Below are 72,089 nucleotides of genomic sequence, written 5' to 3' on the forward strand. Positions count from 1 at the left end.
TTGGTTCCAAAAAATATGAAAAGAATAACAGATACCACTCAAAGCAATACATCACTAACCTAATTTTTCTCTTTGATAACACCACACCTGTAAAGACAGAGTTTGTCCTTCTTGCTGAAAACTGTGAGTAAAACCAGGTTTATTCCTCTGTCTGTACCTTCCTTTTGCTTCTCACCCATAAGCTCTTTACTTTCCAGTTAAAAAAACTAAGTATTATTTCCAGTGCAGGCTGAAATCAGTCAGGATCTGGTTAACTTTTATGTCTCAGGTTTAGCTGAAGGTTTTCTTGTCTGCACTCCTTGCTGCTGGGGAGTTTAGATGGGAAGTGACGGCAGCATTTCATCTCATTATGTCCAGATGCCTGCGCTCCACTGCCACTCCTTGCATGACTCTGTGATTCTTTTTGTTTGTGTGTGCAGCTTTTTGCAGTGTTTTAATACTCAAGTAAGAGGGGAGCAAGTAAGGGGAGTACTATTTTTTTGTTTCATAGGCTTGTGTCCATGGTTCAATAGTATGGAAGAGTGCAAGGCTCACTCTGTCTCTCTGTCATTGACCTTCTTGTGATGCTTTATAGAGAGAGACTGGCTCCCTTTTTGCACAGTCAGGTTTCCAGATTTGTGATGCAAACATTTAAACTTTCCATAGACTAGCTGGCCAACTCATGGTTCAGGAGGTCACGTATCCTTTAAAGTCACTTCCCTAACTCCATTGTCCCATCTTGTTGCCTGATCCATACATGCTGCTCTCTTTTTATGCGATGGATTATCCACTCTGCTGTGTAGCTATTCCTCATTGTACCATCTGATGGTAAAAGAGCCATTTCCTCAACACGCTAGATTTTGCTCCTTGCTCCTTTGCTCCTTTCTTCATATACAACTCTGTCTAATTCACAGGATTATCCAATGAACATGAATTTAGTCTCCTCTGGTTAATCATCATCTGACCTGCCAAAGCGTGTTTCATGGGTTTCCATATTTTTACGGATGGTTTTTAAGCCAGAAAAACACAGTGTACCTTGGAGTCATCAAACTGGAAAAACAATCAAGACCTGCTCAGCCCATCTCCCCAGGGCCAATGAAGGATGGTGTGTGCATCACATGTCTAGTGTTTTGTCTAGGGCAGTTTTAAACACACAGTCAACCTTCAGTTCCTTCCCTAAGGAGGCTACTCTTTGGGCTTACGCTATTTGCTCCCTGGAATTTCAACTTTATGTTACTGGTCTTGATTTCATTCATACACCTTTTTATTATTACCTACCCTCTCTTCTTTCCCTTTTCCTTTTTTTCTTTTTATTTTGGCATTTGCACCTTTCAATTATATGCAGCCTGTTTTCATGCCTTCCCCTTCATCTGCTAGTCATTGGCATGTAACTGGGCTCTGCAGATGTAGCTCTTCATTTCTTTTCCTAATAGCTCAGTCTTTCCACCACCCTGGTCGTTTATGTGGCTTTTCTCTCAACTCTCTCCAATCACTCTGATGAGGAAGTGCCCAGAAACAAATGTCACATTCCAGGTGGTTTCACCTCAGAGCAGAGACAGAGAGACTATTGCTGTATCTCGCTGTTATATGATGTGATTACTTAGCTTTTAACAGTGCTGATTTGTCTTGACTTTTCTCTGTGTGTGTGTTCGGTCTAGACTGTGGCCATCGTCTGTGGCTCTTAAAAGAGCCTCTTTAGCAGCCTCCAGGCCTGTTCCATTGATCTGAATCTATTCATTTTCCTTTCAGCCTCCTTCAGCCTCTTTGCTCTCTCTTTTTCTTAAAGTGTAGTTGTTACAGAACTCAGTATAAGCCTCTCATGGTACGCGTGTTTCGGATACTGAAGTTAACAGTTCAGCTCCACCTGCTTTCGGAGCCAATCCTATAGGCTGAGTTTTTGACACTACTTGCTCCAATGTGTAGCAAATACTGGCACTCACCTTTAGCTATCTAAGTCCATCTTTGAATGTGTAAGTCCGTCTTTGAAAATATTAGGATAAGTGAATCATATTGTCCTGTAAAGAGTCTTCATGAGACTAGGTTTTAAAGTAACATGCAGCTGCAGCAAAATGCTCAGTCTGGGCACTTCTCCCTAGTCTTTGGGTGACTTCAACCCAGTTGTTTCACTTTATACAACTATATAAAAAGAACCAAAAAGAAATGCCTTGTTGATATACCTTGGTATATCTGGCAATACTTTTGAAGGTGTTTGTATTCCAGTACAAATTTTGCTCTAGCACTTACTCAACAGAACTGAGGTCTGGTTAAAGTAAACAAATAATCTGAGCAGCTTCTTAAAATGCATGAAATGTAGAAGGCAAGACTTTGTGTCTCTCCTCAGTGCTCACCACTAGGTAAACCTATTTTGTTCATCTGTCAATTAGGTATTTTGATCACTGTTGTGCTTACAATCATTGTTTTTCTCTTTCTCATGTTATCATGTTGTTTGTTCCTTAAATATTTACTCCTGGCATGCATATATGCAGACGTTAAAAAAAGCTTATACATTTCCGTATGCCCAGGGTGCTCTGGGTTCATGCTTAGCTCTAGAGTGGAAACCGCTGGGTAGCCGTGCTACTGTGACCTTTGTGCTAACTGCAATGTCATGACCTCTGTGCTAATTGCAGCTTAGCATTGAAAAGACAGAATTTATGTCCTTGTTAGTGAAGCCTGTTCAGGATAAGATAAGAAAAAGATACATACCTTTCCACCGTCTGCTTAACTTTGATAGTGCAAGATGAGAAAAACATGCAGAATACAGTGGAAGGCACCATATGCTGCAAACAAGCAGCTATAAATATATTTGCATTGAAATGCATGTTGAGTTCTCTCCATTCTATAGATGAACATGGTTGTGGTAGTCCTTTTGAATTGCTAACATATCACTGCTTGGGTTTTTTGGTAGATTGTATTCTTAATCAGTAAGCTAACCCACATTTGGGCAGTTCCATCTCTTGAGTTCTTTTGTTAGGATTAACTCTTACTAGATACAAAAATTGCAACAATGAAGGATTCTACCCAGACAACATCAATGAACAGATTTGATTCTGCAGGTCTGGCTCACAACAGCTTGGTGTCTTCTGTTTGTCATTTACATCTATGTGAAATGGTTTGGAAATGTTGTATCAAATGAGAATAATTTCATTTTGTTTTTATCATTCTCTTAATTTTAGTGTTCTCATTTTGTATCTCTTTTTCTTTCTTCATGGCCTAGTTTATGGATTTAATCTATCAAGGGCTATTCCACCATATCTACTCCCAAGTTCTAAAAAGTCAGGTTCATTTTAAACACAAGCACAGCAGCCTGGTGCCTAGGGTGGTGGACTGGTGGAACAGAGAGACCGAATGGTTGGTCCCCAAAGTCTTATAGCAACAGTTGTGGCATCTTGCCTGAACTGCTGCTGGCAAGAGGCTGTGCAAGTAGCCAGCCATACAAGTGGTCATAACTTCTCATCTCTCTTCCCACCAGGCCAGCAGCATGGTGTTATCTCACTGGGAATGGGCATGTGCAGACTGTGTTGCAGCATTGCAGTCCAGCAGGGAGTGAGGCTGAGCAAGTGCACAGCAAAGCCACGGCTCCCTGTTACCACTTAGAATCACTGAATCATAGTGATTCTATGTTAGGTTAGATTAGATTCTATATAGGTTAGAAGGGACCTTAAAGATCATCTAGTTCCAACTCCCCTGCCGTGGACAGGAACACCTTCCCTTAGATCAGGTTGCTCAAAGCCTCATCCAGCCTGGCCTTGAATGCTTCCAGGGGTGGAGCATCCACAGCTTCTCTAGGCAACCTGTTCCAGTGTTTCACCACCCTCAGAGTGAAGAATTTCCTCCTTAGATCTAATCTAGATCGGCCCTCTTTCAGTTTAAAGACATTGCCCCATGCCCTGTCACTACACACCCTTGTAAAAAGTCCCTCTCCAGCTTTCTTGTAGGCCCCCTTTAGGTACTGGAAGAATGATGGAAGATCTCCCCAGAGTCTTTTCTTCTCCAGGCTGAACAGCCTCAACTCTCTCAGCCTGTCTTCATAGCAGAGGTGCTCCAGCCCTCAGATCATCTTCGTGGCCTCCTCTGGACTTGCTCCAACAGCTCCATGTCCTTCTTGTGTTGGGGGCCCCAGAGCTGAACACAGTATTCCAGGAGGGGTTCCACGAGAGCAGAGTAGAGGGGCAGAATCACCTCCCTTGACCTGCTGGCCACGCTTCTTTTGATGCAGCCCAGGACACAGTTGGCTTTCTGGGCTGCCAGCGCACATTGCTGGCTCATGTTGAGCTTCTCATCAACCAGCACTCCCAAGTCCTCCTCTGGGCTGCTCTCAACCCATTCTCTGCCCATTCTGTACTTGTGCTTGGGATTGTCCCGACCCACGTGCAGGACCTTGCACTTGGTCTTGTTGAACTTCATGAGGTTCTCACAGGCCCACCTCTCAAGCCTGTTGAGGTCCCTCTGGATGGCATCCCTTCCCTCCAGCGTGTTGACCACACCACACAGCTTGGTGTCATCTGCAAACTTGCTGAGGGTGAATTTGATCCCACTGTCCATGTCGCCGACAATGATGTTAAACAGCACTGGCCCCAGTACTGACCCTTGAGGAACACCACTCGTCACTGGTCTCCACTTGGACATCGAGCTGTTGACTGCAACTCTTTCAGTGCAACCATCCAGCCAACTCCTTATCCACAGAGTGGTCCATCCATCGAATCCATGTGTCTCCAATTTAGAGACAAGGATATCATGTCTTTGCATCAAGGCTTTGCACAAGTCCAGGCAGATGATGTCAGTTACTCTTCCATTATCCATCAATGCTGTAACCCCATTGCAGAAGGCCACCAAATTTTTCAGGCACGAGGTGCCCTTAGTGAAGCCATGTTGGCTGTCACCAATCACCTCCTTTTTTTTCCATGTGCCTTGGTATAGTTGCCAGGAGGATCTGCTCCGTGATCTTGCCAGGCACACAGGTGAAACTGACTGGCCTGTAGTTCCTCGGGTCTTCCTTTTTTCCCTTTTTAAAAACAGGGGCTATTTCCCTTTTTCCAGGCAGTGGGAACTTCACCAGATTGCCACGACTTCTCAAATATGATGGACAGTGGCCTAGCAAGTTCATCTGCCAGTTGAACCTGCAGGTTCCTCAGGACCTGCAGGTGCATCTCATCAGGTCCCATGGATTTGTGCAGCTTCAGGTTCCTTAGATGGTCTCAAACCTGATCTTCTACAGCGAGCCGTTCTTCATTCTCCCAGTCCCTGCCTTTGCCTTCTATGACTTGAGCAGTGCAGCTGGAGCACTTACTCGCTGATTCTTCGTCTGTTTGCAGGGGCAACTTCTTTGCCTGTTTGGCTGAGAGGCTTTAAGCTTCGTTTGGAAATAAAATCAAAAAAAGGAACCTATTTGTTCTTTTCCTGTGATTTCCAGGAGACGGTCAAGTTGTGGAATCTCCTTTTCAAGTGTTTCCCAAATCTTCAAATTCCTTTTTGTCTTTCCTTCCATATAATAGTTTCTACATGTAAAGTCAATCTGTTACTATCTCGATTGGCTGAAGCACAGAGCACTGAAATATCTTTCTCAAGGCCAAGCATAGATTCCCCAGAAGAGGTGTAAGTAGGTCCCAGATTTCCTAATTCCTAGTACTGTTCTTTAAAATAAATAAAATTCCCTTTTGACTTCTGAAGATGTTCTTTGATGGTGGTGACGGCAGTGTAGCAAGCCTTGTTTCATATTTGTAAAATTTTTCTTTTCCTTTTTGATCTCATATCCTTTAAACCTTATTATTATTATTTTTATTGATGCCAGCTCTAATCTATTTCTATTTTTATTTCGGCAGCTGTGAGTTTTCCATCAAATTGGTGGAACTGTCGCTTACTAAACTTCTTTATAGTATTAAAATTGATGAGATTTAGTTGATGCTGCTTTTACTCTTTTTTTTAACTTTTTTTTTTCCTCTTTTAATAAAGGCAAATCAAACGGAGATGTTCCACGTTTACACCTGTACTTTCTTTCACTTGCAGTGTTCTGATTGATGGCTCTGTTTCTTACTATGCCTTTTCTATTATCACATGTATCCATTTGTAGTAAAATACTCAGCTATCTTTACTGCTGTATTTTCATACTCCAGTAAAAAAGCTCATCGCCTCTCGAGCACCAATTGCAAACCCTTTTCTTTTTTGTCCTTTCCAGGAGATTTGTGTGGCAGCTCAGTCCTGCTGCAGACTAAAACCTTTGCCTCTTATTTTCCTTACTCATGCCATGAAGTCATAGCTGTCTTCTGATATCACAGTGGGCTGCTATGGGAAATCTTGCGATATCTGAAGGAGAGGATTATAACTAGGTTAACAAAGCCATGGCAGGACTGGAATGATAAAGGTGTTTATCATACCATAAAGCATCTCAGTAATTAGAAATTTAAGCACAGACGTTTCCTGGTTTTTGAGGGAGAGCTAGAATTTTATCTGCTTTCTCTCTTATGCTTCATCAAGGAAGTTCACATTTATTAAGCGAGAAGAATTGAAGCTGCACTTTATTTTTCACACAGTAAGAGGGAAGGGAAAAATGTGCAGGCAGGCTAGGTCTATAACATTGATTTGTAACCAACAAAGGAAATGTCTACTTATGAGACACAAATCAATGTAACCAGACTGTGAAAGTGCAAACAGAGATGTGAGAAAATTATTTGATCGTTAGTCTTCCTTTGGAAAAGACAGAGGGCCAAATTCTGCTCTCGTTTATGAGGATGTAAGTTCCAGGAAAACCAAAGGAGACTTGCCAGTGTAATTATGAACAAAATTTCTTATGGTGTCCTTCTGGTGGCTGGAGGTGTAAGGCATTAGAGTCACGAAAGGGGCTAGGCAGCAAAGGGAGGTGGAGGAAGGATGCTGTAGCAACGAGCATATGAACCAGGTTTTGCTATTAATGAACTGTAGGTACAGAAAACATATTGATGTTCCTTTCCATGCAGAGGTGGCCTGTGTGAACTGTGCACCTGCTTAATTCAGCTGAAATCTTGAAATAGTTTTCATTAACCTGAGACTTTGTTGCAACAGGCCGAGATATTTTCTTGGAGATGGACTGGACTCCTGAGAATAATCTAGTCCCACAGATTCTAGAATACAGAGTCCATTATCTAGGAAAACCCCTATTAACAACAAAGCCACCGTATTTTGAAGGTAAGAAGAAAATTCAGTGGTCTAAGTCCTTTGGCCTGAGGGAAGTAATAGATGCTGATTTGGAACTGAACCCCTTTATTCTTACATGGCTAGTCTTTACAAGGACAGTCTGCTGCTCAGGTGGTTGGGAGTTTGTGTCCTCTGGAGCTATTTACACCCCCAGGTTTACCCTGTAGACTGATAGAATTGGTTGTTTCCATGCAAAATCTCTGGGGCAGACAGTTTCTGGAGCTGTGGTTTGATGGTACAGTGGATCTGGGTCGTAATACCCTATCAAAAACACCATAGCCATATAACACGTAGTGTTGATCTCGGATAAATTCACATACTGGTTTGAATGTTTTCAGAACAAATGGATTAACTTTATATGGCAGGCTTTATGCCAGATCAGATATCACCTGTCTGCGCCACTCTGACTTCAGGCTAGATTATATGTCGTCTGTTCTCTTGCAGCGACACAAAACTCTTGCTAATTTGATAGTAACATGATTATGTGCCCGTGCCCAAACCAGGTCAGATCTGTACCGCTGAGTGATCCCGTGGTAACGGCTGTGGACTGATAGCCTGAGTCTGTTCGTAAACAGGGAAACTCATCTCGACTTCGGTGTCAAAAATCCACCAAAGTAGAGGCAAACTACCTTCCTTTAGCTAGACACCCTGCGTCAGTCTAGGCTTCAGTCCCCCTTTGCCTTCAGCGGTTCCCTGCGCTTTCATGGATACTGGGCTTTCCCCATATGTCCCCATTAAATTCCATTAGTGCAGTCACTGGAAAGAGAACGAGGCCAACACATAGATACATACACAGTTGTAAAGGCTTGGGACCCGTTTGGAGAGGTAGATATTTTTGTTCCAGTGAAACTACTCTAATTCCTGTGGATGTTGTTTTATTTATGCCACATACGAGATTAAATCAGGCCATGGCTTCCCAACAGGCAAACAAAGCGAGTCTAAACAAATGATATTTTTAAAAGCTTTTGGGATAAGAATAATTTTGAATCTCAAATGCGTTGAAGTGACATTAAATAACAACAAAAAGCTTACATTCCTTCCAAGTTAAACTCCTTTACAGAAGGAGATGCAACAAGTTCTGTCATTTTACTTTGTAAACTAAAAAAAGTCCTCTTTTTGATTTTTCTGTCTTCTGATCCACACTTGGCCTTTCAAGATGGACGCAAAACTCTCATTGGCACTTGCCCCTGACTCTAACATGTAGTAAGTATTTCCCCTTGGGTGCTCTTTGTGTCGCGATATCTTAAAATAAGTGTCTTTCTGTCAGGCAGTGCTCTTATATAATACATGTTGTCATCTGGAGTGAGGCACAGTTGTGCATATTTAGCTGGTTTGCTTTGTAATGCGTCATTACAAGTGACCGAAAACATGGTACAGGAAGTTGTTTGTGTGCTTTTTTTCATTGCTTATGCAACTCCCAAGCAGAAAATGTTCTTGAGAGCAGATGGTACAGAACAGTCAATTGCAAGCTCCATTTTCCAGATGCATAGATGTTTCATGTCTACTTGAAGCCAGTTCAGATGGCTTTGTAAACTTGAGTCCAACATTTGTTTAACCCTTTACTGCGCCACCAATGAAAGTGTCTCCTGCAGGAGTTTCAGTCCTAATGAAAGTAACGTGAATGCAGAAGTACTGTTGTGTTCTCAGATACTTAACCGGAATCTAGGACATAGCGTTATGATCAGCAATTAAAATATTAATACTGCTTTTCTAGCAGGAATGTTGGAGGTTGAGCAACTGATACATGATCTATGGTTTCCATTAATTTCTTTCTTCCAACTTTCTAAATAGTACCTTGTAACACAGAGTAGCCAGTATCTGAATTTCTTACTGCTTGACAAGGGGATTACTAGATAGTGTAGGCAAATTAATTTGACTTCCTACAGAAAAGGTAAGAACTTCGTACCCTAGGGCAGTAACACAGTCAGCTCATGACTGCATGATACTGATAAACTACGGTTTACAACTCGGCAGGTTTCTTGTTTGATTTGTTTTTTTCACTTGCTTGGGTCTTTGGACTTTTCACAGTAGGCTTATTGCTGCTGAACCACAGGCTTTTATTTGATAGCAAATAAAAGTACCAGTCCAATTTTTCCCCTGTTGCACCCACAGAAATCTGTCTGAGATCCGATGAGTATTATGGACTAACTTACTGAGAGGGCATCCATGAAAGCCAGTCTGCAATTGTTGGCCAGGCTGGTCAGTTTGTGAGTTCAAACACAATTTAGGTTAGTTTGATTCTGACTGCTATAAGGGGACTTGTGGATCCAGGGACTAAGTAAGTAAGACGCTTGATCCCATAATAACAAAACCAAATTGGCAGTTATTGTCCATAGATCCTGGGAAACAGGCAACTAACGATTCCTCCAAAGATGCTGCCTGATTATATGGTATGCCTGGGTCAGAAGGAGGCATAGAACCAGAGTCTGACATCTGATCTACTAAGCTTTATTGTTTCGAAGTACTTTCAACAAACTTTCAAGAAAAAGGATCTGAGCTGAGAAACATAATAGATGTGGGGGAAAAAAAAGCTGAAGGAGAACATTTTTATTATTTCATCAGTTAAGTTTTTAACTTTTCATTGCACACAATGTGAAGAGATGAACCCAAACTGAACTCTCAAAGCTTAGCAAATCCAGAAGTCAAACTGACTTTCCAAATCCCTGGCTATAAGCCATCTCTTAAACTAAGAGAATATAGCAGTTTGGAATGGCTGAAGTCTGGTTCTTATGTTGATAATACCATATAATCCAAGCTTAGATGCCCAGGTATGCTGATTGATGCTAAGAGAGGTCAGAAGGAAACCTGAGGTTTTCTTTAGAAAATCTTGAAAAACAGCCTACAACCACTCCATTTGTGAACAGGCTCCCCAGGGCAGTGGTCACAGCACTGTCAGAGTTCTAAGCAGTGTCTGACAACACTCTTAGTCACGTGATTTAGTTTTAGGTAGTCCTGCAAGGAGCAGGGAGTTGGACTCGATGATCCCCATGGGTCCGTTCCAACTTGAGATACTCTGTGATTCTATGATTCTCTCCCTTCAAAGTCTTGTGTTTGTTATTAACCAGAATCAGGACACTAAAGTTGATGGACCTGATAGCATGTTTCTCTGCAGAGAAATTTTGTCTAATTTGGCAAGATGACAGGCTGTGCAACGCCTCACAGAAAAGCAGCAATGTTACTGGTGAGAATTTCTTCCCTGACCCCCTAGTGAATGAAAGTTGAGAATTTTTGTGACACCACAGTAATGTTCAGAAAACTCCTTTCTGCGGACCACTCATGGGTTACAAGATTAATAAAATTTTCAATTTATAATGAAGTATCTTTTGAAGACCTCGTAATTGTTCTGCAGCATTATCTATTAGCCTTGCAGTAATGAGGGAGTTACATGGTGTCCTTTACTTTTCCAAGGAGGAAGCTGAGGGGTAGAAAAAATAAGGGCTTGTCAGAGCTATGAGAAGTACCAACTTTAACAAATTGTTTGCCTTCTCCAGGAAACAGAAGGAGAGTTCACGTGTAGAAAGAGTCAAGCTTTCAGATCAGGATCCAACCATGGCCTTTGACGTTCAGTGCTCTCTCAAAACCAAAAAGTGCTGTCGGGTTTTCTTTTCGCTCTCTCTTGCTGCTTGGGCTGTGAAGCAAATTGCGTGTACCAGACTGGCTTCTCAAGGCAGCAAGTGAAAAATGGCATTTTAAAATAATAGTTGCCAGGTCCTGCAGCTCAGAACTGTCATATTGCATGTTAAAAGCTCACTCCTTCCCAGAAGTGAGGTGTAAAAAGTAGTATGAATATGTGTGTGCATGTGTCTGGGTCTGGGACTCAGACAGATTCCCTACCTGGAAATGGCTTGCTATTATTAGACATGCAGTTACCAGGGGTTATGTAAGACAATTGAAGCTCTGTTTTTTAACAGAGACATGATTCATGCTACTTGTAGTAACAGTAACCACCTCCGAATGAGACAGAAAGCAGACACAGACAAAAGGCTGAAGAAATTAATGCTGGCTGAACACAGCCATCCTCCTGATACCTTCTGCCTCTGAAACAGCCATCGGGTTATCAGCAGTGGAGGTTAATGCTAATTCTGAAGTCTTCTGGAGTTACTGAGCCGATGCATCTGTATTGGTGGCATTTGCAGGGAGTGGCTGAGGCCGCAGGAGCTGCAGGGAGGGACAGCGCTGGGCACACTTTGCCGTGTTCCCAGTAACGTCTCTGGTGTTCTGCAGGAGGCTGAGGGAGCTGTGAGCAGAACTAGCACTCCTACTCTATTTTCTCAGTTACTCCTGCTGGGAAAGGCTGGAACCAAAACAACTTTTGGCTTCTCTGCAGTTAACACTTCTACAGTCATTTTTATAGTAATGTGGAGGGAGAGTCGAGACCTGGAGGAGCTTTGAACTTTTGCCAGCGCTCTTCATTAGAGCAAATTGTAAAATCTGATTGAACTAGAATAGCTCTGAGCTCCCCTACAGCTAAGATTCCTGATCTGTCTCCTACGGTACTTCATGCCAGTCATGGCAGAGATCAGAATATCTGCAAGTGCCTTCATAATTTTGTTCATCTGGGCCATTTTCTTATAACAGTTTCTGTTGGGAGATAGCAGGAGTAAGGTAGCTGCCAGATTGTCTACAGTCAAAGATCCAATCTCCTCCTTGCAGAATGTCTTTCCTGATAAGAAGAAGGGTTATGTTCAGAATACCAAAGCGAACACCAGTGGGGTGCTTATTTACAGAGTGTCACCTTCCAGAAATAAAAGGTGGGGAAGTTGCTGTTGGGTCCCCTCAAGTCACTGCCATTCCCTACCATGTCTCCTCTTGGAAGACTGTGGATCTCCTGTAGATTTCATTCCAGCATCATCTAAACCATTCTGCATAGTAACTTCTGCTGTCAAGGAAGAAGATGCTGATGATTTGGAAATGGTCTTTTTAGCACTCAGGAGACAGCCCTCCTACGTTAGCAGAACTTATCCAACAACAGAGCCAGCTGCCTTAATTTTCATTCAAGAAAGTTTTCAAATGACCAGAGAAATAACCTTAAGAGCCACAGAAGAGCGCTGAATACTGAATTCCAATAAATCTCAAGAGTTTATCATTTGCTAATACTGGAGGAAGAATAACAACAATTATTGCTATATTCCTTTCCTTAATGCGTCATGCTATATATACTGTACAGAGTAGAAATCACTTCAGCTACCATTAATGTTAGTAATCATTCTCCATCAGCCACACTGCATACAGTTTTAGGAGAAAAGTGAAAAATAACTCAAGAGTCCCTTAAAAATGGCATTCTAGTCTTATCCTGCCTCTGTGCTTTCCTGGCACAGAGTATTTAAAACCCAGATCTGAATAATGCAGCCAGCACTGACATCTCTACATTTCAGGCACACTTAAGAAGAATCCTGTTTTGATGCAGATGATACATAACTTTAAAAAGCAAATAATTATCACAAATATACATCACACCTCAGGACACATTGCTGTCAGTGACTTGACATTTCAAATGATGAGTTTCACAAATGTGCATTACCATCAGATTTGATTGAACAATGTTTTAGAATAATTCACATGCTCATCTAGAACTTTTTTCATTGTGTTTTGGCACTGAAGCATGAAACAGGAAATCTACAGTGGGTTTCTCTTTGCTTGTGAGGAAGCAAACGCTTTGATCAGTTCTACGTTCTCCAAGGCTGTAGTCAGTTATTCCTCAATGGATAATGAAAAGAAAGCCCAGAGTGACTCTGTTTCTCTGTGGAACCTGTGTGATATTTTATATATAGTTTTTGACATAAATCAAACAAGCTTTCATTTGTACAGTTTGAGGGCAGAGGCAGCAAACACACAGGAAGAATGGTATGGGAAAACTAGGTGCTTTTTACCTAGTCTTTGCACTGTGCTGGTTACTGACTCTTTAATGATTGACTTGCAAGGGAAATCTTCAGAGACAGGAGACAGTCATCCAAAACAAAACAAAACAAAAATTCAAAACCATTTTGAAGTGTTTTTCCTGGCTGTCAGTAACATGATTGTTTAGCTCAGCATTCAGGCAGTGGTGTTATGAATCTTAAAACTTGAGGAAAAGATTCCTTGTCTCAGAGCTTACCCCTCAGAATGCATGCAAACATGATTTTTAATATAAATCTTCCTCTAGTAAAGGCAGGTAAAAATCCTGCAAGTTTCTTACTCTCCTTATAAAACAAATCACATAATAAAAGCTCAGTGAGAGGGAAGAATTCCATCAAGATGATGCTAACTAAGTTTTTTGCAGGAGGAGGAGAATGTTCAATTTTTCTGTTTATTTGTTTGATAACCTAGCTCTTGGTGCTTGAGAAAACTAGATGTATGAGTGAAAGTTTCATTTCCTAGTTTACCTTGAGAGGGGTGGTTCTGTGACAGATAGATCAAATCCATTGAAATTTATAGCTGGTGGTATTCCATTGTCCTACATGAAATTATACTTTAAAGAAATGTAAACTGTAGCTCATAGTTTCTGCAAGCAACAAGCCACAAAAAAAAAAAAAAAAACCACCACACCAGAACCAAGATTTCATTACTTTTTTCAGTTACCATTTTGTATCATTTCTATACTCATGACCGTGTATTTCAGGCTTGCAATTGAGATCAACTTTCAGCATGAGAATGACAAATTTGATGGCCAGACATTGATGTATCAGTTGTGACCAGGAGGGAGGAGCATATGGCAGAACCAGTGCCAATAGTGTAAATCTTCATTAAATTGTGTTGTGTTGAAATTATACAGTCCCTGCACCTAGGTGAAAATACATTATCAGTTTGCCAAGCTGGTTGCTGAAACATGGAGATCTGTTCTTTGAAGACGTTCAATACTTTCTTCAGTTCACCAGTATCTATGGGACTAAGGGCGTCAGGGTTTATGGCAAAGTATTTGCAAGGACAGCATTCAGCGAAGCTAGAGCAATGTGTAGGGGAGGAGGGAAAAACGCAGCTCATTCTCTTCATATGCTTTCATTGTTTTTGTTCTTCCTGAAAAATAATGTCCTTTCAGATTTCATTTGACATCTCCATGATGTTGAACAGATTCGGAGAAATCACCAATATTTTGACAGGGTTCCTTGGCAATGAAATGTTCATGAAGCTCATCTGTCATGAGCTAATCTGGCTCATCTAGCCAAAGCAGTAGCTTAGGCAGATATATTACTGTAACAATTTAATTTCTACACATTTTCTTCGTCTCTGGTGATTGCAATGATGGCAACTCGTATTTCAGTTGCAGAAGCATTGGTAGTAATTGCAGCACAACTATACTTTTGGTTTTGTGAGAACCTTGCTTAAGGTAGCAAGACAGTGTCATGTTGTCCAAGTGCCACCCTCTTGGTAACAGGCAATACTCTTCACTGCACTGGCCATCTTCAGTGTTCATGGCTTCAAAACCTTAACGTCTTACCTTGTTTCCCTCCCACGAACTTTTTGAGTTTCATACCATAATGCTGAAAACCAGCACTCAAGACTCAACAATGCTAGCAGTATGCAAGCACTGCCTGCAAATCAGTCTGTTCTCTGGAAAGCTTATGTAGGTGCAGTTTCACTGAGCACAGAAGGTTTACCCCATATTTGACACTAGCAGCAATAAAATGTGGACTTTATATATTTCACTTAAATTAATTGCATTGAAAAGTATATGATTTCATTCAACATTCAGATACAATTGTGAAGGCTCCATAGTAGGAATATAGAGAATTCTGTGTTATTATACACAGAAATATTTTGCCAGAATAAGGTAATTTAAAAATAATAATTGTGTATATAGCTGTACAGACATACATATATATATGGTTACCGTGTATGTATATATCTATCTATATGTACAGTACTGTTTCTTCTCTTTCCCACTTGTGAAAAGATAATTCATGGTCTGACATGCTGTCATGGTTCAGTCTGGCATTGTAGATTTTTGTGTTCATTTGAATGCCTAGCTGAATTTTACATCAGGGCTTTTAGTGATCTGCTGCTGCTCTGATTAAGCCTACCAGCTACCTTCACCATTTCGAATCAGGTGTGCACAGTCCAAACAGATACTTAACATCCCCTAACATTGCTTTACCCTGCTCTGCTCGCAGCAAGGAGCAGCCAAGAGAGCGACCTGTGCTTTTCTTGGGCATCATCTCACCTGTTTCTCTGCAAGTGCAGGGTTTATACACTCAACACACTAAACATGATGAGATAGATCTTCTTTAATGGAAAATAGGCAGCACCCCGATTTATATCTTAAATGAGAGAGAACTTTCCCAGAAGTTCAGGGCTGAGGCCTTATACCCCTGCAGAAGGCAGGAGGGGCCATTCAGTGTGGCAAGTGGAGAGGAAAGTCAGGAGAAGAGTTACCCTTTTGAACCTCAGCTCTTAGGTATGGTTAGCTGTTGCATTGAGAATACTGTTTGCAAATAGAAATAAATATCAGAATAATCAATAGACGAAAGTGAGACCTAGAAAATGCCTATTCCAAGTGTCAAATTCAAACTTAAGAAATGAATTGCAGCTTAAGGAAAGTGAAATTCCATAGTGTCAGATAAAAGGCAGTGAAAGAAGGGAAAAACAAACAGATACAGACAAGTAATAAGAGGGTTTGTGAGACAGAAAGTGGGAACATGATGCAGGCTTTACTACAAACTACATTGCTATTCCAGATTTCAGTTAAGTACCTCTGGGACTTCAGGAAGAGATTTTTTTTCTCTAGTACTTTTGCAAAGATGCCCTTGTGGGAAATTGGCCTTTACCAGGCTAGAGCAGTCCAGCCTCTTTAAACAGTCTTTCTGCAAATGTCTAATCCATTAACAAATTAATTTCTGAATTTTAGGTGCAATTACTGATAGTGGACATACAGTGTTTCCAGTAGAGTACAGAAATGAGCAGTTTCCTTTCCTAGATGAAGCCTGACTATTGTGAGAAATTCACGCTATGGCCTTCTGATAGCGTGTCCTGTGCTGCTAAATTTTTGTGTTTTCTATGGCACAAGTTCTGGCCTCTGTTGGAAAGGTGGTTTTTATATCATAGTACATCTTGGTCTCTGCTTCAGACGCTGTGGTTGGATATCTATCTTCCTATAGGTGGCCAAGGGCCTAACCTTGTTCATGTAACATAAATGCTGCAGTCTGCCTGAGTCAGAGGATGTGCCCTCTTTTGAAAAAGAAACATGAAAATGCATCTGAAATAACCCACTTCATGCAGCAAGTTGACTCTTGAATCACGTTTGTAGTGTTGTCTTCCCCTTCTTGTTGCCACTTTAAGAATTCCACCCAAAATGCTACTTCCGGAGAGAAAAAGTGAGCAAAAAAGAATTGCATTTAGCCTAGACAGCTCAGTCTGAAAATATATCATGATTGTGAAAACATCAATTAAAGCTGACCCCACCTTACTGAAGAGACCTGTACAATATGTGGATTAAGATCAGACACGCTAACTTCTGTGGCACCAGCAAGTTCTTATTTTCCATCGCGTCATGATAGACAGCACTGTGCCAGCGCAGCAAATAAGAATAATCAGAAATAAGCTTAGAAGCAGCTCATCTGTTAATTTTTTCATTACAAGGGATCACACGGAAGGCAGAAGGAAGCAGACTTCTGAAGATATCAGGGAAAAGAGTATTGCAGGGATAAAATAAACAGCAATTAACTAAAAAATTGAGTGCCCTTGATCAGGACTCACTAAGAAAAGTAACAGAAGGCGGTGGTACCAGGTCTCAAGCAAAGAGAAAGAGCGTTCTGCTGATTGTCTCTTGCAGGTCAGATATATGAGTATCCCTAACAAATGGGGAATATTGAAGGTCGTTGATGGTGTCTCTGAGCAGAAAGAAGTACAGCCAGAGTGAGAGATAGAAACGTCCTGCAGGGAACTAACCTAGAAAAAGCAATTTTCAGGACCAAGCACCAGCAGGAAATTGATGTTTATAATATTTAAGTCATCTGTAAAGGAAATATTGTGGTGGTGTGTTGTGTAAAGAGCAGAGTCAGGCCACTGCTTGCTTATGTGTGTTTTAAGTAATACGATATGACAGACCACATCAGATCAATGGTGCTGATTAATGAACAGCTCTGGAAAGGTAGCTAACAAGAGATGAAGGGGTCAAGACACAAATTGCAGGAGGGAGGAGAAGGAGGATCAGTGCCTCAGAATATGGAGTTATGGTCCAGCAGCCCATTAATCATCAGCATTATTATGTAAAGTACCACATATTCTCCTGACTTTATGCCCACTGCAACTCCACTGAAGCCAGTATAGAATTGACCTAAAGTGTACATCTTAAATCACAATCTGTAGTACATCACTGCTATCATAAAACAGATCTTCCTTAATAAAAACAGTAATACGATTAATGTTTCTTACACCCTCTAAATTACCAGATAGAGCTTGGGAAGAGCAAGGTGGAGTAAAAGTGAGCATATATAAAATGCCCAAGTTACTATCATTAGTGGAAATATTTAAGTAATAAGAGTCTGCATTTCTGGAATGCATTCATGCAGAAAACTTATCTTCCAAAACCTTAATTAAGCACACAGTACCTCATGGAGCAGAAATGTTAGTGCTTTCCTTTTCTGGCTAGAAGAACCCAGGTATAGAAGGGAGAAGTTACTTAACCCAGCGTCACACATCCCATTCCCCTATTGTCCTGCTTGTCTCTTTTTACCCTATCTTCTCACGGTCAGAAATCCTTTTCCTCTATTTTTTCCCAAGCTAGATTAAGACTTTTAGAAAAATTCAAGGTGTTTCCTTCTCTATTGCACTCCCTATGTCTTCTGAAGCACCATTAGCTTTGTTGATTTTATGTACTTAAAATGTACCTATGAGCTGCTGGTGATCTCAGTGGTTTTTGTTCATCACATTGGAGGAAAAGAGATGTATCTTCTCAGGCCATAGCAAAAATGATAAGAGAAACATGCAGATATTTTAAGTGTTGCCTTTCACGGAGATTTTAGTGCCTAGATTTTGTAGAAAACTTTGAACAGCCCATCTCTAGCAAGTTGTCTGTCTGACCCTTGATGTGAAGCCAGATTGAGTGCTAGGCAGTGCTACATCAGAGAGCCACTTGGATTGGGATCCCAGAGATTGGAAGAGCAGTAATGACACAAAAAGAGAGGTGACAAAATATGCACGATTAGTACATGCAGTTCTTAGGCTTCTCTTGTGTGAAATTAGGAGAGAAGTGAGCAGGAGTTCTGTCGAAGTAAAGACTAAAGACCTGCTTCTGTGATTTTCCTGCATCTAGTACAAGTTAAAAATGCATGTTAACTGAAGTACTGGGCACTCTTTAAGGCACGTGGGATTTATGCCTTAAAAGGTGAGTAATAGCCAAATAAAAAACAGATTGATATGTGCAAAGTGGATATATAAGAAACAAGGTCAGCATTAACAGAACAGGTGGGGTATATATGAAAGTGGGAAGAAGAGCTAGAAAGTAAGTGCTGAGTGTTGGCAAGGACTTAAATCTACAGCATCCTTGGGCATTATTGCACCGTTGAAATTCAACCCTTGGTAGTGGCCAAACATGTCACTGTTTTGTGTAATTCTTTTGAGCTAACCTGATGCTGGCGTATGGTTCTTCTCCCAAGCCCTGGTGAAACCCAGAGGTAGGTTCAGGCTGAGTTGAGGATTATTTTTTCACGTTTAAATGGACTCAATCTGCAATTCAAAGCAGACTTCAAGAGTGGAGAACCCACAAAAACTGGAATCAAAGAAAATGTTTGCTTGAACCCCTGTGCAGTGTAGCTGCCAGATTTCATGTAGCCTGTTGAAATCAATATGTACCATATATCCCAGTCACCAACAAGCGTCATCATTACAAAATGTATAAATTGAACATAAAACCTAACGTATATTTTGTGAAGTACATTATTACAGTGTCATCTAAAATCCTTCATTGTGTCTGCTAAGGTTCCTTCCAGTGTTCCTGCTGCACAAACAGTGGGGTTTTTTTATTGTGTTGCATTTACAGACATAAATTCCAACTTGCACAGTGACATTAACTACCTGTGAAATAACAATTACATCTCTTATAATTTTTTGTTCACCTTCTTGATTTCTTTGATAAAGCAAATATTTGCTTTTCTTGTCTGATCAGAATGGGCAAAATCCTTTATTCATGGAAATAGCACCATTGACTTCACTGTGGGTAGGACTGAATATGCTGATGTCCCAGGAGTTCTGTGCTTAAGTGAAGTGAGCAGGATTTTATTCTGGCCCTGGATGTTAACTTCAGACATACTTCCAACAGCCACAGCGAGCCACCCAAAGATCATAAGAAGTTAGCAAAGGAGAAGTTCTATTAGTCTAGAGAGGGATTCAGGTCCCCCCAAAATGTAAATACTCCCAAAAACTTGGGTCTGGGTGGTGAAATCATCCTCTAATAAATACTGGAGCTGAGGTTTTTTCTTTGGATTCCTTTCTGTATTAGTCCATTGAGTTCAACTCCCTCTTTAGCTCAGGAGATTTCAGACATAAAACTGCTGCCGAGGTGAATCTTTCCTGAAAAGCTGACAAGGAGTTCCCTGGTCTCACCACAGTAGACCTGGCGGCTGATGAGAGATAAATGGGTTTGCTGCTTCGATATGAGCCATCATTTTGGTGATGTAAAGACCGCAAAAGAGGCGAAGGAGGATTTTTCCTTCCTTTTCCTGCCTTTCAGCCCTGAGGAAGTGTTTGTTGCTGCTCTGAACAGGACTAGCCTTGTTGTTCTGATGAGATGCACTTGAGTGCCAAGTTTGTGCTAGCTCTCCATCCCTGCTCCGTGCTCATGCCATTAGAGTGAGCAACTTCTCAGAATGAATCCTACTGATAGCGCTTTGCCGGCTAATCCTCTCTCTCCTCCTCACTTCACCAGAATAGGTTGCATAGGCAGACTGGGCTAACTGGGGACTGACTCTGTTGTTGTTTGCAGCCAGGGCTGGAGGGCTTGAAGCGGGAAGAATTCGGCCCTACCAGGCTGCAGCCAGCTGTACTGGCAGCGGAGAATGCCAGTTAGCGTTGCAGAGAGTTTTCTTGCTCTCAGTAAATAATTATTATTTCCCTGACCTTTCCTTTTGGTTCTTTCTGGTACAGACACAGCCTCTCTCTGTTCCCTGCCCCAATGAACGTCTGCACTAAGTCCAAGGCTTGGAGTAATTTACCTGAAGAGTGATACCATTGGGAAACCACTGTAAGTATATTTTATCTCTCATAAAAAGACTTCTTGTTTCAGAAAAAAAAAAAGACATCTTTAAAAAACAAAAACAAACTGCAGCACCTGTGAGCATTACTGATGAGGGTAGGCTAAGTCTTGCTTTTGAAATTTGCAAGAAACTATGTTGGCAAAAAATACGTCAATAAAAAACTGTTAAATATTTAAGTTGTAGCCTCATAGCATAGTTCAGCAATGGCTGGTTTGATCCACTGGTATCTTTTAGTTTGGCAGGTTGTCCCTGCTTACTGCTCTGGTTCGTGCTGTTCTAGTTGGTTCATCCATGTTTGTCTTCGAAGTGTTTATCTTCTTTTTTATTCATACGACTTTTTAATGAGACACCTTCCCTCTCATCAGTGCTTCGTGCAATACAGATTGAATTTACTGCAGCTCCTTAAAGATTTACACTGTTCTTTCTAGGCCTTGGGTCATTTATGATTTGGACTGGTGTTTCTTAAGGCCATTACAATTTGGTAAAATTGGCTGGATTATATGAGTGAAGTTGCCTGAGAGAATTTTGACTTTGTGTTACAGTTTTACTATGCTCTGGAATTAGCAATTGTATGTTATTTGCACTTTTTTTCCCCTGTAGAGCTTATGGTTTTGATATGTTATGATCAATTTTCAGTGCTTTCCAGTTTTGTCACAGTGTTGCTGTAGCCGAGGTGCTCTGAGGTGCTTGCTCAGGCAAGTTTTGTCGGCAGGGCCTAACTTCCATGAAACTTGTGGTTTAGATGGAAAGAATGGACAGATTTCGGGGTATATAAGCCCCACTTCAGGTCTGAAACAGACCCAGCAAATTGCAATCTTAGTTTAACTTAATGTTTGAGTTTAACTTAATTATGTTAATCAGTCTCCTGTAAGGGATTTTGGAGTTTATTTTACTTTTCTGCATTGATTAAATTTTCCGAGCTTTTATTGCACTGGAACATTGGGCCTCTCTTGTCAGTTCCCCGTGCCTCCCATTCTTGCTCTGCAGTGTTCTGCTGGGATTTCTCTTTCGTATTACATTTTATGGTGATGTTTTCAGGAGTTTGTGTTTTCCATTGTATGACACAAACTTGCAATCAGAGATTTAAAACAAACTGCCAGTCATGTAGCTGTAACAGCATGAAGATCAATGTGGCTGCAAAATCATCAGAGAAGCTGTGTGAATATTCAGGCAGTCAGCCTGTGCAGGACGTTCAACTACTTGAAGCAACACTTCTGGCAGGAAAACAGAGATGCTGAGGTGGTTTTAAGCAAGGTTGTCTCAGGAAGCATCACCCTCAGCTCCAGCATTCAGTGTGCCCGAATTTTGAGGTGAGGTCTCTGGGCAGATTTCAGTGCTTTTCACTGTTCTTTCGGGCTTTCCCCCCCTTCCCCCCGCCCCCCATTCAATGATTGTACTTATCTCTCTCTCTCTTTCACTTTGTCAGTTTCTAAATATGTATTGTCAATGTCATGTCTGGAAAAGACACAACACTGGCAGTGATAAGCACTGATATCAGGAGCTGTGTTAGTCGCACACAGGCAGAGGAAGAATGTGCAGCAGAACACTCAGGAAAAATATCGCTTAAAATTAAACATGAACTATTTTCACACACTTACATTTTTAGGATCTGAAAAGCCAATCGTTTGAGGTTTTTTTAATTATATACAGTCTTGGTGAATTACTAAAGTTACAGACAAACTGTGCACCAGTGAGTTAAGTGCTTGGGCACTACAGGCATCTCTGACCTGAGGGCGCTTACTAGAAGGTGATGCCATATCTGCGAGGAGGAGAAATAATGCCCAGAACAGGGGTGGGCAGACTCAGCCAGCAGCAGCACTTGTAACAACATCAGCAACCCCGTGGCGCGTTCCCTCCGTGCTGTTTAGTATGCAACGAACAAAGGTCTGGTTGGTGACCCAGCCCTCCCTGTATTCAGAAGCTGAAAACTGCCTCATTATTGTTCATTATGTAGTATTATTCTCATGCAGTCACATTATCATAGCTTCCCCTGAGAGCCAGGATGCTACTGGAGGTTCTGCGCAGCTACGCTGGTTCCTATACCTGAGCTAATTTGCTCCTTGCTAACCTGGTGTCTCCGCAGGACGGAGAGCTGTTCCCTGCGTAAGGGAAGGTTCAAGCGTTACTTACAGCTGCTGTGTGAGAAGTATAACAACATACATTGCCTGTTTTTGACAGAGACCTGGTTCGGTGGCCCCGCTGTGAGAACATGTTAACTCATCGAGGGGAAATTCATTCCGAACGCAAGTAATGCTTGCAAGGGAGATAAACGCAAAGAAATCATACGTGGAGAGCAAGTGGAGGGTTGGGGGAGAGGAGGCTGTATGTGAGAGTGGCAGCTAGAAGGGGGAAGTGTAGCAGGCATTTTAAAGGCATTCCAAAGCTCCAAGGTAGTAATTAGTTTCTAGATAGCTTTGAGGTTAGAACATGCAAAATATTATCTGTTCTGCCTTCAAATTAAACAGAAAGGAGCCAATTCTGTTTTCCAGCCAGTGCCCAGATCATTGCAGTCACTGCTATGTTGTCCACTGTTTGAGACCTTGTTATGTGACAGTGTAGTGTTAAGGTACATAGAAAGGAGAGAATGCCTCACTGCAATGAAGATACGGACAGAAAACAGAAATAAAAACATGTCAGTGATTGTACACCTTGCTTTACATGGGAGCTGGAAAGTGCTGATATGCACAGTGCAGTCACAGATGTCAGTGGATGCAGTTAGCCTGATATTAGGTACTGGAGAGCATCAAATCAAAAAAGAAGAGAATATATTTTAATTGGGTAAATGAACATAATGAAAAATAGCACAATAAATATAAGGGAATGCTGAAAGTGAATGCCAACAAAAGAAAACTACCTGGACATAGCATAGAAAATTTAAAGAGATAGAGTAGGTAGGACGTTTATAAATGGACTGGATAAATCTCTTATAAATCAGTAGCAAATATGAATTCTGCAGTGACCCTCATGACTCGGATTAGCTTGGAAAGGTCAGCATTTTTTCTGTCCCCAACTTCTGGGTGTCCGTGTATCAGGTCTGTATACAGAAGCACCATCTCTTTGCTATATTGGCCTTCTGCTGTCCTTCACAACAAGCAAAGATGATAGTGGCCCTCTGATAATTTTAAGAATGAGTGCAGTATTTGGAAGGACTTGTAATGCACCAAAGGTGTGTGTGGAGACGGACCTCAGGGATAACCGGAGATCCGTCTGGAGCCCCTTGCGCCAAGGTCTTTTGCAAATAAGTTGCAAGTTTTACTGCCCTTACTAACAAGTAAATAGCAAACTTCAGGTTTCCAGAATTAGTCTGTAGAGAAGAACAGAATCACATGAAGTAAAGTAGCAAGGTAGACTGACCCTTACTACTGAAATAATCTCACAGGGCTGCCAATCAATGACGTCCAGGGATGCTACTTAAATAGGTAGAATTTGGGAAGGTTCTACAAACCATGTTTACTACTTGTTTCATTCTCGCTCCTAGCCCTGTGCTTTCAGGATTTTTGATGTAGCTATGACAAGTCATACTCTTCCACAGTTAGTTTGCCATTTTACCTTCTGGAACATGGAAATATGTTAGAGAGCTTGCTGATGGAAGTGTTCAGAGAAGAAGTATGCAATCAGAAAAAAAACTAGGTTGGAAGGGTCCTCTGGAGGTCTCTAGTCCAATTCCCTGCTCAGAGCAGGGCCGACTTCCAAGTCGGATTAGGTTACTCAGGGCCTTGTTCAATTAAGTTTTGAAAATCTCCAAGGATGGAGATGCCACAACCTGATCCTGCACTTAACAACTCTCCTTGTAAAGACTATAGCAATAAGATAGCAATAGAGGTAGCCTATGTAAGTGAATGTAAGAATATTTAATTAGAATATATAGATGAAGATCATAGCAATAGGAGCTTTCTATATGGACAATAAGGAAGAACAAAAGGATAGCAATATACTGACAGCAATAGCAGAATTTTTCCGGCTTTACCCGTTGTCCTTTGCTGGCAACAGCAGTCGGACATTGCAGACTGGAGAAGAACCTTGTTTGGGTTTCTTCATAGGTAGTTTTGATCACAGTGCCTCCAGGATTTTTCTTGTCTGAAAAGTTTTCTTTCGATCCTTAGCTGACTTGGCTGTTTCCTTTGCTCAGCTTTTCTCATCTTTTCAGGTGGTACTAAGATGCAAGGCATGTCTAAACAGTGTAAGAGAAATGAACTGCTGTGGAGAGGTGTCACCTCTAGTGCCAGTCAGCATCATTGCTTTTCTTCCCGTCCTAGTGGGCACAAGTCACAAGCTGCATAACTCCGATGTTATCAAGAGCATCTTGATAACATAGTGTCAGCCTTAAAAGCAAAGTAGAAAATAAAGGGGTTTGGAAAGGAAGAAGCAGGGAGTGCTGTGCACAGCCTCGCTGGTGTCAGTACCTGTTGCTAAAGTATTTTTTAACCAGTCCCTCTTTTTGAAGGCCTGGGAGGCACACGCAGGATCAGCCACATGATGAAGCATCAGTCAGTGCTTGGTCTAACAACACAACTGTGGCTGTGCTAGTGGCCAACAAGTGGTGTTTACTCAGATTGAGCCCCTACCCTGCAAATAACAGCAGCGTCCTGCCCAGGGGAGCCAGCTTCACGTGTGGATAGAGCTGGAGTCAGAGGCTGTATTCTGAGCCTGTAACTTGGGTTAACTCTGAGGTGAAAACAGACCTTAAATATGGCAGTTCAGCTTCCAGACAAAAAGGACTTAATTACGCTGTGCATCCAGAGTCTAACCCTGCATACCTCCTTTGCTGCCTGGACAAAAAGTTGTGCTATCTGAAGGCTTCTTGGGTAGCAATGCTGTAAAAAAACTACTGTTTTATATACAGATTCCTCACAGCCTCCGGTGCGTGCTGGCTGCACATGGGTAAGTCATGAGATCTGGAAATGAGGAGTGCGAAGGTGTTCCAGAGTTTGTGTGCCAAGGATCGATGCAGACTGTTAGAAACAAGACATATGCAGTCCATATACTTTAAAATATATGTGCCCATATACAAGCTCTGCATCTCATGCGTCCTCATCCACATAACAAGAGATGGATCCCAGTGACAGAATGGGGAACAGACGGAAGGATGCCCAAGCTTGGAGTGGTGAGATGCTCTGTTTACTCTTCAGGAAAAAAAATACGCTTTTAAATGGTTTGATTTTCCTTCCATTTAAAAGGGAATAATCAGTTCAGCCCTATGCTATACCTCTGCCACTTCAAGTAAGGTCCATTCAGTCATCTCCTATTGATTTAGATCAGATTAGACTTTAGCCCCGTATATTTTGAGCGTATTGATAATATAGGGGGAGGATACAGCAGCAGTACCATCTGCCTGTCCTGCAGCGTGGGGATTTTTAGCCCCGGTAATCCAAAACGCATCGGAGCTGCCAGCAGCTGCGGGGTTGTCAGCGTCACCCTCCGTCGGCAGTGGTTCACCTGCAGCGCTTGGCTCCCTGCAGCGCCCCAGAAACCCATCCGTCTGGGACCCAGCACCTCGTTCTGCATGTCGGCCTGCCCGAGGCATCCCTTCGGCAGCCCAGGGCAGGTGCCAGAGGCCGGCCGGGAGGAGGATTTGTTTTACTTCCTCTGGGCCCGTTTAACTTGTTTTTTTTATTATTATTATAATTACAATTTTTCTTCCGTCCTCTCGCGGAGTTCTCACGTTCCGGCCGAAGAGGCACCTCTGCGGGGCGCGCCGAGCGGGCCGGGCCGGGCCGGGCCGGGCCGGGCCGGGCCGGTGCTGCCCCGACGGCGGCCGCTGGGCGGTGGCGCCGGGCGCGGCCCTGCCCCGGGCGCGCCGCCCGCGCGTGCTGCCGTTGTGTGACGGGCGGCGGCGGGGCGGCCGGCCCTGCCCCTCCGTGCGCCCGCGCGGGAGCGGGAGCGGGAGCGGGAGCGGGGCTCTTCTCGCCGTGCGATCACGTCGTTTAAAAGCGGAAAGGCCTGTCCAGTGCTCAGAACGTCGCGTTTCGGCGTGTCAGCTGCACGCTGTCCCGCGTGGGGAGAAGGGGCTCTCCCGTGCCTCGGGGCTCCCGCCTGTCCTTCGGGAGCACAGTCCGTCCCGGCTGGGAGAGGCCGTGCTGGCGGATGGGGAGCTGGGAGCGCGCCGGGCAGCGCTGCCCTGGCCGCAGCCGCACCCCCGTGCTCCGGGACAGCCTCCTCGGGCCGGACGGCGCCCCCGAACCGTGGTGCCGCCCCGAGGCGGGCCCGCTCCCGCGGCGAGCCGGCGCCGCTCGTGCCGTGGGTGCCGACAGGAGAGAACGGCGCTTCATGCGGACGGCTCCGGCCTCCCCGGCAAGTGCCGCCACAGCCTCCCCCGCGCACGGAGGGAGCTGCCGGATGTCGGCCCGGGCGCCACGGCGGCGTGTCCGTGGCTGGGGGCGGCAGCCCGAGCTGGCCGCGCAGCTCCCTGCCCCCGGAGCAGAGGGAGCGCTTCCACCTGTAAAACGAGGGAAACACTGGGATGTGGGTGCTTGCTTCTTCCTGCGGAGTGCTCGCTGTGCATTTGAAGCCCATCACTTCTCTTTATGCCTCGGTTTCTATGTTTGTGAAATGAAGGTGGTGATTAACTACCTGCTCAGTGTTCCCCTGAGGCTTAATTCCTTGTGTTTACAAAATGCTTGGAGGTCCTGGGTGGAGGGAGTCGTTGAGAGCTTGCATGCACTGCTCCTCGCCTGTTGTTTCAGGCTCCAGATCTTCATGCTTTACTTAGATGACCTCTGCATCTCAAAATTACTTCAGTGCTTTTCCCTACAAGTCTCTGCTCTGATCTGTTTTGAACTGGAAACTTGCATATTTGTTTGCTTTTCAAACAAATCTATTGCATTTCTGTATAACACTCGCTATTCAGAATGCTACAGCCTTGGTTAATATTTGTCAAATGGAGCTCCGACTGTCTAAACCACTGGGACGAATTTTATTTTATATGTCATCAGTAGGGGCAGAATGAGGAGCTTCGTGCTTGGCCTATTTGCTGTAACACAGTCTCAGGGCCATTGCATCAGAGTCAAAACAAGGAGCAGCTTGTTTCCAAACAAGAAGCATGGAGGAGAGTCTTCTCTGCCTCCCTCCCTGTAAGGGAAAAGAGAGGAGAGAGGGGGGTGGTGAGGGGGAAGTAAGTTATCTTTAACAGATTCTAAAAATGCCTTTTCCCAAATATGCAGTCAGTCCCTTCAAAGGTCTCTTTGTTTATTTTCAGGAAGAAACCCAAGACAGCTGAAAACCAGAAGGCGTCTGAGGAGAATGAGATTACTCAGACGGGTGCATGCAGCGCCAAGCCGGGCCTTCCCTGCCTGAACCTTGAAGCTGTTCTGTCTCTGAGCCCGGCCCTCATCCACTCACCACCACATTCACCAACAAACCTGCACGCACACACAGGGTCATCTGATTGTGAGTACACCAAGATGTTGCTGGGTTGCACGGGGGTTCTTGAAATCGTGCTCCTCACTGCAAACCAGGTTTTCCAGTTGGATGCTCATTCCATAGTGGCACGAGCAGGACTTTCTCAGGGCTTACCTTTTCCCTTCTTTGGGAATTACCACTGAAACAGAGCGTTTTGTGTTAAGGTCATGATAACGAAATCAGCCAGAGGAAGCTGAGGGCATGTTGTTGGGTCAGGTTGCTGCTTCTTAGGAATTAAAAAAGGGAAGACACCTCAAGCGTGTCTCTTTCCGACTAGAGCTGTAGTTATTCCTCTCCAGGTAGTCACATGCTCCTCATTACCCAAGCGTATCTACTGATGGGGATTTTCAACCTGTGCTGTATTGCAATGGGAGAAAACAAGTGTCTGGCTCTGACACCCAGGATTGTAAAGGATTTTCACCAAGAAAGTGGGGAGTGTTTTGTGGAGAGGAACAGTCTGTGAGAGTCTGGAAAATCTTTGTAGACTTGTGTGGTTGTACCAGTTTACGGCTCTTGTTTTGAGTGCATTTGCTTTCAGATTACTCAGCATGGGTTAATTGGCTTTTTAAAAATGTTCTTTTCCATTTTGAAAAAAATACAAAAAGAAGGGAGGCAGTGATTAAAACTGGATTTTGGAAAATCAGAATTTACGCTGTCAGTTCTTCAAAACATTGTCCTTTCATAGTGGTCCCTGCCTGGAAGTCTCTTGGGCAAGAATGTGCAGAATGATGTTAACCTCATCATTCACTAGTTTTAGAATATATAGTTTATCTCTTCTGAGATGGTTTTAGGATGTTGCAAAATTTACAAGGGGAAAAAAAGGAGAAAGAAAGATGGTGACACCAAGTTTCAAGAGCTTAGAAGCCAAACACACTTTGCAAAGGCCTATAAAAAAAAATCGGAGCATAACAATAAAAAAAAATCAGATTAAAAAGTATGTATATCCTTTTCTTTTTTAATTTTTAAAGTACTGCCTCAGGGCGAAGCTTGGAAGCAGCCAGGTTATAGGGATCGTCACTATGAAAATCACTTCAGCTGCAGTTCATTCCTGTTGGCTTCTGACTTTATTCATTATGAGTTTCTTCTAGAGATCTTGATTTTAACAGAGCTGGTAAAAACATTGGGGAGACTTTCCTAAATCTCACCTGGTGATATGGGGAGAAGAAAGAGATGTGAAACAATTGAGCAGCAGGCAGCAAGCAATTTAGTATGTACAAGAATTCTCTTCAAATTGGAGATGTCAGGCTCTTTGTTAAAACTGGGGTACAGTTTTGTCTTGTAATGTTTTCTGAAAACAAAAAGCTTGTGAAAAGATGCAAAAAATGAGCAGAACAAGAAGAAAAAATAATCCTTATTTTTGACAAAGAATCTCTTCATCCCATTCACAAAGATGAAAGAGTTCATTAGTAAATGGGATTTGAAACCTCACACTGATGTTTTTTGACAGTACAAATGGAAACCCATGAAAGCAACCTTAGGACAGAGGCCAGCAGGGATTGTAGGGAACTGGGAGAATGAACTCCTGCTTTTGCTTTCTGAAGTGGCCGAGTTCAGGGGTGAGGAATATTGGCAGAGGGCAGTAGGGGGAGGTGGAGCCTGCAGCTCTTCATGCTCTACCTGTTCTGTGGACAAACAGAGTCTTTTAGACCCCAAAGTTTTTAATGTCCCCCAATTACCTTCCATTCCTACTAAATTCACAATACCAATATGAATAAACTTCACACCCAGGTTAGATGCTCCTTTCACACTGAAGTTGTTTTTTTCAGAAAAAAAAAAAAAAAGCTTAATTATATTTTCAGCACAATATTGTCCTGTCTCAGGAACTGTTGAAATTTAGTTCCCAAAATACAGTTAGAGTCCTGCAAAAATTCAAGAAATGGTAGGACGTCTTGTGGTGTTGATCTCTGTTAGTTCATTCCATATGCTTTGAAACCAATGGAAAAACTCCCATTATTTGTGATGGGTTATAGCCTTTGTCAGGCTGTATTTGTCCGGGGTGGTATGCATATGGTTAGTGTTTGGCATGCACTTGCAAAATACAATGCCAGTTTCTCACATGAACTGAAAACGAGGCATGAGGAATATTTACTGCGTATTTACTGTAGCTATCTCCTGTGTTATGTGTTATTTTTTTTAACGTTGCCTCCATCCTCAGTGCTGCAATACATTCATTGACTCAAGAGATTAATATTTGTGGCTCCCAGCATTTAAAAATGGGCTTCCCTGTCAGTACAAACTCCTTCTCCTTACCTCTTGCCTCCTCTGCCTTATGGACTGATTCTTTCCCCTCACCTGAAAATCCCTGTCTTTGTCCTTCTCTTCCCCTTCTCTCAGACCTACATAGCCACATCTTTTTTCCTCTCAACTTTTGGACCTGTGGTGATAACTTCACTTCTTTGGGCCAGCAGCACTTCCTGTCCTTCTCTCTACCTTCCAGACACTACAGCATTGCTTCTTCTCCCTTGCCCAGACCACCATACTGCCTCTACCCCCACAACTGGGCAGAATATATTTCATTTTCAAAGGACATTCTTTGTTCTGGTGGAGAGTTTTCTAGCGAATGGTAAATAATTTAAAACCACTTAAAAATTGGGATTAAACAGGAAGTTTGGGAGGAGTTTTTGTTGAAAATATCAGAAACACCCAGAAAGAGTCAGCATGGTAGAGTATATCAATTCTTGGAAAAATGTACTAATGTACAGATGGTTCCATAAGCCCTCATTCGTGTATCTGGAAAAAAGTACTTGGATTTTACGGGCCACCTATTCAAATCAGTTTAAAATCTTCACTGACCATTTTGCATGCGCAGTCACTAGTGCTTGGCAGAAAACGCTACCACATATTTATTATGAGAAATATTCAGAAGCCAATCTACTTTAAAAAATCAGGGTGCTTTTGGAATGATTCAGATCAAAATACTTTTTCCAAGCACAGGAAATAAAAACTCTATGAGCCATCTGCTCCTCAGCTGTAAAAGGCAGAGGTGAAGAAAGCCTAAGCACTAGTCTGAATGCCACTCTGAAACGAGCGCTTAGCAAAAAAATCTGGGTAAAGTTGTATGTGATGCACAACTTAATTTATGGCTTAGTTCTGTAGTGTAGTACGTTCTACACGCTGTTTCTGGTGCCACTTATTCTCAGTGAAATTGCATTACTTCTGACCCTGGTGGGACTGAGTCCTAGATTTCTGGGTTTGAACATTATGTTTCCAGCGCAGATGAATCCTTGAAGCAAAGTCCAGAACTTAGGATGCATTGTGTCCACTTCCAATCTCTTTCAGTCTTGGGAAATGCTAGCTCAGGCAATGCGATTGGAGAAGCAAGTTAGAGGAAGAGGTGCTTCCTGAGGTAACCTTTTTCATGTAGGGCTTGGCAGATACAAAGCACCTCTTTGAACTAATTTGGAATTAAGTCATAGAGTGAGCTGATAGAGCTCCAGATGAGTTATACCTCTAGCTACTCAGCTGTCACAAACAGATGTAGCTACTTACCCAGAAGGAAGGTGTTTGTGCAAAAAGCTACAAGGACAAGCAGGCAGGTAGGAGTTCTGGAAAGGTTACCAAGAAGCAGAGGAAAGCATATGAGATTGGTGCTCTTTGCAGTTTTGTACATACTTCATTGCTTGTGGATAAAGAATGCATAAAGTTGGTAGGGTGGTAGTTTGAAGGCTGAACTGCCTCAGGTATTGCTTCTAAAGATTTTGCTGAGAGGGAAGGAAGTCATCATGACTTGTCTGTATTTAAACTGATGTGGTCTGTGTAGGCCACTTACTTCAGGAGCCCTTCAGAAAGCGTCCATAGTCCATAACTATACATGTTTTGCAAGTGCCAAGAGATAAGATCATTTTGACAGAAACTTTCACGAGTTCTCAGAGATACAATCAGACAAAAACTTCTTTCAAGCTCTGATGTATGCATCTTAACAGATGTGTCCAAACTCAAAGGAATCCCACGGGAACAGTGCAACTGAATCTCTTTGTCTCTATTGATAGTTAAAAGAGTTATTCTTAGACATTGGATGGTCCATCTGTGAAGGAATTTGTTCCAGACAAGGGAAAAGCAACATCTTTGCAAAGTTTCCATGGGACTGAGAGGCAGGTTGGACAGTCATTGGAAAAACTGCTGAAGCAATTTTTATGATTTTAGAGAACACAGAATTTTTGCAGAGATTTGAGATTCTGGTAGGGAATTAAAGTTGAGAAGGAAAGTGAGGCATGGATAATTTTTGAAGAATCCATGAAACAATCATTGACAAGACTTTCAGATGGGGGAGGACTTCTGAAGTTATATTTTAGCAAGGGACTGGAGAGTTTTTATGCATTAAATAGAATGCACTTTATAAAAACAGTCCGTGATGGACCACATCTGAATCCTTTGTCCATACATGCTCAAGTGACATGGCTGACTTTGTCCAATTCCAGCATTTTTCAGCTTTCATAGGATGGGAACTTTGAGGCAGTCTGTTTTCTTTTTCTCCTTCTAAGTTACGACTTTTGTAGTTTGATAGCCTTCCAGCATAATGGAGAAAGGCAGAGAGGGAACCTCACAAGATTCCTGAACTCCATAGTGCATTGAGAGTAGATGTAGGAACTCTGGGGTTTCATTTTCTTGAGCAGCTAGAGGAACCCACCATTCATTTCCCGTGAATCAACGAGTTTGATTTGCTTGGGCTAAAATAGAGGCTAGATGGATCTGAAGGTGATTTGGCCTCATCTTTATGTTTTAGGTTTCCTGTGTTTCTCTTTGAGGTTCTGTGGCAGGAAGAGAACAGATACATGCCCTTATGGTCTTCCCCTTGCCTCTGGAAGTTTGTGGCTGTGATTCCCTCAGAACTGTTTGTGAGCTTTCAAATGATCTCCATTCTCAGAGGGGAGGAGGGGACCCGGATTCTGCCAGCTTCCTTGTTTTCAGAGGCAGGCAGTATGTCAATAGTAATTTCATCTGTATTTTTGCTAATCTATGTGTGGTATGTGTTAGCTAATACTGAATATTTTTAGGTTGTTTTTAGTGACCTAAGAAATTATGTATGTTTAACTATCTATTTTAGATGATATAATAATAATGATACAGGCCTTTTCTGTAGCAAGCTAAACTGAAAACAAGGACATCCTTAGTTCTCAAATACTGATGTCATGACACTTAATTATACTTTCATCTGGTAGAAGATTTGAAATTTTGTTTAGTAAATGCTTCTCTTTCTAACAGTCGTAAGTGGTTTCTGTATCCTATAGGCTGGTATTTCTGTTTGTAAGGTTATCAAAGAAATATCAGCCAGGAATGAGCTGTGTTTTCCTAGAAGATATATGTTGTTTGAACTGTGTAGAGGCAGAAGTACAAGTACAGGTGCGTAGAACTGTAAGCTGAGCTCACCCTGCCTCTGCTGAAAAAGCCATCACAATACACTGAAGATTTGGTGGTATAAAACGTTGTACTACTGATAGGAACTGGTCTCTATATTCCTAATCAGTACACTAAGTGAGTTTTGTCAGGTTGGTCTCTCGGGCTTTTCTTCTCATGAGAAATGACTAATAGCATATGGTGCTTCAGTTATGAAGGCAGCGAGTATGTTTTCAGAAGCAACTGTGTGACTCTGGAGCCTAAGTTTCACTGAGGCATAAATCACTTACATTTATAACACTTAGATGCTTTTGAAAGTTTGTCTAATTACCCTAAATGTTGATTCTCTTATTTGATGACCCTGACTTGATGCTAGCTTGTCAATTCTTGTGGTATTCAGTGCTTTTCTTCCTGCTCTCTATTTAATAGAGAACTCTCCGTGATAACGTGCATAATTTCAGCTTTGGTTTAAAACAGCCGTGCAAGTTTCTAGCTTTTATGATTTCAGGGGAGAACTTAAAGATATGTCCCCAGTGTATCTCTTCTTTCTAAGTACCAGGGAAAGGATTAAAAGTCTTATTGCTCTTTACAATTCCATAGCTTTCATTCTTAAGATTTTAAGGTGACTGAGTTGATAGTACTGTGATAATTCTGTTTGTAAGTCATGCTGCAGCCACTGTGACATACCATGACTGTCCAGTAAGATATCTGCACTCTGTGAGCTTATCTGTTCCTGTCTTCAGAGTCTGCCCTTCATAGATTTTTATTGCCACTCTTAAAGTTGTGAGTCTTCTAGTATATGCATTGGACGAGTGTTTCAACTGCTTCACTTATGGAATGACTGACTGATGAAACTGCACAACTAACTGTTCTATGTATTAAGATGTTCTAGTACTCTTTTCTTGTTTGGGACTTTTTTGTTCGGTTTTGTATGTGGATGTTGTTTTAAATAACTGTCTCCAGAACCATGCTTTCCTCTTCTCCCTTTGAGCTAGCTTACCTTCTTCCATCATCCTGCAATCTGAAAATTAAAGCAATACTGTCAGTCCCACTGTAGAATTTCTGTAACCTCTTTGGTTACCTTTACTGCTTTCATAGATCAGTAGTCTGGCCAACCCACTGAGCCTACTCTTTGGCTACTTAATCTATCAATCCACGTAATCTACAGCACTTCTTAGGTACCCGTCGTTGCTCTGTAAGCTTTCTGTATCTAATGTGTTTAAATAACGTTTTATTACAGTATTTGTCTTTATACCTTTAGTGGTTTTTTCTTTGAATTTCCTCTTCACCCTACCTAATCTTTGGTTTACATCTAGCCTGCTACAGTTTATGCTCAGTTCTATTAGTGTCACTTAGGCATGATTTCCATGTTTGGAAGGATACATTTTCAGCTTTAATGAACTCTTATACTTAGTTATTTAACCATTGTAGCATTTTCTACTTCTTTTATTTTGTTGTTGTTGTTGTTGTCCTTGGATATGCATATGGACTCTAATAAAGTATTACTAAGGTCACCTGCCTGCTGATCTTACGGATTTTAATTTCTTACCTTTTTCTTTCAGGCTCTTTCTGACTAACTTCTTTTTTTCCTTTTAATACTTGTTCCTCCTGAAATTGCACATACCAAAACTGCCACTATACATGATCTGCTTGAAGGGTGTCAAACATAATTATGCCAATCATTGTTATTTCATGTCTTAACCACGCCTGCTACTGCTGTCATCTCCCCTGTCCTAATTGGGTGAGAAGACTAAACCAAATGTACCATCTCCCTAATATGATCTACAGAGGGACATTTCATGTAGTAGAGTCAAATGTAAAAGATTTTTCAGTGTTTGACAGGTGACTCTAACTTGAAGGAAACTAAAGCAGCTACATCTACAGCTCCTTTTGTCCTACAGTGTGTTGTTAAAACCCTGTGTAACTCAATGTTTACATCTCTCTTGGCTAGTCCTTTGCATGCTTTAGGGAGATAACTTCCATGCTTTGAGAAACATTGACGGGTGCATTAGTTGCCTGGTTTGTTGCAACTACACAACTCCAGAGTTACAGATGTGAAAAGTGACTTGGTCACCTCCTGTTCCTTTTCCCCACTGTGATCTGTCTATCCTTGGAGCTTTTTGCTTTATTCATCTGAGCTTCCATAGTCACTTTTTCCTCTTTTCTCTTGTTTACCTGTGGTAAAGTAGCCATGTAATAATCTTCATGCTGTGATCCCACTCAATAACTTTAGAGCAAGGTGGGGCCAGAACAGTATTCGAATGACAGAAATCCAAAACAATTCTTGTATTGTTCTCGGCTGAAGAAAGAGAGCTCTTTCATTCAAAACATTTTTGAAGTGAAGCCTTAACATGATATTGGGAGAGAACCTGCAACATAAAACCAAGGTACTGTTTAGTAATGCCTACTGATGTTTATAAAGTGTGCTAGGGGATGTTGAGGGGGAAAATCATTGTATTTCCACAAGAAATGTGGTGTTTGATCTACTCCATAGGTGAAAGTCAGTTGTAAGCCATGAGAGTGCCATGAAATTCTTTTATTTGCGTCAGGGTATTTGCCTCAAAGCCTAGTGCACAGCGGATCACAGCGACATGTTCTGGCTGGCACTGAGAGCTTGGGTCCCGAGGATGCCAATTATTATTGTTTCTAGTCTTTTCTTTTATGCTTTCTGTGACTGTTTTCCTTGTCCATGGGGTCATTTACAAGGCTAAAATAACATGAGATCTAGTCTTATGTATCCACCACTTAGGAACTGGAATACAAAGAGAATTCAAGATCTCTAGTTAACTAATCTGTCAGCACAAATAGCTCCTTGAGGAATTAACTGTGCCTATGAAAGAAGGATGAACAAGTCCTAGAACCCCTACTCATCCCAGCTTTGTTGTGTTAAACACTGAAAGGATCTCTGCAAGGCTGGGATGCACAATATGTACTCTGTATCAATCTGTGACATGTGGTGAAACGCTGCTTCTTGAAAGCCCACAAGAGAGAAGTAGTATAAATTAAGAGCAATCTCACAACAGCTATTTTTGAGTTCTTAACCAGTGAAAATGTAAGTGTAGCAATATTGTGCATCTATTAAAAATCTTGAAAGGCTCTTTATAACTAGATGATAGGAGTGATAACGTGTAATTTATTGATGTTACACAGATAGAGAAAAAAACACAAAGTAGCAATTTTTGTGTGAAAAGGGGTATGATAGAGGAAATAAAAACAGAGCAAGGGACTTCTCCCCACAGCTTCATGCCTGTGTGTGCAGCCATGTCAACTTCAACAAAAATACCTTGTGCCTTTGATCCTATGTGGTGTTTCAAAACAGGGAATATTCCCTGTATCCAAAAGTAAAACTTCCAGATTCTATCTCTTAAGTTTTTTGGCTGAGTAAAGGATAGAATGTGCCTGAAGGCAGACCTGAGAAATAACTCTCATGTACTGTGTTAGTATCACCTGTTGGTGACTGTATGCTTGTGTATACATGTAATTCCAGGGCCTTTTCCCTGGGGGAGGAAAGCATTGGAACTGACAATGTACATTTAGTGGTACAGATCCAGCTGATGATATCAAGCCACCCATGAATGCTGTGTTCTTGTTTATTGCCTTCATTTATTAGTTTAAAGGGTTCTGCCATACATTTCTCTTCCTGTCAAAGCTAAGTAGGTGATTTTGGAAATAAGTCCGCTTCCAGGGATTGCAGAGATCTCACTGAGGACAGCAATTTTCCCTGTGGCCTTCAGCGTTGTTGATGTGAGCATGTGCTGTTTCCCACTGATATTTAAATCTGAATTGTAAGCAGGCCTGAACACTCATCCCCTAAACTCAAAATAAAGAAGCCACAGTCCAAAACAGTATGAATATGTCTCATGCTATTTCTAAGTTGAAATATTCACCAAAGCACCCAGTTGTACTAGCTAACAATTACCCTTTCACTTATAGATAAAAAAGATAAACGGAATAAATAACCAAATAAATTCTAGCATTTTCATGTGATAGCTTTCCTCTACTCAGGGCTGAGACGCAGCCGCTGGAAGAGATAAAAGAATCCTTTTCCCAGGCCTGAGGACTGGCGTTTACAGTATTTTGTCCATTCCTGTTTCACCCATCAACCAGTAGTTCCGTGACTAGAACAAAATTTTCTACCTTGGAACGCCTTTCTCAGGAATCATGGAGGGTATAAGCAGTACCCTTCCACAAGCGGCAGCTCTCCCACAAAAGTAACCATTTCTGACTGCCCCCTTTTCCTAACAGACTGCTACAAACACTCCCTGTAGAAGACTCTAGCTTGAATAGAAACCTTCTAAACAGGTAATTATCTTAAGAGGTTTTAATCTATATTTTCCTTTTAACCAAAGCCCACAGGCTTTCAGGCGTACTGTATTTAACCACACTCAAACTGATAAGCTTTTCCTCCTTGTCTTTCTGCCTGGGGAAAAAGCCTAACAATACAGGGCAAACGTGAAAGAGTTCATGGAGCAGCAATTGTCTCTTTTGGAGACATGTTTTAATATATTTGCACCTATTATCCTTCTAATTCATTCCTCCTCCAGACTCAGCTCCCACCTCCAGCTCCAGCCTCTTTTCCTCCCTAAACAGTGCTTCTGAGAGAGGATATAAGTTCATATAGTCTGCCATAGCAAGATGACCAAAAGCAACCTCTGATTTGTTTTCCTTATGGTTATTCAGTCTGAAATACACTGTTAGGATTTGAACAAAAGCCTGTAAAGCAGGTGTAAGTGTTCTTAATGTCTACAGTAAGCTTTTAATCAGGAGCATAGAATTGCAAAATAAATCACCTCATTTACCTACGTTTTCCGAAATGTTTATTTTTTTTTTTTTCCAAGAAGCGTCCCTCTATTCTTTGTTTGAGTGGGGAGTGTTCACACCATAGCTTCACTGGCTTGCTGGCCCATCTCACCCCTTCCCTGTCCAGTGGCTCTCTTGCTGCAGGTCCACTAGTGCAGCATGCCCTCTGAGTAACAGCACCTGGTACTGTGAAGGAAAACTAGCAATAAGTGCACCTAGATTTTAAAGAGCCAAACTGCCTTAAACTTTTAGCCAATTGAAACACTTGGGCCATGCTGGGGCTTGGCAGGGTCGCACAAGAGCTCTCTGGGGACAAGCAAGCGCGACTGAAACCGTTTTCGTGCAGAACGTTAAAATGTTCCCTGCTGCAGAAGGGGTGAGCACAGCTTCATTTCTCTTCCTAGGAAATGACGCCATCATGTGGCCACGTTGTTTGCTCTGTTTCCAATTACAAGAGGGCAGTTGTACAAACGGGTTTCTCCCTTTACGTTTTAAAAAAGAGCATTAAAATGCTATTTGGTCATCCTGTCTTTTGCTAACACAATAGGTTCAGCTGGCCGAGGCACAGGAATTAGCACCCTTGTAATGATAAGGCCAGCTGTTGAAGTCCCCGTTATTAACGCAGCTATGACGACAGCTTCGGGGGTTCTTCTGTTAGCATAGTACATGTTGCTTGGAGGTGGTGTAGATACCTACAGGAGAAGCGTCCTCCAACAGTGTAGTCCGTGTCTGTGCTAGGGGGTTACGATGGCATGGCTGTAGCAGCAGAGAGTCTGCAGACAAGGGCTGAGAGAGGAACGGTGCGAAACAGAATGTGTGTGTATGTGTGCCAGTGTTTACAGTGGAAGTATATTAGACTGGACCCCAAATATGTGCCTAGGAATAAAAATGGCTTTTGAGTATACCCTGTTTAAAGTATCTTTGGAGTTGCTAAAATAGGAAGGATACAAACTGGAGTGAAAGTGGGAAAAGTAAATACCCTGGCTAAAAATGGAGTACTTCTTTAACTTAAAAATAGCTGAATGTGCTGTAACACTTTGAAGACCTTGGTCACCAGACAGCGATGAATTGGAGCCAGTTTTCAGCTGGTGTGTTACAGTTGTAAGTAGGATGCTCACCATAAAGAGGTATAAAGGAATCCAGACACTAGAGTACTGTGAGAGGAAAGCTTCGTTTTTGCAAGCCTGGAGAACAAAATTTGAAGAGACCTATAAGGTTAATTTTCGATCTTTCTGTAGTGTTCTTTATCCAAGGAATGCAAAACAATTTGTTAAGATTAATTAAGGCAGTCAGTCCTTCTGCAGAATTGGGTGTGTGATGCTGTCCTTGTTCTACCTGTGAAGCAAACTGAGGCACAGACAAGACTGTAGAGCAAACGGGATTAGTGCTGACAGGCTCCTCCTGCAGACTTTCAAGCAAAGCATGGGAAGGTGATGGAAGGCTGAAGTAGAGGCTTTTATACTTGACATTGAGGATTTATACCCGCTGGATAGAGAAGCAGTTGTATGTACAGAACACCTATGGTTTAGTCTTCCTGAGCTTTAGTCTAGTTTTATGTAAAATGGATATCTCATCATTAGGTAGATGCTAAAAAGGACAGGGCAATTAACTGAATAAATTGTCCGTAGGAAATATGCTGAACATTCTCTAGTCTGTAGAAAAAGCCTGTCTCCTGCACGAAGTTTAAGCAAACTCTTTGTTATTAGCCATCTACTCGATGTGTTTGCTCCTTGGAGAATAAGGTTGTGTTTGTGTGTGCATGCATTGCTGTCTTTCAAGTAAACGTAGTTATTAGACTATGAAATTTAGAGAAGTTTGACAGCTTTCAGAATGCAGTGATTCTTTCTTCCATAGAGTATATTACTGACACATTAATAGATGTGCTGGTAAAAATACAGTACTTCCTGTTAAATGTAGACTGCTACATATTTTGATTCCAACAACAATCTGGTAGGGTTAGGGCAATTCGTGTAGTGTCATCTGGTGTTTGTTTTGGATAGATATTATAGAAGAAGATACTGATTTTCAAGATGTTCAAGCAGATGATGGGGTGAAAACTCCAGCAAACCTTTAAAGTGACAGAAAGCAAGGGCTGCTCCTGGTCAGATCTCCTGCTGAGGATACAAATGTTCTGTGTTCCTGAAACTCCGTACAAGCTTTTCCTCTTGCAGGTCCTTGCTCAAAATGAGGCCAAATATTTAGGAGTATCAGTCTGAGCAGGACTGGCTAAATCGGCCTCTCTAGCATCGTTGAGATATAGAGAGAAGTCAGCCACTACCAGGTTTTCAGAATTTTAATTCAAGTCACTTCCTTGAGTGGAAAAAATGTTTCTCCACTAAATTTGGTCCCAGAGATTTGGAACCTGATGCAGGACTAATTTTGTGTATGGAAACAGTAGATAGGAATTTTTGCTCTGTTAATCCTCTTTTATTTTATAGTAACTGACTTGAGAACAATAGAAAATAAAACTTCATCACTAGGGATAAATCAGGTCATTGGAGCTGAAGAAAGCACCTGTGGTTATGGTGTGAAGTTTGAAACGGGAGACACTAATGTATGGAAATGAGGAAACTTCCTATGGAAATTGTGGGACTATAGTAGCTTTCATATGTTGTAATGGAAATGCTGTATTTCCACTGAACTGTCATGTTTATGCAAGAGTTGAGGTTTTCATTCCAAATGAAGTATTCTTTACTGAGACATGCCTTTCTTAAGGAAAATCTGTAGAATTTTGTTTTGATAACAGGACTTGTTTGCTTGGTTTCATTTATTCTGAAGGATCTTTAAAGAGTTCCATACATGAAGTATCTCAGTCGATTGTTTCATTCACCTCACTCAGCTGGAATGCTTTATGCACTTTAAGGCATTGCATTTTCAAGTGAAAGAAGGACAAACTGGATAGAGGACGGAAGAAGATAGGATTGAGGAGAGTACATCTAGCCAGTGAGGGTGATTGGGAGAACTGAGTTTGTATTTTCTAGAAAAGATAGGTCTAAAGAAGAAAAGTGGGGCACCTTCCAACATATGAGAGCGTGGTATAAAGAGGAAAGTGGTCAATAGTTCTCTGTGCTGGAGGAAAGGATGAGTAATTGGTTTCAAAGTTAAATACTAGGAAAATGTCCTTGCTATGAAGATAGTAGACAGTCTGTCTGTGGAGGTAGTGGAAATCCCCCATGTTGTTGTTTTTTGCAAACAGGTTAGACAAATTTCTGAAGAAACAGTGTAGGTAAATTTTTCCTACCATGAGGAAAAGCAGTAGACTAGATGGCTGACTGAAGAACCTAGTGCATCCTTTTGATACAGCCAGGAGACTGTGGTCATTCAACAATTGGTGTGGAGACCAAGGATTACAGATTTCCCAAACTATATATGGTAGAGGAAGAGAGTAAGGAGTAGGCAGTAGTGCTTGTCTCCAGCAGCAGATTACTTGGGTTTGTGGTGGCCACAGGAACTAGTGACTGCATTACAGATGCACAGAGAAAGAGCTCCAGAAGCAGGAAGAAAGCCTACCAACCGTAACTGCCACATCTTTGTCTTTGCACGGGGTGTTCTTCCATCTAGGGGAGGCACTTGTCATTTTGATGATAAGAATATAAAGATACCATACTCTGTAAGAGATACACCACCTCCAACTTTTCTACTGTCTCTCAAAGTGTGTATTCTTCTCATGCTTCTCCCTGAGAAGCTTGTCAGGGAGACAAACTAGGCAACAATATCAAGCTAGTTCTAGTTAATCTTGTCTAAGTATCAGTGAGATAGGTTGCTGAACAATTTTCTAAATGCTACTGCAGAAAATTGAGGTGAAAACGCAATCTATATCTGTCTCAGCAAGCCTTCCAGCTCTCAAGGATGTAAGATGATTCCTCTTTGCCCCATAAGTGTGAAAGCAAGATAGAGCCTTTGGGGTTCATTCTGCCAATTATTCCTGTGAAAGACCACCCAGTAAGTTTCCAAAAAAGTGCTCAGATTCCGGTGTCCTAGGCAGAGCTTCAGGTGAAGGCTATGCACTGAGCTACTGCTGAGTTACAGTAGCTGTGGTGGTTTCATCGTCACTGTGTTTCTAGAAATGGCAATCATTACTGTGCAATGAGCTTTGAGATACTGTGATTTTAAAGGACACGAGAGAAAATCAAATTCTGCGATCTTTCAGCTATAAGCATAAAAGCTGTAAGCATTGGCTTGGCAGAAAGGGACATCTAGTGGCTGTACAAAAAAAAACTTACTAAATACACGTTAAAATGTACTACGTAATCATTTGTGTGTGGCCTGCAGTCCTCAGTATTCCATACATATTTGTAGCTACATCATGTGTTTGCTGGGATCTTTTTTTTTTTATATTTTGGCAAACAAAACAGTCACCTTCGCGAGCCATACCTTTCTAGCTTTATGTAGGTCTATGTATGGTACCTTTGGCAAATAGAAAGCTGACTTCAAGCCGTGTTTGATGTACCTCACTGCTGCACTTCCAGACTTTCTATAGCATCTTCCAGGATTCCACTGCCTGCTGTTTCCTTCTGCCATTGCCTTCCCCTGTAGTACTGTACTTGAGAGATTGTCATTGTTATTGTCATGGTAAAATCTACTTTCTTTTCAATACCCGTAGCATAAAAGTCAGCGGGAGGGGTGGATGAGATTCAGGGAAACACTAATCTAAGCAGTCAGTCATGTTTTACACAACAAAAGTTTTTTCCTTTCCCATCCATGTTGTGCTCCTTCTTACTAGTTGAGGATGAATTCCATGCATGTTTCTGTGAATAGCCTGACAGTTTAATCAGTACATTTGCATATGGGCAAACGGAGCTTTTTTCGAAGTTGCACAGTAATATGTTTCACCTTTATGCCATGCCAGCTTCAAATTGCATCCCAGGAGGATTGCAAATGTGCATAATCTGTGCAGTTGTCTGGGCTTTTTTTCTTTTCTTTTTTTTTTCTGCTTTTTTTTTTTTTTTTTCTCCTGAACTGGCAAACGCCTATTCATTGCCCATCTGGGTAAGAATGGCCTTTGCATTTTCACACCCATTCTTTCCTATATGGTTTGTGAATACTCCTCCAATCAGAACTTGCTTCACAAAAAGGGGACAAAAACATTTTACAGGAGTTTCTCAGAATAAGTCCGTTGGGATCTCTACATCATGTTTACTGGACAAAAAAAAAAAAGGAGGGGGGAGGCACATAACAAAGACCACTTGAATCTCACAGCAAGGTTCCCTCTGTCTCGAGTTTAAGAGTGGCAGGCCCGGGAAAGGCCCGAGACAGTCTTTTTCCCGAGCCAGGCACTCTGTGCAGTGAGGAGTGGATGAGTGTGCGCGTGTGTAGCTGGGGCTTGTGAAGCGCTGACACTTTCTGGCTTGTCCAAGGCTCTGGGAGTCTTTGTTAGAATGCGGCATTTACTTTAGAATCAAACCTGCATTGGCAAGTCCACCTTTTATGAGGAGCATTGCCTTTGGACTTGGGGCTTAGAACAGCATACAGTAAGGGACAACCACAAAAAACGGATCTGGACACAGTTTCGTGCAGAGAGGGAGAGGAGCTGCATGGGACAGCGGGTTTTGCTTTAGCCCAATCTCTGGAATTTGTTAAAGCTGCTCCTTTATACTGCTGCGGTTTGTGTAGTAGCATCTCTGACACTATTGCAAATTTTTTGGTTGCCTGTACTTTGGATAGGTATGGTTTTCAGTGTTGAATGACAAGGAAGGTGGCCTAAAAGAAACATCCTCAAAATCTGTATTACCTTTTTTTAGCATTTATTATGTGTCTCTTCCACCCATCCCTCTTGTTTTATCCTTAAAGAGTGAATCTCAGTTGTTTCTCAGTTGAAGAAGTGGTAGGTGTTCCAATTTCATTTGAAGAAGTAAAGAAATGAGGAGAGGATTTTTTAAAGGACTGTTGTATCAATAGCAACCAAAACCTACTCTGTGCCTTTTATGAAGTGACTCAGTTGACTTTCAGACCAGTTCCTGCACCTCAAGGTGCATCCTAGATGGGTTCCTGTAGGAGAGTTATTCAGATCACTCTCATAAATGCATACAAACCTCCTTTCTTCAGCCTTGGTGAACCCCAGCTGGCTGTTTTCATCAAGTTAGCTAACGACCACATACATTGTGGCTACACAACTCTTGCTTCCCACAGCCAGGGCCTGAGAAAGGCTACTGAAACTTACAGATGAATCTTGTCCTTCCTCCTTTCTGTACATGATCTGTAGATAAGTGCCAGAATTCACTTTCCCAAGAAGTCATTCAGTCTTGTGCGTATCACACCTTTCTGGAAAGGAGTTGTAGTGAGGATGCATGCATTTTTCAGAGTTCCACTCACAAAATTATTTTTATCTGCCAAGGTGCATAGGAACAAAATAGATTTCTTTGCACCTGCTCAAGTCAAGAGACACGTCCATAGCATCTCTGGTATGTGTGGAATATTCTACCTTGTGCATGTGCAAGGCAGAATTTTTGGTTTATTGTGTTAGGCTGCTGCATATTTCTTCTTATTATCAAATAGCTCATGTGACAAAGGAGAACATTAACTAGAGGTCATTCCGTTTTCCAGAAGCACATCCTAAAGACATGTTTGTGTGAAAACACAAACCCCTAGGAGCCCTAGGGTCAGACCAAGCAGTGATTGATACTTATTGGTGGAAAGATTTCTAGCATACTGATAGGCAGCCACTCAAAGGGAGATGCAGATAAATGGGTAGCTATGCAATCACTTGCCATGGCCGACAGTAGGTCTTGAAAAGAGGTGTCATCTATTTATCATTAATTTTCCACCTTTCTGTTTCCCCACCAGTACAAAGCTTTCACCAAGTTCTCTTTCTTTCAGATTGAGGATTCTGACTTTTTATGTAAAATACATTTTGAATCCTCGTGTGATCTGACATGTTGAGAAGGGAAACATCTGGAACTACCCTGGAGGCTTCTGGAGAATGACTCTGTCTGGAAGGAGGAGAGAACACATCTCTTCTTTACATTATTTTGTGTAATAATAGTTGCCCTTGAAGGAAATATGTTTTTCTAGTCCTGTGATCAGTCTCATCAGAGGAGTCATAGAATCATAGAATGGCATAGGCTGGAAGGGACCTTAGAGATCGTCTAATCCAACCTCCCTGTCATGGGCAGGGACACCTCTCAACTAGATCAGGCTACTCAAGATTCGTCCAACCTGGCCTTGAACACCTCCAGGGAGGGGGCATCCACAACCTCTCTGGGCAATCTATTCCAAAGTCTCACCACCCTCATACTGAAGAATTTCTTCCTAAAATCTAATCTAAATCTGTTCTCCTTCAACTTAAACCCATTTCCCTTTGTCGTATCAGTGTACACTCTTGTAAAAAGTCCCTCCCCAGCCTTCCTGTAGGTTCCCTTCAAGTATTGGAAGGCAGCTATTAGGTCCCCCCGAAGTCTTCTCTTTTCAAGGCTGAATAATCCCAGCTCCCGCAACCTGTCTTCATAGCAGAGGTGCTCCAGCCCCTGAATCATCTTTGTGGCCCTCCTCTGAACACGCTCCAACAGATCTATGTCTCTCTTATGGTGGGGACACCAGAACTGGACGCAGTATTCGAGGTGGGGTCTCACAAGAGCAGAGTAAAGGGGGAGAATCACCTCTCTTGACCTGCTGACCATGCTTCTCTTGATACATCCCAGGATGCGGTTGGCCTTCTGGGCTGCATGAGCGTGCTGCCGGCTCATGTTGAGCTTCTCATCTATGAACACTCCCAAATCTTTCTCTTCAGGGCTACTCTCAACCCACTCTGTGCCCAGTTTGTATTTGTGCCTAGGATTGGTCCGACCCAGGTGAAGGACCTTGCATTTTGACTTGTTGAAGCTCATGCAGTTAGCACTGGCCCATTTCTCAAGCCTATCAAGGTCCTTCTGGATGGCATCTCTTCCCTCAAGTGAGTCCACGGCACCACACAACTTGGTGTCATCGGCAAACTTACTGAGGGTGCACTCAATGCCATCATCCATGTCACTGACAAAGATGTTGAACAGCACTGGACCCAGAACAGACCCCTGAGGGACACCGCTTGACGCTGATCTTCATGTAGACATTGAACCATTGACCACAACTCTTTGAGTGCGACCGTCCAGCCAGTTCTTTATCCACCGAGTGGTCCATCTATCAAATCCATGTCTCTCCATTTTAGAGACAAGGATGTCATGTGGGACAGTGTCAAACGCCTTGCACAAGTCCAAGAAAATGACATCCGTTGCTTTACCTACGTCTACCAGTGCTGTAGCTTTGTCATAGAAGGCCACTAAATTAGTCAGGTACAACTTGCCCCTAGTGAAGCCATGTTGGCTCTCACCAACCACTTGGTTATTTTTTATGTGCCTTAGTACAGCAACCAGGAGAATCTGTTCCATGATTTTACTTGGCACAGAGGTAAGGCTGACTGGTCTGTAGTTTCCTGGGTTGTCCTTGGTCCCTTTTTTAAAGATGGGGGTTATGTTGGCCCTTTTCCGATCTGTAGGAACCTCACCAGACTGCCAGGACCTCTCAAATGTGATGGCTAGTGGCCTAGCAACTTCAGCTGCCAGTTCCTTCAGGACCCGTGGCTGTATCTCATCAGGTCCTATGGACTTGTGCACCTTCAGGTTCTCTAGGCGTTCCTGGACCTGATCTACTCCTACCCTGGGTGGTTCTTCACTCTCCCAGACCCAGCCAACATCCTCTGTGATTTGGGTGGTGTGGTTCGAGTGGTTGCCAGTGAAGACTGAGGCAAAAAAGTTGTTGAATATTTCAGCCTTCTCCACGTCCTCAGTAACCAGGTCACCTGTATCCTTCTGGAGAGGCCCCACGTTCTCTCTCATTTTTCTTTTTTCTCTCACATACCTGTAAAATCCTTTTCTGTTATTTCTAATATCGCTGGCCAGATTTGTCTCTGTCAGGGCCTTACCTTTTCTAACCTGGTCTCTGAGTACACAAGCAACTTCCTTGTAATCATCCCAGGTTACCAGTCCCTGCTTCCATGCTTTGTGTATTCCTCTTTTGTATTTGATTTTAGCCAGGAGTTCTTTGTTTATCCATATAGGTCTCCTGGTGGTTTTGCCCGATTTCTTCCTTTTAGGGATGCAATGCCTTTGAACTTGGAGGAGATGATCCTTGAAAGTCAACCAGCAATCTTGGGCTCTCAGTCCTTCCAGGGCTTTATCCCATGGCACACTACCAAGGAGGTGCCTGAAGCGGTGAAAGTCAGCTCTTCTGAAATCAAGGGTTTCAAGCTTGCTGAGCTTCCCCCTCTTAGCTGCCCTTAGGATCTCAAACTCCACCATCTCATGGTCACTGCAGCCAAGGCTACCCACGAGTTCAACATTACCTACCAGCCCTTCCCTATTGACGAGAACAAGGTCTAACATGGCACCTCTCCTCGTTGGTTCCTGTATCACTTGGATAAGGAAGTTATCGTTAATGCATTCCAGGAATCCACTGGATTGCTTGTTCCCCGATGTGTTGTTTTTCCAACTGATGTTGGGGTGGTTAAAATCCCCCATGAGCACCAGGGCTTGTGAACAAGCAGCAGCTCCTATCTGCCTATGTAGGGCCTCATCCACCTTGGTTCTCCTGATTGGGTGGTCTGTAGCACACTCCCACTGTAATGTCTCCTTCCCTTCCTTTCACCCTGGCCCACAGGCACTCAGTTCCTTTTGTCATCACTTGCCAGGTGGAGCTCCATGCATTCTAGCCGTTCATTGACATAGAGGGCAACACCCCCTCCTTGTCTCCTGTGCCTGTCCTTCCTGAACAGTTTATACCCCTCTAGTCCAACACACCAATTGCAGGAGTCGTTCCACCATGTCTCTGTGATGCTGATGAGGTCACAGCCCTGCAGGCTCACAAGCATCTCCAGCTCTTCTTGTTTATTGCCCAAGCTGCAGGCATTCATATAGAGGCATTTGAGTTGGGTCCCTGATGAGGTACCTGGAGCCCCCTGAAGATGCTCAGATGTTTCCACAGTAACCAACCCCTCAACAACCCCTGTGCTCCATCCGCAACCCGGCATGACACCTTGATCCCTTGCTAATTCACAAGACTCCACGATCTTGCTAGTGCATTCCTCCCCCACAAGCAGTGGCATGCTGCATTCCGGCTCCCTTCCAGTGATCCTTATTTCACCCCACCCCCTTTCATACCTAGTTTAAAGCTCTGTCTATGAGCCCTGCCAACTCCCTTCCCAAAACCCTTCTCCCTCTGTGGGACAGGCTATTACCATGCCTTTCTTACAGACCTGGCCTCTTGTAGATCCAGCCGCTGTCAAAAACCCAAACCCCTGCTGGACACACCAGGCTCGTAGCCAGGTATTAATCTGCTGGCACTTCCTGCCTAATCCCTCATCTTTGCCCACAACTGGAGGGATAGAGGAGAACACAACCTGTGCTCCTGATCCCTTGACCAGGCGCCCCAAGGCTCTGAAGCCCTTCTTCATTGTCGTTGGAGTGGTTCTTCCTAATTCCTCACTGCCTACCTGAAACAACAAATGTGGGTAATAGTCTGAGGGCCGTACTAGGGAAGGAAGCTTCTTCCTGGCATCTTTAACTCTGACCCCTGGGAGGCAACTCAGGTTTCCTGGCAGAGCTTATGAACCAGACAGATGTAGTTCACGACCTCCAGGATTCTGTTAGTAGTTTCCTCCTTGTTTCTGCTGTGTGAGCATCCTCCCAGTGCTTTAATCTCATGTGGAAATTAGTACCTTTCTGATACTGACTGGTTTACATCTGTTAACATCAGATGTCTTCACACAGCTTCACCTCATCAGGATTTCTGCTGCTTGACTTTCGTGCTTCCTTTTTATGATTCAGTTACTTCAGAGAGTTAAAATAACCACCGGTGTCCAAGGTGGTTTCTCTCTGAACCACCAGAACAGAGAGTGCTTGGGATGGCAGGAGTGGATAAGCGAGAGGGAAAAGGCAGAGCAGGGAGGGCGCCATGTTCTCCTGCAGGTTGCATCGAGTAGTGGTCTGCTGCGTGTGTTGTGTATGAGATGTAAAGCACCCTTTAGGCTGGAGCAGAGGGACAGTGTTGAGCTAAAAGGCATGTGTATGAAACCACTTTCCATGTCATTGTGTTGGGTTTGTGTGGTGGGGTTTGGCAGTGGGGGAGGGGCTACAGGGACAGCTCCTGTGAGAAGCTGCTAGAAGCTACCCTGGCTCCAAGTCAGACCTGCCTCTGGCCAAGGCCAAGCCAGTCAGCCATGGTGGTAGTGCCTCTGGGAGAATGTATTTAAGAAGGAAAAAAAACACTGCACGGGAACCTGGAGCAGAGAGAGGGGGGAGGACCCCACACTGGTGCAGGTGGCTGTGCCCGAAGAAGGTGGTGACTCTGTGGGAGGGACCCCCACTAGAGCAGCTGGTGAAGAACTGCAGCCCGCGGGAATGACTCATGTCGGAGAAGTCGGGAGGACTGTTCCCCTTGGGAGGGACCCCATACTGGAGCAGGGGAGAGTGTGAGGAGTCCTCTCTCTGAGAAGGAGGGAAGCAGCAGAAACAATGTGTGACAAACTGACTGCAACCTCCATTCCCCGTCCCTCTGCACCGCTGGCGGGGAAGAGGTAGAAAAATCAGGAGCTAAGTTGAGCCCAGGAGGGCAGGGGGGAAGGTGTTTTTAAGATTTGGTTTTATTTCTCGTTATCCTACTCTGATTTGGTTGGTAACAAATTAAACTGATTTTTTCTCCAAGTCAAGTGTGTTTTGCCCATGACCATATCAGTGAGTGATTCCTCCCTGCCCTTGTCTCAATCCATGAGCCTTTCATTATACTTTCTCCTCCCCTTCCCAGCGGTGGGAGGAGTGAGCCAGCAGTGTATGGTGCTTAGCTGCCAGCTGGGCCTAAACCACAACAGCCATGTATTCACTCTGGGTATTTCTTTTAAAACAGACAGTGACAGTAAGCCAGTTTGATTTACTCGTGCTTCCCTACCAAATTTCACTTCTAGATTCTCACACATTAACAAGTGATTGTGGCAAGAAGGGTTGTAGCTTTGGTAGGAATATTCAAGGCAAAATGCCTGTAATGCTATAATAATAGTGGTGATTTTTTCGTTACTTTTCTCTGCATACCTTTCTGGAAACCAAGGTGATGCATGTAGTACAAATGCTAAGAGAAAGAAATTGTTAATAATGTTCTATTTTTTTACCACTCAAAGGGCAGTTGATTCTTCAGAGTTAAAAGGTGAAACCATAGTTTCTGCCTATCAAAATCTAAATAGATGAAAAATGAGTAACAAACAGGAAATGAAATGAAAAAGCATTAAAACCAAAGCAAGCAAGATGGAGATAGGGAAAAGTAGATTGAAAGATTAAATTGTTACTTTTTAGTCACTTGTAAAAGTTAATTTTGAAGGATATGTTGGCTCTGAACCCAAATCGGTTAGGTGCTTTTCTGAACTGTTCTCTGTTTAGATCATTCAGCCAAACTAAGACAAAGTCTTCCATAGAGTAAATGTCTGTAATTTTCCAGTTTCTGTCAAGTAAATAACAGCAGGAGAACATTTGTTTTTATATGATGGCATTCTGGTGCCAGTCAGAACTTGGGATATGCTAAAAATGAAGGGTACAGCTCATGTTAACTTTTTGCTATGGGTTCTTACAAAGGACTGTTTGTCACTATTGGGTAGCAAATGTTCTAAACCACAACCCCAGACAAAACTGTGCGTGGGATTTTAGGAACATTTACAGGCTAAATCTTGAACCAGATTTGGATTTTACGAAGTGGCTGCCAGTTTTTTTGATGCAAGTAACTGTACGGTAAAACACAGGATTCAAATTCATTAAAATACCAATCTAGATAGAAATCACATTTTCATATAGACTCTTGCATTAACAACTTGGTGCAAAGGATCATTTAAGTAAGAATCCGATCTTTTCTGGCATGTGTCCACATCCGAACAGCCTCAAATCCATCTTTAATCCATGCGCTCAGTGTTTACAGTTGGCTGACTCTAGGCTTTTTGAAGCCAGATAAACTGATGGGAAGTCCAAGGCCCGGGAATGTGGTTGGAATTTAGACCCAGCTACACCTGTCTTTGCTTTTGTCCAAAAATTCAGGGCTCAAGCTTCTGCAAACAAGTAGCCAAGTTTACTTGTAGCTTTACAGAGATATCTTCTTATCAATGTCTTTGCGTGTGATTTTTACAGTACAGTCTGTTCTGTTTACCCGGTAGAGTCACCTTCACCAGTGCCCTGACTGTGACTCTGCAGAGGACAAGACTCAAGCTCTTCTTTTTTCTTTTTGTCACCTGCTTTGCTACAGGTAACATCAGTTGCAAGGGGATGACAGAGCGCATTCATAGCATCAACCTTCACAACTTCAGCAATTCCGTGCTCGAGACCCTCAACGAGCAGCGCAACCGTGGCCACTTCTGTGACGTGACGGTCCGCATCCACGGGAGCATGCTACGCGCCCACCGTTGCGTGCTGGCGGCTGGCAGCCCCTTCTTCCAGGACAAGCTGCTGCTGGGCTACAGCGACATTGAGATCCCCTCGGTGGTGTCAGTCCAGTCTGTGCAAAAGCTCATTGACTTCATGTACAGCGGGGTGCTGCGGGTCTCGCAGTCAGAGGCCCTCCAAATCCTCACAGCTGCCAGCATCCTGCAGATCAAGACTGTGATTGATGAATGCACAAGGATTGTCTCGCAAAATGTGGGAGAGGTCTACCCGGTGATTCAGGATTCTGGCCAGGAGACACCCAGGGGAACACCCGAATCTGGCACCTCGGGGCAGAGCACTGACACAGAGTCTGGCTACCTGCAGAGCCATTCGCAGCACAGCGTGGACAGGATCTATTCGGCACTCTATGCCTGTTCCATGCAAAATGGCAGTGGGGAGCGCTCCTTTTACAGTGGGGCTGTGGTCAGCCACCATGAAACAGCCCTGGGGCTCCCCAGGGACCATCATATGGAAGACCCCAGCTGGATTACCCGGATCCACGAACGGTCGCAACAGATGGAGCGGTACCTCTCCACCACTCCAGAGACCACACACTGCCGCAAGCAACCGCGCCCTGTCCGAATTCAAACCCTGATGGGCAACATCCATATTAAGCAGGAGATGGAGGATGACTATGACTACTATGGCCAACAGAGGGTGCAGATCCTTGAGCGCAATGAGTCCGAGGAATGCACTGAGGACACTGACCAAGCAGAAGGCACTGAGAGTGAGCCCAAAGGGGAGAGTTTTGACTCAGGAGTCAGTTCCTCCATTGGCACTGAGCCCGATTCCATGGAGCAGCAGTTTATGGCTGGTCTGGGCCGGGATGGGCAGCAAGAACCTTCTCAAGCAGATCAAAATGACGTCCCTGCTGATGGCACTCAGCCGCAGCAGCAGCAGCATGTAGATGCCAACTCTTCCTCGCCAGAGAGAAGCAATGACGTTGAAATGGACAGCAAAGTGCTCACAGTCAATAACAGCACCGAAAAGGGGGCTTTGCAGCCTTCTGTCAACACAACTGTTGCCCAACCATTGCCAACCACACAGATCTACTTACGCCAGACAGAAACCCTCACCAGCAATCTGAGGATGCCACTGACTCTGACCAGCAACACTCAGGTCATTGGCACAGCTGGCAACACCTACCTGCCTGCCCTTTTCACCACACAGTCTGCTGGCAGTGGCCCTAAGCCTTTTCTCTTCAGCCTGCCCCAGCCTTTAGCTGGCCAACAGACACAGTTTGTGACAGTGTCCCAGCCTGGCCTGTCAACCTTTACTGCCCAGCTGCCAGCCCCACAGCCCTTGGCCCCATCTGCGGGCCACAGCACAGCAGGTGGGCAAGGCGAAAAAAAGCCTTACGAGTGCACTCTCTGTAACAAGACGTTCACCGCCAAACAGAACTACGTCAAGCACATGTTTGTACACACAGGTAAGAGTGCATCCCTTTGGTTTAGACGTGAGACCGGAGCAAGTCCTTGACAAACAGGGACTTAGATTCTGTTTCCCAACCCACCAGCCCCCAGCACAAACAGGAGGGACAGGTTATCCAGGGAGCTGGTATCGCCGAACATTTTCCGAACTTACTGCATTGACGTTGAGCCCCTGCAGAAACGTATAGGTCCCTTATAGGGGCCTAACTGTGCATGGTGCAGAAACAAGCTCATTTTACTTGAAGTAAAACACATCCTGCACCCAACCAAGGAAACAGTAAGCATTTGTTGTCCCCTGCAAGCTGACCAGGTGACATTAAGTAGAAGTGGCATGAGAAAACTGTAATCAGTCATTAAAGAAAAACTGTATCTACTAAGAAGGCGCCATGTAAGTTTTACAGCTATGGTAGTTTAAGTTCAGGGAGTGATGACTGGCCTGAGTTCAGGGCAAGTTCACTCCTGATGGAGTTGCAGCAGTAGGACCAGGACTGGGTGTTACAGACACTGCCACCTATTTTCTAAATATCACATATTCTTATAAGAAAGTAAATTTGGAGTTTTTTCTGGAAGTTTTTCTGTACTTCACTGAAGCTGATGCTGTAATCCCCTGTCTTTTGGTAAGTCAGATGTTTCACTAGCTGTGAGTACAGAAATGTAGGGCTCAATGAGAAAAATTTAAAATAGTATATGGAGCACACAACATCAGCACCCTTTTTGTTTAAAAATACAACTGCTCTAGTATCGTCTTTTGAGCCGATATAGGTAACCATATTTACTACTGAGCCAAAACTGCCTTTTCTAGCTTTGTCAAGTTATGAGACTTCAAAGTAAGGAGATATGTGTATCTTATGTGGAGAAGGTATCCTGGGTTCAGGACTAAATTTTGCTTGCTTTAGCCCTCGACTTTTTCTGACATTGGAGAGAAATTCTAGTTTACAGAAAGAGTAAATGTTTCTCTCACCAAGCAGTGGTTTTGTTAATGTCAGATCTTAAAATAAATGCTGGATTTGTGACACATGGAGTAGAACCTGGAGAAATTGCCCAAGGTATGCGAAGAATGTAAGTCATGCCTCTCCATTGTATCTAATAGATTTCACTTCCATGTGTATATGTAAACTTTTAACTTTTATTTACCTATAATTATCACGTAAATGAAAAATTCCTCTAGACATCTAAGGCAGACACGTATATGTACATATACAAAAAGGTTAACTTCTCAGGACTGGTACAAAACATACCATTGCAAGGATCAAGAATCCTGAATCCCAAAATTACCCTTTGTGTCTGTTTATGTTCTCCATCTTTCTCTTGTGGAAGAGTAGCTACAATGCTACGTGGATAGTGTTGTGTTTTTCAGAAAAATAGCCCCTTCAGAACACAGTCAAATATATCTGCCTGCATCCTTGTTCTAAAAGCTAGAAAGACTTTTTCACAAATAACTTCACTGAGCTTTATTTTCCCCACTCCTGACTGTGCACTGCGTTTTGTATTTGGAGTCAGATAAAGAATAATATTGGAAGACCTGACCTAAAATATTCCTAGCTACTACACATAAATTCAACCAATGAAATTGATAGACATCTCCAATCATGAATTAATATTTTATTTGTGTGGATCTGAGAATGCCCAAAATTATGAACTGTGGTGGCAAGGAGAGATTTAGGTAGGCAAATGACTTCAAAATTCATTTAGGAACAAACTGGCTTCTGGCATGTCTGAGAGAATAATTGCACTTTAACCAACAATGAGCAGGGCTTCAGAGAACCCTTCTGAAAATAACCTTTATATGTAAAGCCTCAGAGAAAGCATATCTGCTACCTTGTCTAGTGCTGGACAGAATCATTATGAAAACTTGAGAGGACACAGCTGTTCCCACTGTAAGGGTGATACTCCTCAGCCCTGTTAGAAGAAGCCAGGCAAAGTGGCTCTGGAAAAGATCCACAGAAAAAGGGAAAAATTTGGGAGATGCAGATGTTTGGATTAGTGTTGCTGTTTGGAGGGCTCACAAGAGAAGCCATGGAGGAGTCTAATCATAACCAGAATTCAACAACCCCAGGCCTGCCAATCTCTGTATGTTTTTATACTTCTGAAAACTACACTCTGATGTAGCTTTCCATGCAATGGAAACCTAACTCTCTTTCTTCTTTCACATTGACACAGTCGTACTAGAGATGGATATTTTTCCCTATTCCCTGCAGACTGGCTTTAATGTATCCCACGATGTTGTTCTCCAAGACATGCAACGTTGTGGAAATACAGTGCTAGAATGCATATGGTGTCTCTGCCATCATTGCCTTCTCCTACATATCACACTGTGATTAATATTCAATAACTGTCCCACATTGCTGTCTAAAACCAGCCAAATGTGAAATAAAGAACCAAAAGGAGGAAAATCCACGTTTAATTCACTAAGCAAAGTTTTCTCTGACTTCAAGATGAAGAATCAGGAGAATAAAGAATCTGCAGCGCTCACTTAGGAAACACATACATACATTTGCATTCAAAAAAGAAAACCGAAAAAGTTTTTAAATTCTTGGGAGAGAAGAAATCCCTGGAACGTTTCAAAGCTAAGATTAGAAAGCCAGAACCCAGTGTATCTTAGAAACATGTGCAGGCCAAAATTAGGGTGTTTTTATAGCATAGTCTTAACAAGGTCTAGAGCAGAGGAGACCAACTTATTACAAGCTCTGGGACATATATTGCCTAAGGCAAAAATGAGCATTATAAATATAATCAGTCTCTTGTAAGTTAATCAGACATCATTGTAACTGACACACCACCATTTTCCACATAACACGTGTCAAGCATATTGGCCTGTCTACACTCAGCACACTGCGATGTTCAGCAAAGCCAGCAGGAAAGTAAGGACTTAATGTGTTTTGACCAAGTGTCTTTCACCAAGTAGGGACAAACTCATCATTGGTGCAAGAAAGAGCAGCGTGTGGATTTCATTCACAGATGTCACTGTCATATGTGCATACTGTGAAATAAAAAGAAACAGAGACTCGGGAGATAAAAAAGTAGGTCCTTCCCATCCAATCCATAATAATTATCTCCTCTTAAAATTGAATATTAGCAACGTATTGTAATCTCACTATACAAAGAGTAAATGATATATCACCACAGGCGTGTGATGGTCCCTGAAGATTGACTCTTCAGGATTTAAAACAGTGCCAGACAGATTGTAAAAAGGAGGAAGCAGGATGTCTGTGAAAAAAAAAAAAAATCTCTCCTGAAGGGGAAATTGCAGAATGACCAAAGGAAAATCATTTTTCAGTCAGTGAAACAGAGAATCATTTTGATTGTTACAGAGCTATGGTACCATCTCTCTCTGTGGCAGCTTTGGGGATGATGAATTGCTGCACCTGAAATATACCACAAGGGATTCAGAAAACAAATTAAAAAGCAGCTTTTGATGGGGCATGCATGGTGTTGGGTATTATCTACATTATCAGTACAGCAACATATCACGAAAATGTTGCCTGATACCGTGAAACATGAGGCTGTGGCATTGTCTCCCAGAAGAACTCTGAGCGTGAGGAGGAATTAAGAGTAGTCTGGACAAACCAATTGTATGTGCTCAGCTGAATATTTTTTTTCAGTTCGTCTTTGTAGTCACTGGTTTGTCTGGATATGATCAGAGTTCACTTATACAAGTTGCCAGAGTCAGTTTTACAACAGCCCTGGGCGCACAAGGCAATGTGGTAGATGACAGAAGCATTTTATATCTCTAGTTTACCTGATAAGGCGTTTTATTTAATTGGCAGTCAAATCATTTAAATTTCGTGTCTGTTACACTGGAAGTTTGTCTGTTAGGTTGCGCTTTGCATGGTACTGGCTGGCTGAGGCATTCTGTATACTGGGGTTCCCTTTTCAGTTACTGTTATCCACCCTTCAGCTATGAGATTTGTCCAGAAAAAGGGGCAACAAATGTAAACCTCTTATAAAATGTTGGATTCCTCTGGCTGTCTCTAGCATATTTCTTCTGAGAGATTTAAAGCAATTTGACTAAATGAGTGTGTTACAGCTCAGCTATCTCGTAATCACTAGCTTTGCCATGCTATTATTGCATACAGATAGGGAGATGGAGACACTGAAAGGTAAAGTGCCTTGACTAAGACCTGGCTAGAAATGGCCACGAGGGGCAAGGCAGGAGCATAGGCAGGAGAGGCTGTGCCATTGAAGCTGAGGGTAGATGCCAGGACCTTTTAGCTCTAGTCCTGTCTTTGTCAGTGCCAACTGCGTGAACTTGGAGAAATCACCTGAGCTCCTTTTTAATGTCTATGGATAGGGAATACCTACAGCCCCCTTTGTAAAGCGTTTGGAAACCTCTGGTTGCAAAACGTGCTTTGTATCAAAACACACTTATAAACAGAATTACTTTTTCTTAGCCAGAGCCCCTCTCCAAAGACCCCTGTGAGACTTAACCATTAGTTTATTGCAGAGTCACACTGAGCTGGTTTAATTTTATTATCTTTTTTTTTTGTCTGTTTTTCTTTCTCTCTTGTTGGCAACGGGCAGGTGAGAAGCCCCACCAATGCAGCATCTGTTGGCGCTCCTTCTCTTTAAAGGATTACCTAATCAAACACATGGTGACGCACACCGGCGTGAGGGCGTACCAGTGCAGTATCTGCAACAAGCGCTTCACCCAGAAGAGCTCCCTGAACGTGCACATGCGCCTCCACCGCGGGGAGAAGTCCTACGAGTGCTACATCTGCAAGAAGAAGTTCTCCCACAAGACCCTTCTGGAGAGGCATGTGGCTCTGCACAGTGCCACCAACGGCACGCCTGGAGCCGCCGGCACTGGCGCCAGGGCCGTCCCTGCCGGGGTGGTGGCCTGCACGGAGGGGACCACGTACGTCTGCTCTGTCTGTCCAGCTAAGTTTGACCAAATCGAGCATTTCAACGACCACATGAGGATGCATGTGTCAGACGGATAAGTAGAATCTCTCTCTCTCGCTTTGTTATGAACAAAAAAATAGAAACAACAAAAAAAGCTATGGCACTAGAATTTAAGAAATGATTTTTGTTTCATTTTTACCTTTATTTTCCTCCTTGTTTTTGGGTTCGTTTCGTTTCGTTGTTTTTGTACTACATGAAGAACTGTTTTTTGCCTGCTGGTACATTACATTTCCGGAGGCTGGGTGAATAATAATTTTCCCAGCCTCCCTCGGATGGTGGCCTTAAGGCCAGGTAGTGCTTCATGAGCTCCACTGGTTGGATCTCTAGCTACTGGCCTCTAAATACAACCCTTCTTTACTACAAAAAACAAACAAACAAAAAAACCACAAAAAAAAATCAAAAAAAAGGACAGAAAAAAATAAAAAACAAAAAAATTCTTTTTTCTCACTTGTGAAGAGCACTACAAAAAAAAGAAACAAAACAAAATATATTACAAATCTACAAGGCCTACTGTCGTTATAAGTACACCGCTCTCAGTGTTTCAATGGACGTAATTCACAAAGCTGACCGCTTTTGGACTTCACAGTATCCAGTTAGAACTGTGGAATATTTTGCTTCTGGTTGAGCAGCAACCAGAGGAAACAAGGCCCTGCTGGTTCTCACCACGTGTCTGCTTTCTCACACACATGCACCCACAAACACACGGAAGGGCTGAGGGCAGCCGAGGCAGTGTGGCTTGGATAGTGTGGAGTCCCTGCAGGGTGAGGAAAACGCATCAGAGGTTCCTCACCTGGATTCTGCTCCATCCCACGCTCTCTGGCGCGCCCTCCCCGCTGCTTTTCCCATACCACCACCACCACCTTACAGCGGAAACCAAGAAGATTCAGACAACGAGCAACGGTGGCTTTTTTGTAATTTATTCAGTGTCTTCGCTGAGCCCAGGGCCTCAGCACAATCAAGAGGGACTTTCACAGAAGGCAAAGAGAAACACAGAGGAAAATCAAAGATTGATCAGAGGTTGCAACCTATGGATCTAGGTACACGAGAAGGGTTAGTTCCCACAATCTTTGCAAAAAAAAAAAAAAAGTTGCATCAGGATTTATTCTTGTGGAAGAAAGAGGAATAGAGGGTGGGTGGGGAGGGGAATAATTAAAAAAAAAAGAGTTCTTGGGACTTTTTTAATTCAAAATTTTATAGAGGGGCAAAAGTGACGTTTACCAGATAGAATGCTGATTTTTTTAATATATTTACAACAGTATTTGTGTAAAAAAAAAAACAAAAAAAGTGAGATTGTTAAAAGTAATTTTTCTTTGTTTTCTTTTTGTTTTGCGTACACTGCCACTAATATCTTCTCTTTTATTATATATATGAATATATAAAAAAATATATATTTTATTTTAAATTGAGACTGTTAAGGTTAGCTAACCTGCTTCCAGATAGAGGGGGGGAGGGGAGATGATCTTAATTTTTATTTTAAAAAAGAGGAAGGATGTTTCTTAATTTTCTTTTCTAGTATTATTCTCTCTCTCTCTCTCTCTTTTCTAATGGAATCAAGAATTACCTGGGTCGATGAGGGGCTCTGTGAAGTCATCTGTGAGATTATCTACTAGAGTTTGTGCATCCCGCGGTATCATTTGAACTGCTACTTTGTTTTTGAATTACGTGGTTCTCTTTTTGGCTCTTACCAAGGTTCTGTTGTTTCTTTTTTTGGTTCCATTTCAGAATTTATTTCTGCTGAATGATGGTTCCTTTTCAGAAAGCGATTTTTCTAGAAATGTTCCCTTGGTTTTGGGGATGATAGAATCTGTAGTATTTTCTTTCTTATTATTTGAAAAAGCAATGAAAGTTTTGGAAGTGTATAATAACTAGGATTTCCCTTATTTTTGGTCACTGGACAAGAATTAATCTGCTGTATTGTTCTTTCATCCCTGCCTTGCTCGCTAGAGAGCTTCGATATTTGTATGGGAATCTGATCCTGCCCCGGTAATTTGTGCTGATGCCAAAATAACTTAAAACGTTACCATTGCAAATATTCTTCCCTTCTTCATTTGCAAAAACGTCTGACTGAAGGGCCACATCCCGTATTCTCTGCATAGGCAAAGCTATGCAAGGAATGTAGGATCAGTGTGAAAGATTGATTCCTGATCTGCATATATATGTTGGTGTTTTGTATTTTGTTTTATTGTGTTTGGGCTGGTGTTCTCCCTAGTTGTCTTCTGTGTATCTGTGTGAGAATTTTTCCCCAAAGCCAACTCCCAAAGTACGTGGGTCCTCAGTTCAGTTGGATCAGTGTCTGACACTATCTTCGTCTTGCTTGAAATCCATAGCTAGGATTTGCACCAGCTGCACTCTGGACTTTATATTTTAGGCGGAGAAGCACCTAACAAAAATATGCAAAAAGAAAAAAAAAAAAGAATTGCTAGTTTAGCTTTTACTTTTGTCTGTATTTAAATTAAGCTTTCTTAAGTTTACAAAACTTTGCTTGTGAACACTGAGCATTTCACATGAGACATTCTTCTATGCTGGACAACTTTCTAACTATTGACTTGAGAGATCTTCCCATGCAGTTTTGCGTGTTCCTTACACCTGCAGCTTCTGTATTGGATGGCTGTGATTCAGCACAGGGAACCTTGTTGCTATGTTCTACGCTCGTTCCATTTCTGATTTCTTTTGGGGGAAAAAACTGACAGGTGGTTCAGTCTCGGAATCTTTCTGTGCACTGCAAGGTATGGTTCAGCAGATGCTAAACATTGAAGCCCAGCTTCTCAGCTGTAGTAGGCAGCGTAGAGAGACTTCGAGGTGAGTGCCAGAGCAAATGAGTTTCTTGCATGGTAACGTCTTTTTTCGTTGCCAGTTTGTTTGGGTAGTTTAAGGGGGCTGGAGAAGGATCACAAGTTCGTTAACAAATATTGTTCTCATAATTACACTACAATTGTAAAAGCAATGCTGGCATGTAAACTGAGGAGTGAAAAGACAAAGCCTAAGGCACAGAGGTGGAGAACTAATATCTGCCAGGTAAAGACACACTAAATCCGTACAGAAAATAAAGGTTCTAGTAACAAGGATGTGGAAGAAAATGGAGTAGGTGAATCTGTACGAAAGGACTGAAGGTCTTTCTCTGAGGAGAGGAGTTTTTTCTGAGTTCTTTTGTATCAAAGAGTTTGGTGTTCTCCCATACAATGAATTAATGAAGAATTTTATCCAGCTTAAAGATCTGTAGCTGCTCATTTGTCATCTGAGGTCTGGGGAAGAGCTGTTTAATTTGCCAATGTTAAATCTGATGAGCTATAGTCAAGATGTAGCTTATTCTGGAATATGGTTCAGATACCAGAAGAGATATGCCAGTACACAGGAAATAAGAATCAGGGTTTACATCCACCAAAATCTGAATACTATGGTGTTTAGAGAGAAAAATCCTATCTAAGTTTTAACTCTTCAGTTTTCAACCTTCCCTAAATCAAAGAAGCATCATCTTTGAAATGTAGATTTATTATAGGACCTAGTAAATTTGAAGTGAATTAAAGATCAGTTATGAATGAATGAAGGGTGCAAATTAAAAAAACAAAACAAAACAAACAAACAAAAAAAAACCAAGCAAACAACCAAAACCCAAACTTCTTAAAGAAAAGCTAAGGCATACTAAATTGAATTCTAATTCACTTGTCAAAGAGTTTAGGCCAAGGACTTCATAAATGGCTGCCTGAAATATAAACGGATTTTGTTGAACTTCCAGGCTCAAAAATTAGTGACTTGATTTTCTAAAACATGGAGCAACTTGCAGCGTGACTGCAAATGTAGCTGAAAGTGTTGATCAGGTCACTTAAATAAGTGCCCTTCCATGAACTTAGGAGCTCAAACATAGACCCCTTCATCTTTTAAAATGTTAAATTCTTTTTAATAACGCTTCCTCCCATCCATTGGAATATTTATTCACTACTTGGAAACAACTACAATATCTGAATGTTAACAGGTATCTTCAAGCTTCACGTATTGCTACAATATTCCTTAGCAGAAGGAATACCTGTGGTATATGAGCAGTCACAATGATCTGCAAACTGCTGATGACAGCGTTTGAGTGCATCCATCTCAGTATGCTTGAAAGGCTTCCTTCAAAACACCGGATAAGATGACATAGATGAGAAAGAGCAGACTGTAGCACACGTCCCTCTGATGGAGCGTGCAATATCCTGCATTCCTTGAGCCTGATTCTCACTTTCCCTAAAGCACTCTTTGTATTGCTTTAGCACTGGAAAATGGGCATTAAATAGGACATAAATTCAAGCATACAAATCAAGGCCTCTCCGCAGGGCGAAAGTGCAATAAAGGAAGCCTTAGAGTAAATGAGGGGTAAGTGCCTTCTCTTACTGCTGCTGAGGCTGATGAAGTCAATTGAAAATGTAGGATTAGCCAGAGCAGATCTGCCCTGTGGTCCACCTCTCCCAGTATTCTGTCTCTGACACATGGCCAGTCACAGGTGATTTGGATGAAGATGGAAGGCCTGTGTTGGATAATTGCAAAGTAATAAGCCTATGAGAGAAGATTTATTGTAATCCTCATTAGCTGTGTATCTGCTTATAACCTAAAGACATACTTTATAGCCTTATTTTTTTTCCCTTATAAAAATTATATATTCTGGCAGATAATTCTTACTATCCTTTAAAGATCTAGCTTATTAATTGCTAGGTGGCTCCAGTATTATCCTGTGGAAATGAGTTCCTCAGATTAATTACCACCTTGTTGAAATGATTCTTTTCAGGTTAATTTTGTTGTTGTTCATTGAAAACCCTTGTTCTTGTATTCTATGAAATCATATATCAGAGAACCAAAATTTAACCTCTATTGCCCATTCTACTGAAGTCTGCCTGTCTCTGGGAAATCCGAATCTACAAGGAATGCAGGACCACAATGTCAGTGTCTGCTGGTTAGTAAGGAGAGAAAAGCTACCGAGTGTGTGCGTGTGCGTGCCTGGGGTGTGTGCATTAGTGAGGTTCTGCTACTGTGATCTCTTGCAGAGGACTCGCAAGTACAATACGTAAATAATGGGAACGTACCAGTAGAGTACACCAGTCTAGAAATCATAATACAATACTTGCAATCTGGTCCCTTCTCTCAGAAAATCCCTGTTAATAGTCTCTCATAAGGAAAATAGGTATAGATATTTTGCAGGAGCTGCTCTGAGGACACTTTCTCAGCAACTGTCATGCTTCCACTAGGCCCTCTTCTGGCCCATGCTGTTAGTTACTCAAATTCAGCCCCAGTTCACAGTAAGCTAACAGGGAAGAGTGGCATTTAATTGACTTTGTAAGAGAATGAGATTTCCCTTTGCTCTAAGATCAAAGAGGCCAAGTGGTATCCGTTTTTCTTCTTTGATTTCTTTTTCATCCAAAGGAGAATTGAATAATAACGCACATACCATCAGCCCCCTCATTTCTTACCAACCCCAAATGGATTGATTTCAGTTGACCTCGAGGTACTTGATTAAATCATGCTGGCTCATTCACATAGTGGAGGAACAAATCTTTTGCCTTTAGGGAGTATTATGCTAGCATGTCATGCCTCTCTTAGTAATGAACACAAATCTCATAGGCAGAAGGTACAAAACATATTATTTGCAGGAGTGTTCAGTCCAATCCAAAATCAGAAGCACCCAAGCCATTTCAAACATAACCAGACCTTCAGTATGCCTAGGACTGTAGATCTATAACCCTTCTGACAGTCTTATGCTAAGGAAATCCTCCATCTCTCACTGCAGAAGATGGCTTGCTGCTCAAAAGGAAATATAATATCAAATTAGCACCTGGTGGCTCTTCTGTCAAGGAAAACTAGACCTTGGTAAGTCAAGCCTTTCAATTCAGCATCCAGCTCCTCTGAGCTATTGAAATAAACCTGATAGAAATGAATCAGCAGGTAGCCTAACTGAAGCAGCATCTGATCAGCCTAAAGCAAAATAGCTGCTTTTCACATTCCCTGATTTGTTTTTGTGCTGGCTGTGAAAATTTGTGAAGGAGGTGTAATGTCAACTTGTCCCTGAGACATTCTGACTCTCCCCTGCTCCTAGGAGGCTTGTCCCTCAGTAGGATCTGGCCCCTAAGAGGTCACAACTCTGCTGAAGAAAGGCTTATGAGAGAAACTGCAGGCATACTTTAAATCTGGAGTCCTAAGTTTGTAAATGCAATGAAAACCTTTCCCAGTGCTTGAGTGCCCCACTGACAGCAAGCAAAATCAGGTAGGAAGGCCTTGCAGAGGGGCAGATACTGGAAGTACCAAGTTTCTGCAGCACATCCAGTAAGACAGCCAAGTGTATAAAGGTGGCCTCATGCTAGATTCATGTCCATCAGGGGCTTGTTCTGGCCATCCCCAGTCAGTGTTCTTGCTGCTGTTAACCTTCTTATTTGTCCTGCTAGAAGTAATAAGGTCTCAGCTAACTTCCTTTAAAGCTACTCAGTGATCCAGTTCATTTCAGCAGGAGCAAAGGAGTACCCAGAGTTTGACAAATGACTAAACTGGGAAATTTGGAGAGAATTTTATGTATGTGCATATTCTTCAAACTAACTCAGACAAAACAAAAAGACAGGTTATGTTTTCTTTAGTGTAGAACAGAGAGATTTGGTCCGCAAGGGAGACACTGACAGAGAGACAACCTGTCTGAAAAATAAGAATGCTTTACTCTCTTAGACCTATTGTGAAGCACAAGGGAGAAACATTGTTTTGTTTTTCTAAGAAAACATGTAAATGAGAAACAAGATGTGTTACGTAAAAGTGTATATCCATCTAATTATTCCCAGTGCTGATAACTAATCAACTACATTAGTGCCTCTAGGAACAGAGAAAATGTTGTACATTCAATGTTTCTATTTCTGATCCCCCTCCACTATAGATTGGGAGTAACTAAGATGAAAACAGTAGAGTTACACAAATGCAAAATTTTGGTGAATGAAGTAATTGTTTCCCTATGTATGTCTTGCAGTATCTAGACAAATATCCACTCTGAATTAATGTTTATAATACTAGGATATTGTTAGATAATTTTGGTTTAAAATTTATGGGTTTAGTGGAAAAAAATACAAAGTTAAGTATTAATAGATATTTTTTCATTATATAATTAGGAATAGTGCTGGCTTCTTTTTGCATTTCAGCCTCTGCAGTAGTGCTTGATATGTAGTGCTCTTAAATGTTTCCCATAGGAAAAGGAGTGTAACATTGGGGTAAGCAGACCAAGGTGGTCTTCCAAACACTCTGTTAAATGTATTTTAACCCCCAATTTACACATTTGTCCTCAACTATTTTCAAAAAGCAAAGAACAGTAAGATACTTCTTTGGGAAGCAAATACACTACAGCCTTGAATACACTGCAGCCTCATACGATTGCTGCCTTAAAACAGAAATGCATCTGAGCAGTGTGGAGTCTACTTATGTTTTGTGTCTGTAGCAAAGTTTCATCTAAAACCTTCCCTTCATACAAAATGTGGTTTATTGTGTTTTTCTATTGAGAGAGTAGGAAAGAGGTAAAGAAGTATTAGTGAGGCATAGTGGTCTCTTTGTATTGGATGATGCTTCTTAGCTGTTTCTGACCTTCCGTTACAGCTCCAGGTTTGATCCTCTTCCGAAGTATCTCCTCCTTTTGATTGGATTGGTTGGCATCAGCTCCCTGTAAAGCATCCTCTTCCTAAACCAAACAAATAATATAGGGGTAAGGTTGTGTGATTTGACTACTGACTCCAGCCTCACCAGTGCCAGTGGAATTCATGAGCAAGAAATCCAGTGAAAAGCTATTTCCCAGTGACAAATTCTGTTCTTAATTTCTATCAGTGCAACCTGTATTGGCACTTTTGGGATTGCATGCCTGTCACTGGAGATAAATGTAGGCCCTTTGGTTTAGCTGTGATTTCTTTCAAGAGAAATGTATTCTAACAATATCCTTTTGCTGCAGCAATATCATTATAGAAACAAAAGAACCATTAATATCCCACAGTGCGTGAGAGCTTCTGTCCAGTTCAGCCCATAAGGACATTCTTGTTTCCACTCCTCATGCAAGCTTTATTAGCACTTGCACCCTCTTTGTGCTGTAAAATTTCCTCTGCAGTCTTGCAGCCACACCCCAAGCATCCTTCGTAAATGCTCTGTGTCAGGTTGGGATTAGATATTACAGTAGCCCATATGCTTTCTAAGGTCAGCACTGGGACTTACCCTGCTGGAAAATCTGGTACCAGTGTAGCAAAGCATTTCTTGCTTTAGGTATTTTCCAGGCAGAACCACAAACTTCTACAGTGTGGACACTTCACAGAGCTGACTTGTTGGTGACTTTTTGCCAAGTTCACAGTCCTGTGACACTTGAGGGAAGTGCAGGTTAGATACTTATTGTGCTCAACTGTCTGATTCTGCAGTGTCCTGTCCCTAAGAAACAAACGTATCTTTATGAGATCTGTAAATTTAATTAGGCACCTTTTCTATTTCACCTTGCTCCTTTTCTTCTTGCCACCTGGATAACGCCATGTTCTTTGTTGAACTTATAAAGTCCCCTAAAAGTTCAACCCACACGTCAAGTATATAGTTGGGCTAGAGAGGACCATCTCAGTCAGGAAGCAGGATTACATTCACCGAACTGCCCTGAAGAGCATCACGACTTTCTTCCTCTCACTTTTCCCATGAAGTCCTGTCCTTTAATTTGTCCCATTTTTGGTACCTATGGGATCTTTGATTAAAACCAGATTACACGGCCTCTGTGTGTGTGTGCGTGCAGATGTCCGTGTGAGTACGCGTGTGTACGTGTGCATGCGTAGGTAGATGTCTCTTTCTGCCTTACAGACAGGTTGCTGATTGAGTGTGTGGACATGCATGGTTCAGGAAAGGATTTAGATGAAACAGCGGTTACCACATGAGCTGTGGAGCATTGGCACGAATCTGTATGAATCTAATGAAAAAGAAGTGCACTACTTGCACAGTATATATGCACACATAAAACACATTCTGTTAGCCAAATGCCCTGAACCGGATGTTTGCCCTCATTCGAAACGTAACGCCCAGATTTGGTCCAGTGTATTTTTGTGAGTATCCATTCTGAAGGGAAGCCTGAAGTATGCCTCTCAGAGCCCTGTGTAGTCTTTCAGCCACGAAATAAATAAACCAGTCCAGCTCAGCAGGCTTCACTAGCAGAGATGGGCATTCGTGGCGCATGACAGCTCTGAAACTGTACTGTTGAGTTCAGTCACTCATTTCCAGTGCATTTCAACATGTTCACCTGACAAAGGAATAAAATCCAAGTAAAATAATCTAACTTGCCTGTTTGCTCCCCTTAAAAAGGACAGTAAAAAATTATCAAGTCTTTAAATAGTTAGCAACACAGTGTGTTGGTAGGCTCTAAAATACTCCAGGTCTGGAGTCTCTAGTATCCAAAGCGCCATACCAAACGGCTCTTTCCCCACCTCATGTACTCTGAAACATGTTAACTATGAATATCTTTACAAATAATCTGAGTACTCCATTCCAAATGTGCAGTCACTAACAATTAACCTTCTCTCCCTTGGTCTTTGCCAAAATCTTTTCAGGAACTTGGTTAGTGCGTCTAAAAGACCAATAGATTGTCAGGAGGAGAGGAAGTTGGTCAGTGAGAGTATTCAGTATGTAATCCATGAGAACTGCAGGATTTGTAGAACTCATTTTGCATCCATTTAGTTCGTGGGATGAATAAGTACGTTTAGCTACAGCTGTCTGTTTTGATATCATGTTGGACCTAAAAGTAGAATTTTATTCTTTTAACTCTTTTGCCTGACTGGGGGATTCTCCTTGTCCCAGAAAGGGTAATTTGAGATTTGGGGGGATTTTTTTCTTTCATTTTCACTCATGCAAAGTTGAGTAAATGTTGTTCCTCTTCTTAGATTGGTGGCATTTCCCTTCCCCGTTTGAATAAGATGATAAATGCAACAATTTTGGCTGGTTGATTTTGGGGTGAGGTTTTTATTTTGGTTTGGGGTTTTTCTTTGGTTAAATGTACATTGTCTCTCTATAGTCAAAATGTCTGTGACTGTAACAGTATGTATTTCTTTTACTGGAGAAAATAGACTTTTTGGTTTTTGTTAACAGTACTAGTAACTTCGTGGAAAATGACAAGTTGCTATTTAGATCTGCTTAGTTAAGTACAGTACACTACAATACAGTATTTCTGAAAGCTAGAACATACAGTACACAATATATATAGCAATTCTATATCAATATATATACATAGTATAATCATTTAACTTTTGCATCTGCCTATGATCATAGAAAAATTATTTTTCACATGTATCATTCACAACCCAATCAACTGCTGCAGCTACTTGAAGCATTTAACAATCATTATTACAGCTCTAGTGTGCTTTTTCATATTATTGGCTTCTTATTGTCTTTATTTTTTTCAGCCTTGTTTAATCTCTATGTAGCGAGGTGTAGGAAAGTAATTTTTTTTAAGAAAAGGTAAAACAGTATTAGGCTCTACAAAAAGTTAGAGATTGTTCCCTGCTACCCTTTCATATCAGAACAATTAAGGTTATCTATTAGCTCTCTTCTAAGATGTCCTGTTATTTCATTTGTAAAAGTGTGTGGCAGACTTTCCTCTTCCATTCCTAGCCTTGGAGAAAGATGCTGCAAGTGATCTTTCACTCTTTCCGAGTGCTGTTTCTTTAAAGTTTTAATATTTCCTGAATTATCCTCTGCTCTAATGTGAGGTAAAAGAAATTTTATTCTCTATACAGTTATGCTAAATGTGGCCAGTGGATTTTGCCAGGAATTGGGTAAAAATACCTCCATCCACCACTAATTATATATTCCAATTGCATCTTTACTTATCCACTTGATCCCCCTTTTTTCAAATGGAAACAACCTCTGCAAGTTTGAGTTTCAGTTCAGAAGTTTTCCAAGATGAGTATTGCCTGTATCATCTTCACATCACCTTGCTGTTGGTTATGAATTTTGGGTCAGTCTCACTAGATTTTAGTTTCCACCACAGAGCTGCTGAAAAAAATGTCACTAGGGATATGTCAACATCTAGATCCAAATAGCCCATCAGAAGGTGATCAACACCCGAGCTTCATGGCTTGGGGTGTCTTTTCTGTATTCTCATCTGGCAACAGATGGCCCAGGCAGCAAGTCTAGATCCCAGCTTCGTAAAGCTGCAAACTTACCAGAGCATGGGAATTTATGTTTGCTTTTCTAATTCAGCTACGTCTCAGCTCACCTTCATTCCTTTGGTTGATAACATATCACTCCTAAATGAAAACGTGCAAAATCAAGTGGATGAGGGTTATGGAGGAAGTATTCCTTATGTCTCATTTCTCCTAACTGTGAAGACTAGAAGAAGTGAGAGATGGTCACATCGATTACAAACTGCTTTCACTGAAAATGAGGAAATCTATATCACTGCAAATCAGTAAACTTAAAAGTGATTTTGGAGTGGGAAGAGAGGGAAAGAATTACCTATGCCACATCTTGGGATAATAAAATGAGAACTTCAAGCATGGGAATCATCAAGTGCTGGCATTCTTTACAGACTCCGGTCATCTGCCATTTGCACTAACGTGGAGGCCACTACCACATCCTTTTTCTTTCTACTTGCAGTTTAAAAATTATGGTCTTTCAGCAGCGATTTCTAAGTCTGGCTTTTCTTTATTCTGTCTATACCCATTTGTAAGGGAGAGACTATCCTCTCAATATTAATTACGCAGGTAACAAAACTAGATTACCCTATTACATGAAGGATGGACGTTGTCCCGTTAAGTCAAACAGGTACCATTTCCCAAATTAACTCCAGTTAGCTGCTGCAACAGAGGGCTGATTCAGTGGTCCACATTTTCTGACCATGGTCTTTGCCTTTTCCTTTGACTGAATCCTGAATCATAAGTATTTTTGTAGAGAGTGTTCTCACTTCACTGAGAACGCCTGAGCATTTAAATGGCTGCATACCCATTCCATGCTTCCCCTGCTAATCCTTTGTAAGGTTCAGTAATTCATTTAGGATAATTACTAGTTTAATGTGTTTCTTGATTTAACTTCTTTGTTGCCTTTTATTTTTCCTAATGCTTTTTTAAACACCTCAGTTCATTTTGCATCTTATACAGTTTACAGTTTATATTTTTAGGCTAAGAAGTGGTTTTACAAACAGGATGGTACCAAACAGGTAGATTATCCACACTAGAGATTGTACTTTTAGAATGCAGTGTGTACAGATACAATTGCCTAAGAGAAAGTGAAACTAACAAAATAATCAGCTGGTGAACACTATTTTAACATATCTTTTACATAAAACGACAGTCATTTGTGAATCCAGAAATCTTGCTTTTTTTGAACATATATCCTTTCTTTTTCATTCTCTGAAGAAATGCTAGTCTTGAGAATTGTGATGTTCTAAGAAACTCATTTCATATGTGCATATTTTCTGCTTTTCTAAGGAGAGAGAAAACAGAAGGTGATACTGGCTTTACAGTTTTATAGATTCTTGCATTGGAGACTTTCCTTGAATGATAAAAACATCAAGGGAAGACTGTCCAAATATTAGCTTTATTCTAGTATATAGTTTTCATTATTACTTTCGTTTTCCGTCTCCTTATCGACTAGGTAGACCTCCAGGGCTAATGCAAGCCATGGTCTTACGCTTCTGTGGTCGACAGCATTTACATTCAGCTCCTTTTTTGCACTTCTTTTCTGTGTTATACAGCTTTTGAGGAACACAGCAGTTGAAGTAGGTAACACTGTCACCACGAGAGGGAGAACCTTGTACTAAGAGAATGTTGCTCTGTGCTACTGTGCCAGGACAGAAAGGGATTTTAAAGCTCTTCGCTGCAAGGCTGAGTAAGAGGAGAGTCCTCCGCCTTGGGCATGCTTGCACCAAAGATTGGGGGGCCTCCCAGGAATGATGAATGCTTGAACTCCATACAAGGGACTTGCTCTTCACCCATGCCACTTAGAGGAAAAGACTGAATCTCCAGTATCTGCTGCTGCTCTTTTTTTAATATATTACTATCTTTTAAAAAATTTATAGTTCCTATTTATTGGTGGAAGAGGTGTCACTCTTTCATTTATCAGAGTCAGAACTACTTGTTCACGAGTATCTTCAACAAGTTTCATTGTCTTTTGGGGTACCCTGTTTCCTTTGTCCTCATGTCAGGATGTAGCTTGGACTGCTGTGAAACTCATAGGGTTCCTTTAAATCTGGAATTTATTCCCAGTTTCATATGCGCTGAGCATTCCGTCCCCCAGATCTTGTTCCAAAGTTGTGATTCAAAGAAATTCTTACAATGAAATGAAGCAGAAAATTGGTGGTTTCCCATAAACTCCACCCATAATGAGCTTCTGTTTTCAAACATGAGATAAATAGGCTGCTCAGTTCAGGCAGGATGTACTGCGTGACCTTTCTTGTCAGCATCAGTGAGCTCTATACTTAATCCTGAAAATTGATTGGACCAATACTATGTGGGCCAAATTCTGCCGGTGGGACCCACATGCTCTTTTGTTGACTTCAGTGCACTTTCTCTGACAGGGAAAGATGTAGTCCTACGGAAAGGTGTAGTCCTAAAAACTAGCTTCATGCACATCCTTTAAGATGTCACAGGACTGTTCCCCGTAATTTAAAGTGTTTCTGCCCAAAGTTTCTATTCTTCATAAAACTGACTCAAGATTTGATTTCACTCCACCAGGCAGATTTTGCCTGCGTTAAGGGCTTTGTGATTAAGTAGTCTCTTCTTCTTGCTGGGAGGCTCAATTCAAAAGAATTATACAGGGCAGGACAACTTTGAACAAGGCGTGGGACTTTTTTAGTCCAGAGAGTCATAAATAGCCTTGATTTTCATTCCACAAGTGTATAGCCTCTTTGGGTTTGATTGGCCTTGTTTAGCTGAAATAATTGGCTAGTGAGCCACAACAGCTAGTGTAGATGCATTGATACTCAGCAATCACTTTTCCCTAGTTTACACCCTTGCTGTGTCACTTTTCTGTTGCCAGAGCCATGTAAAAGCATTTGGGTATTTGGATATTTGGAGTTGCTTGATTCTAGGTTTCTGACTACTTTACCCAAACGTGCTCTGGCCATACCTTTTCTGTAATGTTGATCACATATTGTGTGGGTGAAATAAAGTTGTTTCTTTGTAATACCTGATTATATAACCCGAAATTCAGACTATACATCAAACTTTTCCGTGGACTTTTTTTAAACAAAATGCTACTGCATTGGGTATGCAGGAGAATGGATGGGAACCCGTGCAGTCTAGTGTGAACTTAGCATTTCAGCAAACAGGTGGGACACCCTCAAATTACACAGAGCTGAAGAGCAAGAAAATTCATTGCTGCTGATTATACTGACTAAACTGATTTTTATAGACTTTACAGAAGAGCTGGCAAGCATTATCCATTTTGTGTCTCGTGTGTGCTCTGGCATAGGACACGCTACTGTAGCTCTGCACCCGGAGAGACTGGGTATAGGTGCTGGCCCCTTGGCATGGCTAGTGATTCCATTGTGCTCTCTTTATTTT

The 72,089-nt window shown here is 42.1% G+C and overlaps 1 protein-coding gene across 1 annotated transcript; it reads left to right on the plus strand.

Moving 5' to 3' along the window:
* The first annotated feature begins 27,493 nt into the window (after positions 1 to 27,493).
* ZBTB20 (zinc finger and BTB domain containing 20) lies at positions 27,494 to 57,632 on the plus strand. Its single transcript, XM_086619977.1, has 3 exons — positions 27,494 to 27,698; positions 51,087 to 52,691; positions 57,214 to 57,632. The coding sequence occupies exons 2-3, from the start codon at positions 51,107 to 51,109 to the stop codon at positions 57,630 to 57,632; spliced, it is 2,004 nt and encodes a 667-aa protein (XP_086476103.1). The 5' UTR covers positions 27,494 to 27,698; positions 51,087 to 51,106.
* The last annotated feature ends 14,457 nt before the right edge of the window (positions 57,633 to 72,089 follow it).

This window comes from Tauraco erythrolophus, chromosome 1 (genome assembly GCF_009769465.1).
Source record: "Tauraco erythrolophus isolate bTauEry1 chromosome 1, bTauEry1.pri, whole genome shotgun sequence".
Classification (NCBI taxonomy): Eukaryota; Metazoa; Chordata; class Aves; order Musophagiformes; family Musophagidae; genus Tauraco; species Tauraco erythrolophus.

Coding starts and splice junctions, on each gene's coding strand:
- ZBTB20 (XM_086619977.1), top strand. CDS start 51,107: ATGACAGAGCGCATTCATAGCATCAACCTTCACAACTTCAGCAATTCC. Junction 52,692..57,213: donor GCACATGTTTGTACACACAG/GTAAGAGTGCAT, acceptor GGCAACGGGCAG/GTGAGAAGCCCCACCAATGC.